At 35.1% G+C, this 60948-nt stretch overlaps 1 long non-coding RNA gene and 1 pseudogene across 3 annotated transcripts; one reads left to right on the top strand and one right to left on the bottom strand.

Annotated features, from left to right (window-relative positions):
* Positions 1-42092: 42092 nt before the first annotated feature.
* On the top strand, positions 42093-45449 carry LOC114297990 (glucan endo-1,3-beta-glucosidase 8 pseudogene; annotated as a pseudogene). Its single transcript, XR_014331187.1, has 2 exons — positions 42093-42442; positions 44197-45449. The product of XR_014331187.1 is annotated as a glucan endo-1,3-beta-glucosidase 8 pseudogene (transcript).
* A 4101-nt stretch (positions 45450-49550) lies between these two features.
* Positions 49551-52201, bottom strand: LOC145790251 (uncharacterized). Of its 2 annotated transcripts, none has more exons than XR_014328932.1 (5): positions 51558-52201; positions 51033-51078; positions 50609-50718; positions 50457-50518; positions 49551-50334 (listed from the first exon to the last, which is right to left on the bottom strand). It is a non-coding gene; the product is annotated as an uncharacterized LOC145790251 (long non-coding RNA). The 2 variants fall into 2 exon arrangements; XR_014328933.1 differs by having other exon boundaries at positions 50411-50518.
* Positions 52202-60948: the final 8747 nt, after the last annotated feature.

Genomic DNA, 60948 nt, shown 5'->3' on the forward strand with positions numbered 1-60948 from the left:
CACATATGATTCTGTCGTTGTGGTCTCATTTTATTTCTATTTATTTATCGTAAACAATACGAGTGAACAGTTTTAAAGTCACCAATTATTTCTCATTTTGGCCCAAACTAATTTTTGACAAGTAAACAGTGAGTGATTTTTGGTAGAATGTTTTTTGAGGTACTATTTTTTTTTATCAGATTAATCATCTAGTATATAGTTATCAGAGTGCGCAGCGGATAGCTTACATATGACAAATTTCGAGGACGAAATTTTAAAAGGAGGGAAGATTGTAACAACCCAGATTTTTAATTATTCTGTAGAATTTATACTAATATTATTTAATCTCAGTTGTGAAAATATATAATTTATTATATATTATTATGGGTAATTTTGTAAAATAATATAATTATTAAAAGTTTATGGGTCAAAATATAAATAATAATAATATAGATAATATAAATAATAATAATAATGGGTGTGGAAGTAAAATAAATAATTAATTTTATGTTGATAAATAATAAAGTGTAATTTAATTAAATATTAAAATATTTATATAATTATATTAAGATATTGGGTCAAAGAGTAATTATCTTAAATATCTATTTAGGATAAGAACGAATCTATATAATTAATTATCGAATCTGAGATGAGGGACACGCGTTGGCCGAATAACGCGTTCACCTCTCTATAAAGAGAGAGAGGTGATCTGCAGTAACGAAAGAAGAAAGGAAAGAAAGAAAGAAAGAGAGAAAGAAAAGAAGGAAAGAAAAGAGAGTAAGGAAGGAAAAAATAGTGGAAGTTAAAATGGTCTTTGATGGTGAAAAGAAAGAGTAAGGTATTAAAGTTAAGGTGAGTTATATTATACCTTGAGTTTCCAAAATGTATTTTACTTATATTTTGACTTACCAAAATCTATTTTATAAAAGTTATGTTTTATTAATATATTTATAAAAATTATGTTTTATAAAGGTTTTAGTTACGTGGTTTTATTTCTGAACCCTATTCGCTTAAAAGGAAACCCATGGATGTGTGTGTTTTGCTTTTAAAGAATATCTGGCTATGACCTTATATGAAAATATGTTTTGTAAGTACCACCACGGGAGTCCCATGCCTTGGGGGACTTAAATGACCATTGGCTTAGTGAGTCCCATGCCTTGGGGGACTGAAATAACCATTGGCTTAGTGAGTCCTATGCCTTGGGGGACTGAAATAACCATTGGCTTAGTGAGTCCTATGCCTTGGGGGACTGAAATAACCATGGGCTTAATGATTGACCACTTTGTGGTCCAGTGTTTGTCGTGGATCCATTGACCAGTGTAGTGCTTGGCACTTAGTGATGTACCGTAGTTATGGTTGTATAGTGATTTCCGTATTACATGTTAAATGATCTGAAGTATATATCAAATGATTTTCGTATTATATGTATCAAGTTCTCTTTGGCCTAACTAATTATCCATGGTGAATTTTATGCCTTATACTCTTAGTATAATATTTCTCACTCTGCCATGAGCTTATAATTTTTTTACCACTTTCAGGTGACATGTCGAGACCAGCGCGTGGGGTAGGCACAAAACACTTTTATTGATGTATTTTTTATGTAAATATTGGCCTTTTTGGTCAATTCATTTTGTAATAAAAATAGAAACTCCAATGATTATTTTAGTACCCTTATTTAAATATTTCTTCCGCTTGCGTTTATTAAATTGTTTAAAGATTTGGCCGGAGGTAACCTCGGTTACTGGCCATCACGATGCCTAACCCTTGGGTACGGGGAGCGGGTCGTGACACGTGGATTTGCCACCCTCGGGTGGGCTTAGAAAAACATGATTTTGCCACTATCTAGTGGGCTTAAAACTCACAATTTATGAATTGTTCTAATTCAAATAACCCAACCTTCACCCACAGGCATTCAGGCAGTTTATATCACATAAGCACATAGACTCATGGTAAGCATGCTATCATGGCATTCACTCACATGCATGTAAGGATGCTAAAGCGTAAAACTTACCGAGTACTCTAAGCCAAAACAGAAACTAATTAGAAATCCATGCATGATCCTAATTATATGGAAATGCCTAATGCAACACATGCAAAAATGCAACTATAGCAGGCTCGGCTATTCTAAACATGGCATATGAAATGCTACAGCTAACATGTATTCAACTTGGAATTGAAAATATAATGCAGTGAGTATGATGCGCCGAGCCCGGTGTATGCAAAACAGATGAATGAATGCAAACATGCTATCATACTGTATGCTAATTAAAACATGCCCTAATCTAACCATCATAAGCGGGTAAATAAAAGGAAGAAAGACGTGGGGTTGGAAGACATACATCACACACACGCACACTTATTACAACATTGCCCTCGCACAGAGGGTCTGAATAAATAATATACAGTCCCAAATGAATAATTACAGCCCAAATAAGTACAAAATCCTAATTAATTAACAAATTAAATTAGGAAAATAATAAATTGGCATGCAAGCCAGGGACTGCCTCAAATCTGCTCCGGATGATGAATGATGCATGCTCGGGTTGCCTTGTGCGAAGAATCCCTCGCGATGCCCCGGTTTGCCTCTGTTTGCAATTGTTCTTAGAATGCGTGCCAAGCTCCGGAAGGCTGCTGATTCTTGATTTGCTGTGACAGAGAGCAACAAAGGGGCATGGCAAAGTATTTTCACATATGTATGCATGACTACTCTTCGGGAAGTGTAGTCCTCGATCCTCGTGCCACCAATCACGCATGTCGATGCATAATGGCCGAGGAGTCGAATTGCATGACTCAATATGAAATGAATGCACATATAAACACAACAAGACCTAAACTCCATCATGGATAATCCGGAGTGTCGGTGACCGGGAATTGAGACACGTTCCGTCACTCGGAGTACGAAACGTCCCTCGTTTCCCGTGCTCGGGCTAACTCCTATCCCAAACACAATACAATATGCATGACATGCATGAATGCAATCCTAGCATACAACCTAGCATATGCAATGCTATGAGACGGCATACACAATGCACGATGTAACAAGGCATACGCAATGCTCTAACATACAACCTAGCATACGTAATGCTATAAAATGAAATGGCATACTCAATGCACAATAGACTTACACCAAAATGAGTGGACCTCAGCCACACTCACATTAGTAACCATTGGATGAAAATGAGACACTCGAGATGCGTGCACACGTGCACGCAAACCGAGGACTGAACCTAAGGCACAAATGACACTCTAACAAAACATGGCAGGGCATGGAATATGGCATACAAGCATGCAAATTTCAGTACCGAAATATGATGCAAAACAGCCCCAAAACATGGCAATATGGTACCCGATGCATGAAATGAGACCCGAAACGCAAAACTAGGCACACGCAATGGCCTATAGCTATACAAAGCATGCATTATTTGAAAATGAAGTGTGAGGACAGAATCAAGGCAGTCCCAAAACATGCATATTTCCAGTTTTAATCAAGGCCAAAAAGTGAACACAAATAGGACTAAGTTGACATACAAAAATGGCCCCAAAAGAGAGATAATGAAGCAAGTAGCAGCTGCTGGCCCTAAATGGCTAAGATCTCTTCAACAAAGTTGAAGAGGGGCTCAAAACATGGTATTTTACAATTAGTGACCAAACCCAAAACAGTGCACATGCAAGCTTAAAATACTATGCAAAATAAGGCCTAAAGAGAGGTTTAAACACAAAGAGCAAAAAGGGAGCTTCAAACAGAAAAAGTCCCTTGATCAAACATGAATAGGGGGTCAAAATAAGGCTATTTACAATTCGGACTAGAGCCCAAAAACACAAGCACAAGGGGCTAACAAAACATGCAAAAGTAAGGCCAAAAGAGGCATGAAGAGGAAAGTGATAAAAGGAAGCCTCAAACAGTGAAGAGCCCTTCAACAATGTTGAATAAGGGCTCAAAATAAGCCACTTTACAGTTTATAACCAAGCTCAAAACAGTTTACAAATAGGCCTAAAATACTATGCAAGAAAGAGGCATACAAGAGAGGTAAAGAAGCAAGTGTAAAAAGGAAGCCTCAAACAGGGAGAGGTCCTTAAACAAATATGAAAAGGAGCTCAAAATAATTCTATTTTCAGTTAGGATCGGAGCCCAAATATGCAAGAAAGAGGAGCTAATATATTGAGCAAAAATAGGGCCAAAGAGAGGGATAGAAGACTTACCCTTGAAGACCAATGCTTCAACAACTCTTGGACCAAGTTTGGGAGCTCTTGACCTCTGGAAATGGCCTTGAAGCTTCTGGAATGGAGTTTGGATTGGTTGTCTTGGAGATGGAGTAGAATGGATGTAGGATTTGAGAGGTTTTGAGGGTTGGAGTGTAGAGAGAGAGAGATACAATGTAGGAGGCTTAAACCAAACTTTCTAACCCTTCAAATGGGAGCTGGAGGGCCTGGATATATAGGCAAAAAAGGAGGAAAAAGAGGGGGGAATGGAATTCAAGTTTCCCCCCAAAAGTTGGCCCCCCGGATACAAAATTTGGAGGGAAACAGAGGGCATTTTTGTAAAGTACCTGGAGAGAGGATCATGGCCGGCCGGTTTCCTAGGGTTTAGGTGGCCGGTCGGCCTTCCCCATGGCCGGTCGGCCAAGGGTCAAAAGGGTCAATGAAGGTTAATGGCCGGCCATGCCAAAAAGAGGGCCTCTCATCTGTGCACAACACAACCATGTGGTCAAAAACTGGAGAAAATGAACCAGGAGAGAGAAAGGGCCACTTTTAGGAGGGGTTCAAAAAGGGTCACACACAATTACTGGCCGGCCATATGATATTGGTGGCCTTCCAGGTGTGTACAACACAAATATGTGGTTTAGGGCAAGAAAAAGTGGACTTAGGGTGGTCAACATTAGCTTTCAAGTGGGAAAAACGGGCGACGGAGGGCGATTGAGGAATAAAACATGGTCGTCAGAACAATTGCTGGCCTCTCACCCTTCTACAACCTTTCTAACAATGAAACAGAGGTCCCTACCAAAAATGAACTCAAACCGATGTAAAATGGAGGTTCGGGGGCCGAAACGCACAGCCCGAGGCCCGAAAACTAACTGTTAGGCACCGGAAGTGGTGTTCGACCACGAAGTTGGTCTCTCGAGCCACAGTGTCCCTCAAAATGGAGCAAATAAGATGCATGCCAAAAACCGGAGCAAACGGAGGTGGTTAAGCGGTCCCGAACCGAGGCACACGGCCAACGGCTCCAAAAAATCGAAAACCGGACTCCAAACAGGCAAAATGGCCTACGACCATGAAACGTAGCCTACGGCCACTGAGAGATGATCTACGAGACCTCTCCCTCTTTTCGGGAAGAGAAGACAGAGCCTGGTTCGCAAACCGAGGCAAAGCATGAAAGAGTCCAGAAGTCTAGAGGCGAGGCTCGCAGCCGAGATTCTGAAACCTCTGAACGAGCACAATATGCAACATCACCAAGCGCTCAATCGGTGACATCTGAGTCTTAAGGTCGGTCAAAAATGGGGTGTCTACAGTAATGTGCTGGCTCTTAAAGCTTATGTGAACACTTGGAATATTATGTGTGTACAATAATTATTTATTTTTCTTAAGCAGTCATTGTTCAATGCAGAGCATACTATTGGCTCTGAAGTAGATATTATTATTTCACTAATGGAGGTTCAATGCAAAGCATACCTACCATGATGCATAATATCCTTCTTTGCCTAATAATCTTAGATTTTGTTACCTATAATATTAAAATAGGTAGGGGAATGTTAGAAGATGTTTTAATATTATAATGTGTGATAGGTTTGATTTTCTTTTCTTTCTCTCCAAGTGTTCTTTTTCTTCTCTCCAATTCTTTGCCTCTAGTCAAGTCTTTTTCTTTCTCACCAAGTTTCCTGACCTTCAAGGAACTTGCTTGCCAGGTTTTCTCTCCTTCAAGGAAATTGCCCACCAAGTTTCATCTCCTATACCTTTCCTCCAAGTTAACCATTTTTCTTGGTGACCAAGTTTTCCTGTCCTATAAATTGAGGCTTTCACCTCTCTTATTTGGAGCTCACCAAAAAAAAAAAAAAAAAAAAAAAAAAACTAACTCAAGGGAGAGAGAAATCTGGAGTTTTAAAAAAACAAAAAAAAAGGAAGAAGTTTTTGCTAGTTTCTTATTTGAGAGATAATCAGGCAAATAAATAAAAGGTATATGTGATGAAACTTTGGGTTCAACCAATTGTGCAGTATTGGTGAACCATACGATTTAGTCGGGCTGTTGTATCTTGGGTGGACAAGTCAAGATTTTTTTTCTGCTGCACCGGTGTAAGCCTTTCCCTAACCGCAGAGGGCTTGAATCTCCTTAAAGAGATCGAATTTCCCGCGCCTTAGCCTTTTCAATAATTATTGTAATTTTTATTATTTGTATTTTCTGGTGTTTTATTTGTAATTATCACTAACAAATTGTACCCATTTTTATTCAGATTAATAAATTTTATTATTTGTGCATTTATTTCTTGTCTTAAATGCCGGATATGAAATGTATGTTTACACCCACAACTATAATGATATACGTGATAAAAGATTACAAACTCGATCAATACAGTTGTGAATTTCCTATTCAAATTGTGAGACAAATGTTAAAAGAGCATCCATATAGAAATGTTATAGAGACTAAAAAATTGACCCAATAGTGGAGACATCCAATTTCCCAACTTTGGACCCGAGTTCAAGTCTTAGAAGGTTAATTGTCACCTTTCCCTTCTTCTTAGAACATCTCTAAAGCCAATGATCACGTGTTATTTTGGCAAATCTCAATTAACTTTCTCTCTAATTTTGTAAGTGTTGTTTGGATATAAGTTTTTTAGTGATTTTTTTATTATTTATTTTTTGTCTTTTATGATCTTTTTCAAACTCTTTTTAAAATAAATTAAATATTTACATTCTACCCGGCCAGATAAATATAAAAAAAAATTAAAAAAATAGTTTTATTTTTTTAATGACACTTGTCATTTAATGTATTTTTGTTTTAATAAAATTGGATCATTCGAGAAGAGCACCATAATCCAATGGTTCATATTCACCTTCTAGAATCTACCTTTATATTGATCTATCCCCTTTCTCTAATTCTCATCTCCTCAAGTTCTCTCTCTCTCTCTCTCTCTCACTCACTCCCTCTCTCTTCATTCTAGAACCACATACCAGACTCTTTCTCTTTTCTCCCATTGTCTCTCACCGTCTTCATTATTTTTTTTTCTCACACTATCTTCATCACTACCAACACTCATGTCTCCTCATATTTCTAGAACCACCACCACTGCCTTTGCCAATCTCCAATCCTCAAACCCCAAATTTCCTTCTTTAACCCACTGTTCTAATCCTCTTCTCCAACCGTCTGTTCTTGTTAGAACAATCTTCTGTGTAAATAAAATAAATGGAAACTAAATCAAACAAAATAAATAAATAACATACCGAATTTATTTATCGAACCGAATTAAAAATAAAAGACCAAGTCGAGTGTGTGACACTCTGTCCTTAAGACAGATTTGCCCCGCTACGATGCTTACGGTTGAGTGGTGTCTATCTCCCAAGATATAATGATCTTCACAAACTTGTAGTAGCACTCCACACAAATTTGTACGGCGAATTAGAACCTTGTGTTCTTATACTCTCTTTAATTTATTCTAAATCTAATATGAAGAATAATGCAAAAGTAGAAAATTCTGGACAGCAATGAGACAATAATTTTAGGCTATTTTCGAATGTAAAAACACTGCTGGAATGTTGGTATTTATAGGCAGCATACACAGTCCCGAACAGGTGCTGTTTTGAATCCAACAAGTGCACTTTTGAAATGAACAAGTACTGTTTTGAATTCAAACAGATATGTTGCCAGGTTTTGAATCTGTTCTAAAATAACAGATCTGTAACTGCTGGACAGTTAAAACCGAACCTGCTGGGCAGTTTTCCAGTTTGAATCTGAGAGGAATTTCAAAGACTTAAATGTTGGACAAAAACTGGAATTCAAATTTGAATTAAATTTCCGCAATATTTTTTGAAAAAAGTCAAATGAATTTTGTCCAAAAAATTAATACAAGAACCGACCCGACCCACAACCCACACCCGCGCCCAGCACGGCTTGGCTCGGCAGGACGGACGGATAGCGGCGGCGCGCGCGCGCGTGTAGTGGTTTTGGTTAAGGTTCACTTTGTCCATAACTCCTCCCTTCTACAAACTTGGGGTGCCCCTTGGGGCCCAACCCAAGTGTTGTAGGCTAGAGCTTATAAACTTAACAAAACTCTCTTAAAGTTTCAATGTGTGACAAACCTTACAAGGAAACTCACATTTAAAACTTAAATGTTCAATTCCACGAACCCGAAAACAATGTCATGTTCCCACTCATTCATAAATGGTTTTGACGAACCGTCTTCACCGTGTGACTTGCCACACGGTAAAGAACACTTCACCTTTTCGGACCCGCCCCAAAAGATGTTCGGGGCCCACTCAATTTCGGGCTCAAAGTTAGCCCAAAATATGCCTATAATAAACCATTTTTCCAACAATCCCCCACATGAACGGAATCTGACGGAGAGAAAATGCAATAACATGATCTAAATACAGAGAGTACAAAAATTGAAAATATTCTGCAAAGGATAAGTAGCTTTTGGCTTTGAACCTTCCCTTATGAGACACTATCGGATTTACTAGCTAACCAGTGAACATGATGTCTTGAACTGTTCAGCCGTTTGTGTAAACCAAGACAATAAAACTTACACAGTATATCTCCAGACACAGTTTAAGTTCTCACTATTGTGTTCATTTTGGCCCTGAACAACCTGGTCTTTCATAAGTGCTCTAGAGAATTGTAGCCCTTCACAAATCTCATAGAACTGGCCCAGTTCACACTCATATAGGTGATTCTTATGAAGAGTATCCTGTCATACTCTACTAGGTATACCTAGATATAAGAATTATTAAAAGTATTACTTAACCTAAAATGCTGCAGACATCACTATTTCATCATAGAAATGGGTAGGAGTTAGATTCCCCAGTGATCCTTCTAAGTCATATACAACTCGGTTGTCCCTTTGAACCTAGATCTTGGGATCTCCAGTCAACTAGGTTGGGTTGCTGTCGTGGTAACTCTTATTTAATAGGTTTTAGTCTCATTCCCCTCGATGAATTCTCAACTAGCTCTCTTGCTAACCCTTTGATTAGTGGATCCGCTATATTGTTTTTAGACTTTACATATTCAATGGAAATAATTCCATTAGAGAGTAGTTGTCTCACGGTGTTATGTTGACGACGAATGTGTCGTGACTTACCGTTATACATATGACTATGTGCTCTATCAAATTCTGATTGACTATCACAATGTATGCATATAGTAGGCACTGGTTTAGGCTACATTGGAATATCTTCAAGGAAGTGGCGAAGCCATTCTGCTTCTTCCCCAGCTTTGTCTAAAGCTATGAATTCTGATTCCATAGTAGACCTAGCAATATAAGTCTGTTTGGAATATTTTCAAGATATAGCCGGCCCACCAAGAGTAAAGACATACCTACTGGTGGACTTTGAGTCTCTAGTATCCGATATCCAATTTACATCACAATAATCTTCAAGTACTGCTGGATATCTAGTATAATTCAGCCCAATGTTATGAGTAAATCGAAGATATCTTAGAACCCTTATAATTGTTTTCCAGTGTTCTACTCCCGGATTACTCGTATATTTACTTAATTTACTTACTGCATAAGCTATATCTGGGCGAGTGCAGTTCATCAAGTACATTAAGCTTCCAATAATTTGGGCCTACTCTAATTGAGAAATAATTTCCTGTATATTCTTAGATAGAAACAAATTAACATCTATAGGTGTTCTAGCAAGATGATCATCATCTTTGCTGAATTTGTCAAGTATTTTCTCAAGGTAATGAGATTGTGACAAAGCATAACCTTTTGATGTTTTTAATATAAACACATTTGTCACACTCATTAATTTTAAATCCATTTGACATCATTGCTTTGTCAAATTTCTCATGACATTGCTTTGGCGCTTGTTTTAAACCATATAATGATTTAACCAATTTACACATTTTCTTTTCTTTTCCTGGAACAGAAAAACCTTCTGGTTGTTCCATCTAAATTTCTTCATTTAACTCACCATTTAAGAAAGCAATTTTCACATCCATTTGATGAATTTCTAGATTGTATAGAGATGCAATGGCAATTAGCATTTTAATGGATGTTATTCTAGTAACCGGTGAGTATGTGTCAAAGTAATCAAGACCTTCTTTTTGTCTAAAACCTTTGACCACAAGTCTTGCCTTGTATTTGTCAATTGATCCATCCGCTTTCAATTTTCTTTTGAAAATCCACTTGTACCCAAGAGGTTTACAACCTGGTGGCAAATCCACCAATTCCTAAGTGTGATTTTGCAAGATGGATTCAACTTCACTGTTGACAGCTTCTTTCCATAAAGGAGCTTCAGGACTGGACATGGCCTCTTTAAAAGTTTAAGACTCATTTTCTAACAAAAATGTTAGAAAATCTGGACCAAAAGATTTTGAGATTCTAGCACGTTTACTACGCCTATGTTCCTCTTCCTCATTTTAGTCTAACTCTTGTTCTTGATCCTGACTAGTAATAGCATCATGAGATCTTTTATTGTTACTAGTCTCTTGTCCAGTCTTATTTGGAAATACATGTTCAAAGAAAGATGCATTCTGAGATTCAATAATAGTATTTACATGCATTTCAGAATGTTTTGATTTATGAATCAAAAACCGATATGCACTACTATTCTTGGCATAACCAATGAAAATGCAATTAACGGTCTTAGGACCTATCTTAGTCTTTTTAGGACTAGGAATAGCCACTTTAGCCAAACACCCCCACACTTTTAAGTATTTGTAGGATGGTATTCTACCATGCCACATTTCATAAGGTGTTTGATTCACTTTCTTTCGGGGTACTTTATTTAAAATATAATTTACAGAAAGTATTGCTTCCCCCCACAAGTTCTGAGATAATCCAGAACTTATTAACATGGCATTCATCATTTCTTTTAAAGTCCTGTTTTTCCTTTCAGCAATTCCATTTTGCTGAGGTGAGTAAGGAGCGGCAGTTTGATGAATTATTCCATGTTCTTTACAAAACTCACCAAAAGGTGATTCATATTCACCACCTCTATCACTTCTAAGTTTCTTGATTTTCTTACCAAGTTGATTTTCAATTTCATTCTTATATTGAATGAAAGTTTTTAAAGCTTCATCTTTGGTTCGAATTAAATAAACATAACTATATCTAGTATAGTCATCTATAAAAGTGATAAAGTATTTTTTCCCACCTCTTGTTTGATTTGATTTAAAATCACAAATGTCACTATGAATTAATTCAAGTGGTTCCGTACTTCTTTCATTTGAATGAAAAGAAGTTTTAGATAATTTTGCCTCAACACAAATTTCACATTTATGATTTGAATCAATGTCAAATTTAGGTAAACATTTCATATTGATTAATCTACGCAATGATCCATAATTAACATGTCCTAGTCTACCATGCCATAAATTTGAAGACTCAAGCAAGTAAGAAGAAGATGTATTATTATTAATAACTGAGGGTACAACGGTCATTGCATTTAACTTGAAAAGGCCATCAGACATGTAACATTTTCCTACATACATCCCATTCTTAGTAAGTACAAATTTATCACTCTCAAATACTAGCCTAAACCCATTCTTACTCAACAAAGATCCGGAAACAAGATTCTTGTAAATGTCCGGTATATGCAGCACATTGTTGAGAGTGAGTTCCTTTCTAGATGTCATTTTAAGTACAATTTTTCCTTGTCCTTCAACTTTGGAAGTTGAGGAGTTGCTCATAAAGAGTTGTTCACCATTGTCCACTGTAGAATAAGATGTGAACATCTTTTTGTCGGCACAGATATGGCGAGTAGCACCAGTGTCCACCCACCATTCTTTAGGATTTCCGACAAGATTTGCCTCGGAAACAACTGCAGAAAGATTTATGACATCTACACCATTGGAAATTATATCCATTTCGGTCATTTTGGCTCTAGCAACCTTCTTACTTGATCTTCCTTTGCCTTTACATTTGTAACGGCAATCTTTGTCCCGATGTCCCTCTTTGTTACAAATGTAACAGATGCCATTAAACTTGTACTTCTTAGTTTCCCCTCCTTTAGATAGCATTTTCTTCTGCCATCTTTTAAAAACAGTTCCTAAGAACTTCTCTAGTTTTTCACCATGATTCACTGGCACAGTCCCAACATAAGGAGAGGTTGGCGTAATGGCAATCACCATACCAATACTGGTTTTAACATAAGTTGGACCAGTTTTAGTAGCCATTAATTCTAATTTATAAAACAAAATTATAATTAAAATTTATACTACACAGAAAATTAATCCAAATTCACAGAATTAAATTCTGTAAAAATAAAAGAAACAAGAAAGTAACTTTTATTTTTCAATTAATTTGGAAATAAAATAAAATTTTATTTAACCAAATTAATTCCACACAGAAAATTAAATTTCTGTAACACTTCAATAATTAAAATACTGAAACAGAATTTTAATTAATGAAAACTCAGAAAAATTATTTCTAAAACCCAAAATTAATTTCTGAACAAATTCCACAAAAATATATTCTGAATTGTTAATGACACAAGTATATTACTACTAGTTCTCAAAGAAAATAGACAGTATATTACTACTATCTGTCAAATAGCATATAATCACTATTTATTTTTCCAACCAGAATATTATTTTGTAAATCCACAGAATTTTTTTTTTTATAAACGAAGAATGAAAAAGGGGAAATAAACGAAAAATTCTATAAACAGAATAATTCGATTCTGTCTTAAGATTGTTGGAACAATCTTCTGTGTAAATAAAATAAATGGAAACTAAATCAAACAAAATAAATAAATAACGTACCGAATTTATTTATCGAACCGAATTAAAAATAAAAGACCAAGTTGAGTGTGTGACACTCTGTCCTTAAGACAGATTCGCCCCGCTACGGTGCTTACGGTTGAGTGGCGTCTATCTCCCAAGATACAATGATCTTCACAAACTTGTAGTAGCACTCCACACAAATTTGTACGGCGAACTAGAACCTTGTGTTCTTATACTCTCTTTAATTTATTCTAAATCTAATATGAAGAATAATGCAAAAGTAAAAAATTCTGGACAGCAATGAGACAATAATTTCAGACTGTTTTCGGATGTAAAAACACTGCTGGAATGTTGGTATTTATAGGCAGCATACACAGCCCCGAACAGGTGTTGTTTTGATTCCAACAGGTGCACTTTTGAAATGAACAGGTACTGTTTTGAATTCAAACAAATATGTTGCCAGGTTTTGAATCTGTTCGGAAATAACAGATCTGTAACTGTTGGGCAGTGAATTTCGGAGACTTAAATGTTGGACAAAAACTGGAATTCAAATTTGAATTAAATTCCCGCAATATTTTTTGAAAAAATTCAAATAAATTTTGTCCAAAAAATTAATACAAAAACCGACCCACAACCTACACCCGGTTCGACCGGCAGGCCGGACAGAGGCGGCGCGCACGCGTGTGGTGGTTTTGGCTAAGGCTCACTTTGTCCATAGCTCCTCCCTTCTACAAACTTGGGGTGCCCCTTGGGGCCCAACCCAAGTATTGTGGGCTAGAGCTTATAAACTTAACAAAACTCTCTTAAAGTTTCAATATGGGACAAGCCTTACAAGGAAACCCACATTTAAAACTTAAATGTTCAATTCCACGAACCCGAAAACGACGTTATGTTCCCATTCACTCATAAAATGGTTTTGATGAACCGTCTTTACTATGTGACTTGCCACGCGGCAAGGAACACTTCACCTTTTCGGACCCGCCCCAAAAGACGTTCAGGGCCCACTCAATTTTGGGCTCAAAGTTGGTCCAAAATATGCCTATAATAAACCATTTTTCCAACAGTTCTAACCTTTTTTGATCTCTCTCTCTCTCTCTCTCTCCTTCCATTCTTAACCTCTTCTCCAAAGATCGAAACCATAATGAAAATGATCCAATCTCAAAACCCTAAAGAACATGACCCAAACACGAAGACGAAGAAGATGAAGCCGAAGCCCTAACAAAGACAATCCAAACACAAAGATGAAGCCGGAGCATCTTCAAGTTTCATGTAATTCCAGTATAAATTTGCTTTATATATATATATATATATATTTTGCTTGAGATTGCTTCAAATTTGGAGATGTTAATTGTGCTTAACATATGAGATTTTTTTGATTGATATTACCGAAATTCCTAAAATTTGTTGAAATAAATATAATTTTTTTGTTGATTTTTTTTTTTTTTGGCTTGATTTTGCCTAATTCTAAAATTTGGTTCATAATTTATTAGTTTGTTGCTTTATTTTTGGTGAAATTTTGGATGCTTTTGTTGGAAAGGGAAGGAGAAAGGGAGGAACGGGTAATTTTGGTGTGTTGGCGCATTTGATAGCTGTCAAAGCTGATGCCAAATTTGGCAAAAGCTTTGACATTTGCCAAATATAGTAACTGCCAAAGCTTACCATTGGAGAACCACTTTTGCTTTACACCTGGTATAAAATGGCCTTGACAGCTCCAATGATAAACTATTGGAGATGCTCTTAGGTGGTAAATATAGAAGAGTGCTATATCACTGGGCATCTGTTTTGGGTCTTTATTATTTCTTCACTAACTACTTTCTAATAAGGAATCAATAAGTAGTACTCATGTAGGCGATGACACAAAACGATAATAAAAAATCAATAAACACAACACTTTGCTTAGATGGATAACTAGCATATCATTCAGGCTATGCACGAGATTATTGATAAATTTATTTTAAAATTAATTTAAATAAATAAATTATTTTAAATTATTTTTTTTAACAAAAAGAGTGTTTGAAATTAGTTTTTTAAAGAGATAAAAAAAAAAGTTAATGTATTTAAGAATGAGTTTTTTAATTATATAAAAAAATGTAAATATTTTTGTTTGTTACTTAAATTTTCCGTTTTACCCTTCCAAAGGTGTAAATGCTTGTGCACTCACTCACAATAATTGTTTGGTCTTTCCAAACTGATACAAAGATTTTTGGATTTTTTTTTTTTTTGGGTACATGCCAAACACATTTTAGCACTCTTCTCATTTGGCTAGGGCTTTTTTAGTTGGCTTTTTTGAGTTGGAACTTTTTTAGCTTGAGACTAAAAAGTTCTTTTGGTTGGTTTTTTTGACTTTTGTAGGGAAAAAAAAATTATTATGATTTGGATATAACAGTTTCTCTTATTGACTATTAGTCTCATTTGTCTTTTGTGAACGAAGCTAAGTTTCTTGACTTTTTAATCAAAAAGACAATATTCCAAACATGGCATGAATTACACAATTTTTATTTATTTTATTTTTTGTTGCTGTTAATATTTTGTCCTAAGTATTATATAACAAAAAATATATAATAACTCAATTGGTAAAATTAAAACAAATTAATTTTCTAAAATTACAAAAGTTATACTTTGGACCAAGTATAATTACATTATCAACGAAATTTATAATTATAATTCATCATATCACAATTTGTCAAGTGATATAACAATCTTATCTTTTTTTTTGTCTTTTTTCCTCTCTCTCACTCATCTTCCATCTCTGTTTATTTTTAAGGCGATGTGGCAAAAAAATTGAAATGAAATATTTAACTTTTTATATTTATTTCAGTAAGTACATTAAGAAAAATATTCTCGTATTAGTAAAATTTGATTTGTCAATTGATAGAGTTGATAAATTTAAGTCGATCGTAAAATGTAAAAGTATTTTTAGATTTTTTAAAATTTTATGAGACGACCAAGCTACCTAAGCCATGTTATATTTATGTCATTCAACTCAAATTGAAGAGTCACTTGACCAATTTGTTTATGTAAATATTTTTTAAATTAGTAAACATACATCATTTATAAAAAAAAAAAAATCATAATAAAATATACATATTTATGCATATTTAATAGATTTGAAAAAATAGATTATATGTAATATTTTTTTTTATAGTGTTGTAATTATAGCTATAACTTTGCTTTAATCTAGACAACTGTTGATATTTTTATAATATTTTTAAACAAAATTAAACAAAAAACAATTCAAACAAAATATCACTTCGAATCAAACAAAATTAAACGTATTTGTTATGTAAATATTTTTTGAATTGATATTTTTTTAAAAAATCAACTGCAGATAAAAATATTAAAATGAAGTTATAAAAATATTAAAGAAAAAATTATTAGGTACTTTTGAACTAATGCTCTACACCAATTGTCAATTAAGACATATCATAATGTCACAAAATATTAAAAGTAAAACAAACTAAACTAAGCATTAAGTCTCATCGAATAGGGCCGACTACAGGAATTATTCTTCTTCACTCGACTTTAATCAATGTCATTTCGTTAGTTAAATTAAAGAGGTTCATATATCTATTTACTACTCTAGCCTACATCAATTTAGGTCTACTCCTTCCCCTAACATTTCCATCTATCGTCACTGTATTGCATCTCTTCGCTACTGCTTATGTTGATCTCCGTTGTACATGACCAAACCATCTCAATCTATTCTCTCTCAACTTATTTTCTATCGGTACTACATCTACCCATTCTAGAATATACTCATTCCTAACTCTATCTTTTCTAGTCTTCCCACACATCTACCTTAGTATCCTCATCTCAGCAACACTCATCTTATCTACATATTGTTTCTTTGTTGCCCAATATTCTGCCCCATATAACATCGTTGGTCTAATAGTTGTTCTATAGAACTTCCCTTTTCTCCTTAATTTTATGGATCGCATCCGCTCAAATCTCCCCAACCATTATGATAATCGATCCTAAATAACGAAAATTTTCACTCTTAGATAGTTATTAGTTCTCAATCTTCACTTTTTATCTGCTTTTATTGTTACTGTTACTAAAATTACACTTTATGTACTCTGTCTTACTTCTACTTATCCTAAATTCTTTAGATTCAATTGTTTTTTTCCAAGTCTCCAAAAAAATTATTAATAATTATATGGTTAGATTTTGATCTGTCATTTTATAATAAAGAGTCCATTCACATATTTTTTATTATACAAATGACACTATCACATCATTTTAGGGTAAAATTTTACATAAAAATTCTAGTGAAATAATATTTTCCAATAAAAAATGGTTATAAGCAAAAAATAATAATAATGGTCAGTAGAAAGTAGTGGGACAAATGATATATAAAATATGAAATGTAAAAACAAAAAATGGTCAGAAGTAAAAATAAATAAGTAAATAAAATAAAATAAAAATGTACTTAAAGGATGAAAGAGTGTGTTTAAAAAATGTAAGAGACTAAATATTGATTAACCTCTAATTGTCTCATAAAGATAGAGAAAAATAATAAATTTAAGGGCAAATTACCAACACCTCCCTTGAGATTTGACTAAAATACAGATTCTCCTCTGATGTTTGAGAAATTGTAAATTGCCCCATAAGGGTTATATTTGCATAACAAATAAGGGGGCAATTTGTTATGCAAATATAAACCTCAAGGGACGGGATGTAATTTCTCAAATTTCAAGAGGGAATCTGTATTTTAGTCAAACCTCGAGGGAGGTGTTGGTAATTTGCCCTAAATTTAATCATTGCATGAATGTATTATTTATAGGATGGTGATATGAATGACTTGGAGAAGGTGTAATGTATGATAGTTCGGGTTTTGGGGTAGGAAAAAGAATTGGTTACAGAAATAGTGTACAAGAAGGATCTTCTTCATCTTTCCTTTTCAAAATCATAAATCATGAAAAAATTAAATTATTTTTTAAACTTAAAAATTCACAAATTTAGTATGGAAAACAGTCAAATCAGTTTATTTAATTTGTTTATAGAGAAACAACCAAATTAGTTTTCTAAATTAATTATAAGGAAATAAGATCAACCACATAAACAATTTAAACAAATTCGAATTGATTTTTGTTTAATTTATTTTAAGGAATGAAGGATTTTAGGTAGAGATTTTAGAAGATGGACAAATAAATTAAATGGTCAACAAACCATGTTTATATATTTGATTTTAGGAAATGATCATCTTTTAGGTAATGATCTTAGGAGATAAGCTTGAAGATTTTTTATTTATTTATTTTTTAATTCAAAAATTATGTGAGACATATGAATAATTTATTAAGTTTTTAAATTGAAAAAAATAAGAGGTTGAAATTGGACTTGTGAAGGCCTTAAAAGCATTTTCATTAAAAATCATTTTTACTTATATAGTGGATTTGGAAAATTGTTATTTTAGTAGGCTATATAGTTTTTGGCTATTTTGTATGTTAAAATTTTTGTATTTGGGAAGATGATTGAATTTTTTTATAGTTGGAAGTGATATTTGTGAGAGAAAAAATGAAATGATTATGAATCTGATATAATATTTTGTCTTATTAACTATTTTAGTTTTTTTTTTTTTTTTTTGTCTTTTTATAGTTTTTAACTTAAAAAGAACTAAAAACTTTCTTGTCAAATACTCCCATAATATATAGATAGATAGATAGATAGATAGATAGAAGATGTTGTTGAAAAAAAAAAACATGGGCTACGCGCCCATCTTTTTGCTTGGGTCATCCCATTATAGGAGTGTAGACCAAATTCAATTTCAATTTAGGACCAGTTTGTAAAGTTTATCGAGCAACTTATTCATGTTAAAAATTTAGCATGATATTTTTAAAATTTGGAAGAAATATATTTGCTTCTAGGAGCTTGGATTAAAATTTGAAACTTGTTATTTTCAAGTTGAACTTGATATAAGAAATGATGAGCTCATTTCTTAACTTGTTCATTTATAACTATTAAAATTTATTTTTATATCATTTAGGTACACAATAAATTAGAATATATATAGAGTTTACTCTTGAATATTTGTTAAACTGCACAAATTTATTTATATTTGAATTTTTGTCAATGACTTGAATTTAAATAATTGTTAGGAGCATTAAATTCATATTATAACTCTCTAAGATTACAACAAAAAATAATACATATATAATATTAAACGAGTGAGTTTAAAATTTAAAAATTCTTTCAAACCAAATTTGAAATAATTAAATTAAATTAGATGTCAAGCCAAATTTTTTTTCTGAGTAACATATGTTTTTACTAGGTACGACAAGATCCTTATGAATGTTGCCATCATCAATTTGTTTAAATTAATGCCAATATATTTTCTTTAATTTTGTTTTGAAAAATATTAAAAACTAATTTAGTAAAAAAAACAAAAATTTGGAAAACACTTATAATTTTCATATTGGTTTCTTTTTTTGTGTAAAAGTTTTGTTCTAAGAATATATTTTTAATGTTTTTGAATATTTGTTTAGAGCAACTCCAAGGGTAATAGGTAAAATGGTTTGCAAAAACATACAGAAAAATACTTTCTTTATTTTGTTTAACTAGTTTATCTAGTGTACACTTCAACCATGCTTTTTAATTTAATTAATCAATCAAATTACCTTAATTAATTTTAAAAAAAAATAATATTATAAACATAGATAAATGAATAGATAATATTTTTATGACATGCTGCATATGTTGACATGTTATTTGCAAATATATTTTTATAATTAAATTATTTTAAAAATATATTTTCAAATAGTAATATACAAACATAAAACCAAATCAATTGGGTGCAATATACAAACACAAAACCAATTTAAATAAAAAAGAGTACTAGGTTTCATTTGGGAACATGTTATTTTAGTAATTTCTTGATTTTTTAGCTAAAATATGAGGTAAAAAAATTAGTATGTTTGGGATAACTTCTTGGATTTTTTCGAAAAAATGTGCAAAAAGTAGAGAGAAAAGATAATCTTTGACTTTTTGATATAAGTTGTTGACTTTTTGATTTTTTTAATAATTTTTTGACTTTAAGCTAAAATAGCCACTTGCCAAACAAGACCTTAGTTAGATAGAGGGAGCAATTTTAGTGGAAAATTACTTTGCCTCTCAATGAAGGCTAGCTAGCTAGTTGTGGAGAGCCAAAATCAAAATCAATATTTTATTTTTCGGTGGTGTTACATGCACCAATTAGTGTATACACTAGTGTACCAACTAGTGTTATAATATCATTTGAGAGGGTAATTTTTGGAGAAATTGGACCGAGCTGTGAGATGGACTTTATGGCCCAAAGTGTGAAGGACTCAGTAAAAGGCCGCAATGATATTCCGGTCCAGAAGAAGCATAGTTACTCCGGCCCAGGAGAGGAATGGTTACTCCGGTTTAGGAGAGGTGTAATTGCTTCGGCCCTAGATGGTATAAAGCTACTCCGGTCTGGAGGTAACTTGATGTTAGCCCGGCCTCACGGTTAGTTCATAACTAGAGTTAGTCCGGTCTCGGAGTTAATCCGATCGCGGTGTATTGTGGTTAGATCGGCCAGAGCTTGCTACTCAGAAGCTTGGTCTAAACACATCATGGTTGAACGGGGGAAAACCGAGATAAGGAGTTGAAGGAGAGAACCGAGCTAAGGATAGTTCGGTCTTCTCTGTGGCTCAGCATAGCCAGTGTTACTTCGGTCAAATGGTAATTCGGCTATGGAGAAAACCATCCCACTTGGTTTAAGCAGTGGGGGAGGGTGTAAAAGGATAAGCATTATCCTTAGGAGTATGAATCCTAGGAGGACTCTGCATGGAGAAATACAAGTCCTACTAGGATTGTGCCACGGGAAACTTATAAAAGCTCACAATTATCACCTTGGAGGAGGTAATTGAACACAATCTTCCTGAGAACTTAGAGCTTTGTCTATTTGTCAAGTTTTCTGACTTAGGCATCGGAGAGGTTTCCGGCACACACCCGCCGGCTAGCTCACGTTTGTGTTTTCAGGTGACAAAGCGACGTCGTACGGAGGAGCGTGGACTTAGTCGACAAGATTATACGAGGAGAATTATTTCCTCCCCGTACAATTGGCGCCGTCTGTGGGAAGAACAGACAAGAACAAAAACCTCTTGACTAAGCTTCTCCTTTTCTCATTCGATGGCACACATTGAAGACTTGCCGCAGTCCGCCGTCGACGGACTAACTCCAGAAGGGGGTGCAAGGCGTGAAGGATTACCTTCTGTCCCTCCCATGGCGGACTTGGAGCCCCAAAGACATACCTCCAGGAGGGATGCTAGAGGGAGACGGACTCACAGCCCCCGTCAATCCCATTCTCAAAGTCCCGACAGACAAAGACGGAGGATTGACCCTCAAAATCTGGAAGATCGCGTGAAGGAACAAGATGAATTAATAAGAAAGATGGCGGCGGACATGGAGGCCTTGAAACGCCAGATGAAGAACAAAGAAGTGGCGACAGGAGAGGGGCTCAAACACAAGACGCCCCCTCGCCACTCAAAGAATCGTAGTAGGAATACTACACCCTCCCAAGGAGAGAGCAGAAGCCTCAGGACAGGCGACACTCATTCCTTATCTTCCAGGACTCGTCACTCCAGGTCTGAGAGGACGAGATCCGAAAGATCATACATTGAAGGAAGCACATATTGGCCCTCACATTCGCACCAAACCAGGTCTAGACAGACAGAATTACCCAGATCATCCGATTTACGAACTGTGCTCGAAGAAAAAGCACGATGCAAGGAGGATGCCAGGGCAAGGGATCCACATAGAGTTTCAGCCCTACAGCGGTTGGCTCCTCGGACGCATGGAAGCGTCGAGGTTGGAATGCCAATACCGCGACCGGCCTATGAACCAACGGACAAAGCCTTAGCAAGACTACAGACTTCGTCGTTTGTTCCAGCAATCGAAAACGCTCCCCTACCATCAGGCTTCCTTCAGCTGAAATTCACCACATATGAAGGGAAGACGGACCCGTATCACACTTGAGCCACTTTCGCCAAGTCATGGCTGTGTACAGGCAAAACGAAGCCTTAATGTGTATACTCTTCCCGTCAAGCCTTGGCGACCTAGGCTTGACCTGGTTCGAAAAGCTCCCAGAGGGCAGCATAGTCTCCTGGGCCCAATTGGCAGAAGCGTTCGTAACAAGGTTTCGAACAAACACTAAAACACCGGTGGAAATAGACCAGTTGCTCTCCATCGACATGGGTGAAAAAGAGACCCTCAGATCTTACAACAGTCGCTACTGGGAGACATTCAATCAGATTGGAGACTGCCCCACCAATCTAGCCATTGCGCAGTATAAAAGTGGCCTTCCAGTCGGAAATAGACTGAGGGACTCGATCACCATGACGCCACCCTTTACCATGGAAGCCCTGATGGAGAGAGTGCATCAGCACATCAGGGTAGAAGAGGATGGCGCACGTGCCAAAGCAAAATCTAGTGCAACCGCAGTACCAGAAAAGAAGACCTCCGCAAAGGTCAATACAGTAGATCGGCAAAATAAAAACGGGCGTGGCAGACGAGATAACGGAGAAGACCCAGACAAAAGATGGGTGAGAATCCGCACTGCCATAACAACGGTGTTCAAAAAACCAATATATCGGATTCTGAGCGAAATAAAAGATGAGCCTTTCGTCAAGTGGCCAGCCAAACTAGGGGAAGCCCAGAAAGATTACGACGACAGATCACGGTGCACCTTCCACAAAGAAAAGGGGCATCGAACTGAGAATTGCACACCGTTAAGACAACACTTGGAAGAGTTGGTGGCAGCAGGCCACTTGGACAAATATATTGAAGGAGGGACGCAACCAACCCTCCAAGATCATAATAACCATCCCAATGGGATGCCGATCGACGCCCCACCACAAGGTATCATCAATGTGATACATGGAGTCTTTGAACCTGAGCGTGTATACGAGCTCAGGGGATCAATCAAGAAGGCTGAGCACTTTAGGGAAGTATTAAGTGCCTAACCTGCCATCAAGAAGGGGAAGACAGAGGCAACAAATGTTATGTCCTTTTCGGATAAAGACTTGGATCGAATATACTGTCCTCACAATGATGCTCTGGTAGTCACTATCCGAGTCAAGGATTTTGACGTCAAGCGGATTCTGATAGACCAGGGTAGTTCATGTGAGATCATGTACTACGAAACATTCAAGCAACTGAAGCTACAAGACAAAGACTTGGCGCCTGCAGTTTCTCCCCTAATTGGATTTAACTCCATGCCAGAGTGGCCCGTCGGCAAAATAATCCTTCCAGTCAGAGCAGGAAGCGTAACAAAACAAGTGGAGTTCTGGGTATTGAAGGTCCCCTCCACTTACAACATCATCCTGGGCAGAACATGGCTGCATGCCATGCGATCGGTGGCGTCATCCTACCACCAAGTAATGCGGTTCCCCAACGACACCAGTATAATTGAAGAAGTCTATGGAGATCAGATCATGTCAAAACAATGCTTCGCCACGGTGAATGGCAGCCGCGCTGCCAAAGGATATGTTCATTCAGTAGAAGAACCAGAAAGTAATGAACTATTCGCGGACGTCGGTAAAGAGGCTGATCAAAAGGCGGTGGAGGACTTGGTGGAGGTAAAAATAGATGAGAAGAACCCGGATAAGTTCTTCTTTCTTGGCTCATCGTTGTCCAGCACTGAGAGATTAGAGGTCTTGGAATTCTTGACCTCTAACATCGAAGTGTTTGCTTGGACGCCCTACGACATGCCAGGTATTGATCCAAACTTCATCAGTCACCAACTCAATGTCCACCCATCCGCCAGACCAGTCATTCAACGCACACGCAGATCGGCACTCCACCACGCCGAAATAGTGGCAGAGGAAGTAGGCAACCTGCTGGAGGCAGGAGCAATTAGAGAAGTGCACTACCCAAGATGGATCTCCAACACAGTTGTAGTGCCAAAGAAAAATGGCAAATGGTGAGTATGCGTCGACTACAAAACAGTCAACAAGGCTTGCCCAAAAGATAGCTTTCCTCTACCAAGGATTGATCAACTGGTGGACCTGACGGCAGGGCACAACCGACTCAGCTTTCTGGATGCATACAGAGGCTACCACCAGATCGCCATGCATGAACCAGACCAGGAGGTCACATCCTTCACGACACCAAGGGGATTATATTGCTACAGGGTCATGCCCTTTGGCCTAAAGAATGCAGGGGCGACATTCCAACGGATGGTCACCAAGATGTTTAAACCATTGTTAGGCAGAACAATGGAGGCTTACATCGACGACATGGTGGTCAAAAGCAAGGATGAGAATGACCATCTTAAAGATCTAGACGAGATGTTCCAGATCCTGAAAAAACACAAGTTGCGCCTTAATGCGTCCAAATGTGCATTCGAAGTTGGATCTGGCAAATTCTTGGGCTTCCTGGTGACCAACCGAGGTATAGAAGCAGACCCATCTCAGATTAAAGCAATCCAGGAGTTGGAGAGACCAAACTCAGTCAAAGAAGTCCAGCATCTCACTGGTATGGCAGCTGCGCTCAACCGGTTCATAAGCAGGTCATCAAACAGACTACGACCATTCTTCCAAGCTTTAAAGGCCAAGTTTGAGTGGGATGAAGAATGCGACCGAGCTCTGGAAAGCTTGAAGGAGTACATGTCTTCCCCACCACTACTTGTTACTCCAGTACCTGGTGAAGAACTCTTTTTGTACCTGGCAGTCTCTCAGCACGTAGTTAGCGCAGTATTGGTTCGTGCAGAAGGAATACAGCACTTACCCATCTTTTATGTCAGCAAGACGTTGTTGGGAGCCGAAACAAGGTACTTGCCCTTAGAGAAACTAGCATTGGCATTAATGATAGCATCCAGAAAATTGGCACACTACTTTCATGCCCACACCATAGTCGTCCTCACAGCCTTTCCACTAAAAGCTCTGTTTGAAAGGGCGAACTTTAGTGGGCGAATTTTGAAGTGGGCAGTAGAGTTGGGACAATTCGACATCAAGTTCCAACCCAAGACCGCAATAAAAGCCCAATCTTTGGCAGACTTCGTCGCAGAGTTTACTCCTGAAAGTCATCATATCTGCCCAGTCGACCTAACTGACACAACCGAACTAGGGACGGAAATTGACGCCGGAATAGCGCAACCCCTAGTGGAGGGTAGTCAATCAAGCACCAAGGCAGACCATACTAAGGACAACAAGGAAGAGACAAACAAAGGCTCACCAGCAGTTCAAACAGAGGACAAAGGGCAGACAGCCAACATGGACCTTGAGGAAAACACCATTCTTGACCCCGCGACATCATCTGATCCTTCCACTTGCTGGAAATTATTCGTTGGAGAAATGTGGAAGCTCTTTGTGGATGGAGCATCCAACCTACATGGTGATGGGCTTGGCATAGTCCTCATCTCTCCAGGCGGCCTGGTTGTAGAGCAAGCAATCAACCTTGGCTTTCCAGCATCCAACAATGAAGCGGAGTATGAGGCACTACTCGCAGGACTTAAGTCAGCATACTACATGAAGGCCACCGAACTAATGGTATACAGTGACTCTCTGCTGGTGGTAAACCAAGTTTCTGGCGAATACGAGGCAAAGGACGACAGAATGGCCAAGTACCAAGAGTTAGTCAGAACAGAGATCAAGAAGTTTGATGTAGTAAGGATAGAACAAATTGGCAGGGAGGAAAACTGCCGAGCGGACGAACTAGCAGGCCTGGCCTCAATGGCAGATACATCAATCCCTCATCCATTACTCATCGACTTCTTACCAAGACCAAGCATAGAAGACCCCGAAGTAGAAGTATGTTGCGCAGAATTAGGCCCTTCTTGGATGGATCCCATCATCCTGTTCCTGAAAGACGGCATCCTACCAGAAGAGAAAAAAGAAGCCAACAGAATAAGGCCGAAATCGCAGCGATTTTGGCTATCTTCATCTATGGCATTATACAAGAAGTCATTCTCTGGGCCTTACCTCAAGTGCATTCATCCCAGCAAAATAGAAGCATTCTCGTTCGAAATACACGAAGGGGTGTGTGGAAGTCATCAAGGGGGTAGGTCGCTCGCTTACAGGGCTATTTCGCAAGGATATTGGTGGCCATATATGCAAGCAGACTCGGAGAAATATGTGAAGAAGTGTGAGAAATGCCAAAAATTCGCGCACCAAATACATCAACCAGCAAGAGAACTCCTACCATTAACTAGCCCATGGCCTTTCGCAATGTGGGGCTTGGACATAGTAGGACCACTTCCAACAGCGCCCGGGGGCAGAAAATTCTTTCTCGCAGCAACAGACTACTTCATAAAGTGGGTGGAAGCAGAAGCATTGGCGTCAATCAAAGAAAAAGACGTGAAGAAGTTTGTTTGGCAGAATATCATCACTCGATTTGGCATACCAAAGGCACTGATCTCAGACAATGGTACTCAATTCGACGGCAGAATCTTTAGAAGCTTTTGCGAAGAATACAAAATAGAGTTCTACAATTCTACACCGGCATATCCTCAAGCAAATGGGCAAGCTGAAGCATCAAATAAAGTCGTCTTGGATGGACTAAAGAAAAGGCTAGAGAAAGCAAAAGGCAAGTGGGCAGATGAACTTCCTCACGTTTTATGGGCTTACCGCACCACACCTCGACGATCGACAAGAGAAACACCATTCTCCTTAGCCTATGGAATGGAGGCAGTAATCCCACTAGAAGTTGGCCTCCCCACAATTCGAAGCGAAAATTTTGATCCAAACTTAAATGGAGAAGCCATAGCCTTAGAACTCGACCTTGCAGAAGAAAGAAGAGAAAGAGCACTAGTCCACATCGCCTCATACCAACGAGAGTTAATCAGAAAATACAGCAAAAAGGTCCATCCAAGACAATTCAAGATTGGTGATTGGGTACTACGCAAAGTAATGGGAAACACCTTGATCCCAGGAGACGGCAAGTTAAGCCCAAATTGGGAAGGTCCTTATAAGGTGGTTGGGTTAGCAGGCAAAGGGGCATACCACCTAGAAGACAAGGATGGCAAGGCAATCCCTAGGCCATGGAATACAGCCAATCTCAAGTTATTTTACTTTTAGCTTTTCTTCTTCAAGCATATGCAATTTCTTTTTCCTTCAATAAAACGAGCAATTCTTTTTCAGCACAAGTTGTTCTCTGTAAGAGTTAGCCTTAGTATAGATTAGGTTTAATGCAAGCATTTTATTCTAAGTTAGCTGGAAAAACTAACTTAGAGGTTGGCTGGAATAAACCAACACTTGTTACTCTTCAGCCGAAGTAAGGGTATGGCTGAAGAGTGGTTGGCTGGAATAAACCAACACTTGTTACTCTTCAGCCGAAGTAAGGGTATGGCTGAAGAGTGGTTGGCTGGAATAAACCAACTCTTGTTACTCTTCAGCCGAAGTAAGTGTATGGCTGAAAAGCGGTTGGCTGGAATAAACCAACACTTGTTACTCTTCAGCCGAAGTAAGGGTATGGCTGAAGAGTGGTTGGCTGGAATAAACCAACATTTGTTACTCTTCAGCCGAAGTAAGGGTATGGTTGAAGAGTGGTTGGCTGGAATAAACCAACTCTTGTTACTCTTCAGCCGAAGTAAGGGTATGGTTGAAGAGTGGTTGGTTGGAATAAACCAACTCTTGTTACTCTTCAGCCGAAGTAAGTGCATGGCTGAAGAGTGGTTGGCTGGAATAAACCAACTCTTGTTACTCTTCAGCCGAAGTAAGTGCATGGCTGAAGAGTGGTTGGCTGGAATAAACCAACACTTGTTACTCTTCAGCCGAAGTAAGGGTATGGCTGAAGAGTGGTTGGCTAGTAAGTATTGTTTAACCAGCCAAAACCGAAATAACAGTTGGAGTAATAGAAGACATTACAAAGTACAGGCATACATATCACAACCGGAATAAGAGTTGAAGCAAATTTTTCATTCATTAAAAAGTCATTACAGAAGGGCACAGCCCGGTTACAAAGACAAGGTACCAAAAAAGGAGAAAAAATCAGGAAAAAAGTTCATCAATTTCGGCGTCAAAAGCCGCATCTCCATCAACTTGAAGACCAGTCAAGAGGAAGTTCATTCTCGGTTGCCAGGATGGTTTCGGTTGGAACCACAGTTTCATTTGGCTGTTCGATAGCTAGGTCCTCTACCATGGGCTCCAACCGAAGTGATGGATCTGCACTAATAACCGGAATGTCTTCAGAAGCGGAGGAGTCATCAGAGTCTGAGTCTTCTAGAAACTCTTGTTGCAAGGCAGCCGCATACTCCGCAAGGGACTTCGGTATAAAGTAATCTGGAGGGTTGAAGACCTCGGTCTGTTGATCATGACCGAGCTTCTCCACAGCCGCCCTCCAGCCGCACTTAAAAAACAGCTCCTTGGCGGCGTCGCATTGTTTGACATAGGCGTCTTCTGCCTTCTTATAACCTTGCTTGTACCCCTCCTTTTCGGCTTTCTTCGCGCTCTTTTTGAGTAAAGTTATTTCGGTGTCTTTCCTCTTCTCAAGCTTCACCAACTCCCGCAGATACTTGTCTTTCATAGCAATGGCCGCTTTCTGCCTCTCCGCCTCAGCCGAGCTAACCAAATCGGCAAGTCGGCCGTTCTCTGCTTGTAGCTCGGTCATTTTCTTTTCGGCCTCCTCTAGTTCGGCCGCCTTTGCCTCGGCTTCCGCCATTGCTTGCCTTGTGGTTTTTCTTAGTTCTTGGACTTTCTTGTAAGTAATATTGTTCTTTTGTAAGGCCTGGCAAAACAAAAATTTCCCTTGAGCCGAAGTAAAAGTTGGAAAATTTAAGCAGAAGAAGCGGACAGAGTTACTTACCAAAATCATGGACTTGGATGTAGACCGAATTGACTTCATTTCGGTGTTCAATTGCTTTAAGTGGTGCTCCATATCTTTTGGGAGGCACACACTCTTGGCTAGGTTGAAGGCCAAGAGATGATCTTTTTCAGCGACAACCGAATCGGAATCTTTGATATCTCGGTCCTGGAAGGTGAGCTTCGGGGCCCATTTCAAAGATTCAGCTCGGTCGGTTTCTTCCGGTTGGAGGATAGGTTGAGGACTCTGGGGGATGGATTCAACCTCATCGACGAGTTGCTGTTCGGTCGATGTAGACCGGGCGCGCTTGGAAGGGCGAGATGAAAAAGGCCGTTGAGAAGGGAGGGCCACAACGGCAGGCTGCGCCTCAATGGATGGTTGTACTTCGGCTCTGGTTGTTGCAGTCAGAAGGGCCCTGACTCTGCTTTTCTTTGCCATCTCTTCTTCAACAGTTAATGGGACAAGTCGTATTTCGGGCAAGTTTGGGTCCGGTTCTGGTGCTTCGTCAAGAAGGAAGTCGGTTACTCTGGCCTTGCGACGACCGCTATATCGGTAGGTCGGTTCAAAGTTTAGAAGCTTGGCCCAACTCCTTTTTTTACACCGTAGTGCGGCTCGCAAAATCGCAAGGTTGGGATAGCTATATAGGGATCGGAGGTGGGCGAAATCTGCAAAAAGAGAAGTGTTAGTTCGGTTAATAGACTAAAAAAACCGAAATAACATACAAGGAAGAAGACCGAAGTTAAATTACCGGGCTCTCCCTTTTTCCAATTTATAGGTCGGCCAGGAATTTGGGCTTGAAAATCCTTAAAGTTCCCAGAGACCCAGAAAAAATCATCGTCGTTAAGATCTTTGTCCGGTGTGTGTTTAACTATCTTCTCTCGGCGGCGGCGAATCCTAAGGTAATAGACCCACCCAGCATCTTTTGAGCCGATGGAGTATTGATGGAAAATTTCGGCCAGGCCGAGGTTTAGTCCGGTTTGGTGGTTCAGTGCGGCTATTCCCATTATAATGCGATATGTGTTGGTGGACAGTTGAGTGGGGCATAATCTAGTCTGCCTAAGAAATTCACAGATCAATGGTTGGACAGGAAACCGTAGTCCGGTTTCTATTATGGATTGAAGGGTAAAAGGGACGTAGCCTTCTTTTTCCCAAGGAATAACATCTTTTTTGGCCAACAGCAGATGGACGTCATCAGGAATTTGGTAATCTTTCCTAAATTCGGCCATGCCACCAGGGGTCTCAACTAGATACCTATACTTACCCATTTGATGTATAATTTACTTATAATTTATATCGGTGCAAAAATCGTGCTCAGTAGCTCGGTTGAGCGTACGCAGGAGTGCCTGGGTAACCTAAGTCTGCAAAGTAAAAAACAGAGGGGGTTAAAGCACTGATCAATGGACCGTGCTACAATTTAAAAGCAAGGTATAAGAGCCCTACTTCGGCCTCAAAAAACTGGTTCTATCTCGGTTCATCAAAAGGTTTGGTAGCTCGGTTTGAGCCGGTTGCTCGTTAGACCGGTTTATCGTCTAGGGGCAGCTTTCTGAGTTCGGTCTAAAAAACTAAGAAAACTAGTTTAGCCCCAAGGCTTAAATAGGTTGTAGTATGAATAAAGTTACTTCGGATAAGCCTCTAGGGGCAGCTTTCTGAGTTCGGTTTAGAAACTAAGAAAGCTGGCTTGGCCCCAAAAGCTTAGTTTGGTTGAAAACCGAGGTTTCTAGTTTGATATGTTCAAAACTCGGTGATCTTATTTCGGCTAGAGAGAGTCAGGCGTTGGTGACTCTTTGAGACTTTCAAGTTCTAGTTCAGTTATTGATTACAGTGATCTACCTATTTGGGGCAAACAGGATCCTAGTTCGGTTGCTACCTAGTTTTGGATCTAAGGGAAGTTTTTTACAGAAGTTCATGCACGTATGAGCTCTACTGGTTTTTTTTTCATAAAAATACAGAAGCAAAAGCAACAAATGGAAGAAAGTATTTGCAAAAAGCATACAAAACAAAACTATACAAATGATGAAGCAGACAAAGAGAAAGAAGGATAGGCTTGCTTACCCGAATAAGAAGGAAGCTTGGAAATGAAGGCAGTAGCAGCGATGGAGGCACGAACACAGCAAGCTCAAAACTCAGGGGCTCAAGGAACAAGGGGGAGAAGAATGTGAATGTTCAAGAATGAGAAGAATGTTTTGTGAAATGAGAGAGAGGGAAAGGAAGAGGGAAGAAGCGGGAACTGTTCAAAAATTACGAAACACGAAGACGGCGTTGACAGCTGCCTTCTACGAATGGGAGCATGCCACGTGTATACGGAAAGGGAAGCGTTACAGTCGTGACTGAAGAGACGTTTTGACCGAACAAAGTGAAGCCCGAAGTAAAGTTAGCTCGGCTGGAGAGGCTAAAGGTTTTTTTTTTTTTTAGCTCGGTTGGGGAGGCTTGATAACTTTAGCTCGGTTGGAAAGGCTTGATAACTTCAGCTCGGTTGGACTGGTAATCCCAAATCATGCTGTGCAGATGGAATTAAGGGGCAATTGAGAGGGTAATTTTTGGAGAAATTGGACCGAGCTGTGAGATGGACTTTATGGCCCAAACTGTGAAGGACTCAGTAAAAGGCCGCAATGATATTCCGGTCCAGAAGAAGCATAGTTACTCCGGCCCAGGAGAGGAATGGTTACTCCGGTTTAGGAGAGGTGTAATTGCTTCGGCCCTAGATGGTATAAAGCTACTCCGGTCTGGAGGTAACTTGATGTTAGCCCGGCCTCACGGTTAGTTCATAACTAGAGTTAGTCCGGTCTCGGAGTTAATCCGATCGCGGTGTATTGTGGTCAGATCGGCCAGAGCTTGCTACTCAGAAGCTTGGTCTAAACACATCATGGTTGAACGGGGGAAAACCGAGATAAGGAGTTGAAGGAGAGAACCGAGCTAAGGATAGTTCGGTCTTCTCTGTGGCTCAGCATAGCCAGTGTTACTTCGGTCAAATGGTAATTCGGCCATGGAGAAAACCATCCCACTTGATTTAAGCAGTGGGGGAGGGTGTAAAAGGATAAGCATTATCCTTAGGAGTATGAATCCTAGGAGGACTCTGCATGGAGAAATACAAGTCCTACTAGGATTGTGCCACGGGAAACTTATAAAAGCTCACAAACATCACCTTGGAGGAGGTAATTGAACACAATCTTCCTGAGAACTTAGAGCTTTGTCTATTTGTCAAGTTTTCTGACTTAGGCATCGGAGAGGTTTCCGGCACACACCCGCCGGTTAGCTCACGTTTGTGTTTTCAGGTGACAAAGCGACGTCGTACGGAGGAGCGTGGACTTAGTCGACAGGATTATACGAGGAGAATTATTTCCTCCCCGTACATCATTAATGATCTTATTTATTATACATATTATAAATATTTAAAACCTTTAAAATTATGTCACATCATCTCTTAGTACATTAGTTTATACTGTAATTAGTATATAGCATTATTCTTTATCTTTTCTGATAATGAGCCCCTTAAAAGAAAAGAAAACTATTTACGCTCGCAAATTAATTATGTCTCAAGATGTTCTTTCACCTCCCCTTTTAGAAATGCTCTTACCTGTTTTTAATGTTATGTTTTTACCAAATTAATTAAAATATGTTTATTTGGACGGGCTGGATAAGAGGAGATTGTAATCCATCGGACTGTTAGTCTCGGGATACATTATTCCCAGACTATTTGGTTGGATTGGATTTGTATCCAATGTTTGTTTAGTCATGGGATTAGATGTCTGGATTGGACTATTTTTAGTGAATCCAATGTTTGGTTAGACGAACTGGATAAAGATAAATGTTCAAAAGACTATTTTACCTTTGTAATTTATAATTTTTAGTTAATATATAATTTTAAATTTGTAATCTATAATTTATAATTTAACAACACTAAAAAAATTAAATTTATAAGGCCGTAATTTTTAATTTATTATTATCAATTAAATTAAATTTATAATTTAAAATTAATATTTTTTATTTAATATATAATTTTAAATTAACGACAATAAAAAATAATTTTATTTAATATATAAATTAAATTTTCAACAACACTAAAAAAATTTAATTTATAAGGCCATAATTTATAATTTATTATTTTTAAATAAATTTAATTTATAATTTATATTTTTTATTTAATATATAATTTTAAATTAACAACACTAAAAAAATAATTTTATTTAATATGTAAATTTAATTTTTTAACAACACTAAAAAAATTTAATTTATAAGCCATAATTTATAATTTATTTTTTTAATTAAATTTAATGTATAATTTATAATTTATAATTTAAATTTTTTATTTAATATATAATTTTAAATTAACTACACTAAAAAAATAATTTATAAATGTTCAAAAGACTATTTTATCATTTTCTAATTGCTTGCTAAGTAATAACATGGGATAAAATGGACATTTCAGAGCTTAATCCCATGGGATACCAATCCCATGGAAATAATCCCAACCCCCCCCCATAGGATAAGATAGTCCCACAAATATAGGACTATTAGTCTAGGGGGACTAATAGTTCGGAGCAAAAAAATTGAAACAAACAATAGACTATTAGTCCGGTGGGACTAATAGTCCAATCCCACACCCTAATCCTTCAAAATAAACACATTTTTGAAGGATTAAGGTGTGGGATTGGACTATTGGTCCCACCAGACTAATAGTCCATTGTTTGTTTGAAAAATTTTGCTTCGGATTAATAGTACCCCGGACTATTAGTCCCACAAATATGAGACTATCCTATCTCATGGGGGGAGGTGAGATAGAAACCATGAGATTGGTATCCCATGAGATTATTTTATGAAATGTCAATTTTACCCTTCATGCTATTACTTAGTAACCAATTAGAAAAGGGTAAAATAGTCTTTTGAACATTTATAATTATTTTTTTAGTCTTGTTAATTTAAAATTATATATTAAATAAAAAAGTTAAATTATAAATTATAAATTAAATTAAATTAAAAATTATGGCCTTATAAATTAAATTTTTTTAGTGTTGCTAAAAAATTAAATTTACATATTAAATAATTTTTTTTAGTGTCATTAATTTAAAATTATATATTAAATAAAAAATGTAAATTATAAATTAAATTTATTTAAAAATAATAAATTATATATTATGGTCTTATAAATTAAAATTTTTTAGTGTTGTTGAAAATTTAATCTATATATTAAATAAAATTATTTTTTTATTGTCGTTAATTTAAAATTATATATTTAATAAAAAATATAAATTATAAATTTAATTTAATTAAAAATAATAAATTAAAAATTATGGCCTTATAAATTTAATTTTTTTAGTGCTGTTAAATTATAAATTATAGATTACAAATTTAAAATTATATATTAAATATAAATTATAAATTATAAGGGTAAAATAGTCTTTTGAACATTTATCTTTATCCAGCCTGTTTAATCAAACATAGGATTCACCAAAAATAGTCCAATCCAAATATATAATCCCGTGACTAAACAACACATAGGATACAAATCCAGTCCAACCAAATAGTCCGGAAATAATTGCTTGTTTTCATTTTTCAGAAAACACTTTTCAGAAAATTCTACTTTCTTATTTTTCGTATTTTTTTGTTTTTACTGAATTTTTTAAATATTTAAGCAATTTTTTTACTTTTTAGACACACCTAACATAAATACACCTAAAAAGTAAAAAAACTTGTAAAAAAAATCTTTTAAAAATTCACTAAATACCAAAAATATAAAAAAAAAAATACAAGAATTCAGTACATTTTTTATATTTTTATGTATTTATTAATTTTTTAAAATATTTTTTCATAATTTTTTTACTTTTTAGATACATCTAACTAAGGTGTATCTAAAAAAGTAAAAAAAATATTTAAAATTTAAAAAATATTCACTAAAAACAAAAGAATACGAAAATCAAAAAACTCAATTTTCAAAAAACTTAATTCAGAAAGCTCAAACCAAACACAGGTGTGTTTGGTAACGTTTACGTTTTCAGTTTATATTTATAAAAATTTTATAAACTGGTTTTTGTTTATTTTTAGAAAAACATAAACTACAAACGCGTTTGGTAATTGACAAAATGTTTAAAAAAATTTAAAAATATAAAAAAGAGTAAGAAATGACAAGTGGTAGCAAGTTGCGGCGAAAGACGGTGGTGGAAAGTGATGACGGTGGGTGGTGGGTAGCTGGTGGTGGTGGGCGGTGGCGGTTGGTGGTGGTGGGTGAGTGGTGGTGGTGGCAGGTGGGGGGTGGTGGTGGAGAGTGGGTGATGGGTGGTGATGGCGGGTGGGTGGGTGATGGTGGTGGGTGTGGGTGGTAGCGAGTAGGTGGGTGATGGTGGTGGGTGTGGGTGGTAGCGAGTGGGTGGTGGTGGCGGTGGATGGGTGGGTGACGGTAGCGGGTGGTGGGTGGTAGCGAGTGGATAGTGATGGTGGCGGGTGGTGGTGGCAAGTGGGTGGCGGATGGCGGGTGGCTGGTGGGTAGCAGGTGGCTGGTGGTGGTGGCTGGTGAGTGGTGGTGGCAAGTAGGTGGCGAGTGGTAGTGGCGGGCGGTGGATGGTAGTGGTGGGTGGATGGCAGGTGGGAGGTGGGTGGTGGGTGGTGGTGGTGGCGGTGGCGAGTGGGTGGTAGGCGGGTGGTAGCTGGTGGGTGGTGAGTGGTGGTGGCAGGTGGTGGTGGTGGGAGGTGGGGTGGTGGTAGCAGAAGACGGTGATGGAAAATGGTGGCAGGTGGTGGCTAGTGTTGGGTGGTAAAAAAAAAAAAACTTAAAACTCAAAACGGAAGCACATTTTTGTGTTTTCATTTTTTGGCCAAATTTATAAACTGAGACCACTAATTTATAAATCAAAAATTTTACCAAACAAATTTTTATTTGAATTTTTAAATTTTTATAAATATAAACCAAAAATTAAAAACGTAAATGTTACTAAACGATCCCAAAAAATAATTCGATGGATTACAATTCTCTTATCCAGCCGTCTAAACAATCACACCATTATTGAAAGGGAAAAAAAAAAAAAAAAAATTCAGAATTGTGTTTGTTATCCATGTTGCAACCTGGATGTTTATGTAAGGTCTGTTTGGTAACCATTCCGTTTTTAGTTTTTAGTTTATATTTACAAAAATTTTAAAAATTGTAATAAAAACTTGTTTGATAATTTTTTTAATTTATAAATGGTTGTCTCAGTTTCTAAATTTGGCGAAAAAACGTAAACTCAAAAAATGAGTTTACGTTTTTAGTTTTCAATTTTTTTTTTCAATTAATTTTTTTTCAAATAATTTTTTTTTCAATTATTTTTTTTCAATTAATTTTTTTTTCAAATATTTTTTTTTCAATTAATTATTTTTTCAAATATTTTTTTTCAAATAATATTTTTTTCAATTAATTTTTTTCCCAATTAAATTTTTTTCAATTATTTTTTTAATTAATTTTTTTCATTTTTTTCAAATATTTTTTTCAATTAATTTTTTAATTAATTTTTTTTCAATTATAATTTTTGTGATCCCATTGTCATAAATAATAAAAATAAATATAAATATTTTATACCTAAACAAACATATTCTTTAGTTTATGTTTTTAAATTTTTTTTAAACATTCTATTCAAACTAAACGCATTTGTAATTTATGTTTTTCTAAAAATAAACAAAAATCTGTTTGTAAAAACTTTGTAAACATAAATTAAAAACGTAAACGTAATCAAACACCGTAGTAATCGGAGCCTATTTGGGTCCGGTCATCGAGTTTGACATCGGGTTTGGGGAAAACCTCCAACGACCCGTTATATATTCGTGCTAGGGTTTCGGAATCTGTATCTATCACAATAAAATTTCGAACCATTGAATCTGCAATTAATTGTGTTTTTTGATTGAATGTTGTGGCTTGAAAGCTTCTGAGTTTTGAATCTATGAAGAGTGAAATTTTGGATGAAAGCAAGTTTGATGTGAATTTGAAGTTGTGAGCAATTCGAACCCCTCGTGAACTGTGCAAGGTCGCCGCTCGGATTCTAAATGGGTATGCAATGCTTTGCCATATATTCAAGTCAATGTTCAATGAAACTTGTTTGTTTGGTCAGTATAGTTTGATTATGCATTATACAATCATACAAGTTCACAACATTGCCTAATATATATATATATATGTGTGTGTGTGTGTGTGTGTGTGTGTGTGTGTGTGTGTGGAGTGAAATGCTCATAAATTCTTCGAGTTTTATACAATCAACTGTGCGCGCACTTGCTGTTGTGCAAGTTCTAATTTTGATGGACTTTCCACTTGGAATTGCATAAAAAGACTATGGGGATGTTGAGAAGAGATATGTTTTATCAAATAAATTGCCTTTGTGTGCTGTAATTATATGAACTCTCTTGCGGTAATTATTATCAAAAGTATTCGGATCTTGGAGAGAAAGAGTTTGGCAATTAGTAAATATGGGAGCATGCATTCAATCATCAAAAAAGAGGATTTGATTGAGTTTGAAATTTTTTAATTGAAGTTTTTCTTGTGATTAAATGTGAAGAAATTTCGGTCATAAATTTACGATATAGTAAACTTTTTAAATGAATTGTATTTAGGTACCAAACAAATCAATGAGTTACCTGGATTGTTTCTAATCAATTTATTTCTGGATTGACTTATGTTATGAGAGGATGTCTTTCTAATTCAAGGCCTGACTAAATGATTCAAGCTGACTGGAATGTCGTCATAGTTTTCCTCCATTAGGGGAGGGTGATTTTGAGTTGTCTTGAATTTTGCTAAATTTGCAGTCATGAGGTTGTCTAGGCTACTTCATCAGGTAGATTTCATCATTTTTTTTTGGCTTCTTATGTGTATTCACACAGTAAATACAGAGTAAATGTAATAGATAAAGTGATTAATAGTGTGATGCCTTTTCTTGTACATTCTTAATTTCATTAGGGCATTCACAGAACAAAAGGCTAGTAATAGTATATTAAGTAGGTCACTTTGTTTGGTTTTGTTTTCAAAATCTGTTTTTGTGAATTTTTTTTTTTTTTTAAAAACTAGGAACTAGTTTGGTCAAAAAAGGGGGAAAAAAAAATAGAAAAGCACTTATTATGTAGTTATATTTCACTCGTATTTTACTCACATTTTCACTTTCTCTTTTGAGATCCATACCTAAACTCATGGTTTAAATACAACCTAAATGAATTTCCTCAGCAAAAAAAAAACTTCATCAAATGCTGGATAAAAGTTTTTGGTTGTATGCAAATATGCATTTCAACATCAAGAAACCAAAGGGTGTGTAATGATGTAATCTGACTTTCACGAATCATTACGTTAACCTGAGGTTAGAGTAAAATGAGATGCTTTCACATCTCATCTTCATCTTAACACAGTAATTTAAGCAAGCCTTGCCTAACTTTTGCTAAGCAATATTATTCACATATTTGTATTTGCTGAAGTTGCATAGCGCAGCAATGAGAATCAAATTCGGAAATCACTCCGTAAGGAAGTTGCTCATTCACTAGGAAGACTTGAAATTGTAATCTTGCCCCTTGAACTTTTTTTTTGGTTGCAAAGGCGGGCAAAGCCCCAAAGAAAATTACAAAGAAACAGGGCAGTGGGATCTAAGCCCCTGCCTATCTAACTCTAACAGTGGAATAATAGAAGACGTAGGTAGTCGAAGGATTTGCCAAGAGGCTAGAAGAACTCTAGCTTCTTTAGCCAAAATATCCACATAGGTATTTGCTGAACGCCCAATGTGTTGAAGATAACATTGCCAATCCCGTGAAAGGAGGTCCTTGATTTCTTGACACAGATTGAAATAAGGAGCCACCCTTGAACTTTGCTCACATCTTCAATGTTATCAATCAGTACTTGTTTTCTTCTATCCATCTTCGTTTTTCTCATTTAAACTATCATTTTCTTAATTTAAACTCCTAAAATTAGCTCAATCAAGAAACATATGTTATGACATTGTAGTTTTTCTTACCTTCATTAATGAGTTGGATAACATTCACTTAATTACAAAAAGTGATTTTTTTTTTTTTTTTGTTTGAAGCTTAAATTTGTGAAGGAAAATATAAAGATATAAAGAGATTGAAAAGGTAAAAAAATTGTTTATTCTTCATTAACTTTTCCCTTTTTTTTTTTCCCCACAAATTCAAAATTCGAACACAATTCCGAAGTTAAAGAATGACATCAAATTAAAGCAAAGTTCAAGAGAAAGAAAATTAGAGGAATCAAATGATGGTTTACTTTCGGTAATAATAGAATATGAGAACCAAGATAAACATTAGTGAAGGCAGTACATCCTTATTTGGAATTGCATTACAGCCTTTAGACTATTCTTTTTTTCTTTTTTTTTGGCAACCCTAAGAGAGAGAAAAGGTTGACCTTTTCTTTTGACAAAAAGGAGAGGGAAAAGAAATTAAACAACGGAAGGAAAATTGCATGCATGAGAAGGAAACACGTATGTGTAGGGTGGAAGGTTATCATTTTTAAGAGGATTCTCTTCAATCCTCTTTCTAAATTTTTAAGTCAGTCTCCAACTAACCAAGTCATGATAGTCTTTCAAAATTTCTTGGGTTCCGAACAAAGTCCAGCCCTTTTCTTTGTCCTCAGTTTCCACAGGTTGACACTAATGTCATTGCCACTTTAAAGGTTTTAAAAAAAAAAAAAGAAGAAAAGAATCAGATCATGCAGTTGACAGAACTTTGAAAAAAGGTTGTAAAAAATAGTCTATAAATTTAGTGGTCATGAATCAAATGGTATCAAGGTTTTATTTTATTTTTTTAATTGTAGGTAGTGTTAAAATATCTAACTCAAAATTAAGAGATGATATGAGACAAGCCTAATACTTTCGCACATATGTATGGCAGATAGCATATGGAGGTGACATAGAGGTGAGAGATTATACATTCAGTGGAGATTTAACCTACTATAGACTTCTGAAGACCCAATTCTAATATTATATTAAAGCTTCCAAACCAAAAAATTGATTTTGAGAAGAGGAGCCTCTCAAGTATATTAACCAAGCTTGGATGGCTTAGCGAAACAATGTGATATGAGAGACAAGTCTAGGGAGGAGGTCGGTCTTATAACAAGATTTGAATTTTTGAACTTTTAGTAAAATATACGAGTTTTGACCAACCGAACTAGTCCCAACTAATTTTTTTTTTTTTTTTGTAATATTTGGATCCCAACTCTATTTCATGGTAATTAGGCAGGACTAGCGTCATATAGTGTTTGTCACTAAAAAAATTGGTGAAGAAGAACTAGGAGTTTTTCCTCATTTCTATTTTTACCTATTTGTGAGTGAAAAGACTAAAACAAATAATGCACTTAAAGATTGAGATATCATTGTAACTATGACACTTAGTTACATGAAGCGGGAGCGGGGGCGGGAACGGGAGCCGATAGAAGTTTCTTAAGTTGGGAGCGCCTCGGGGAGCAGTAATATATATATATATATATATTTTAATACACATTAGAAGTTTTTTTATAAATATTTTTATTTTAATACACATTAATTATTTTTTTATTTATTATATTTTTTAAATAATGTGTTATTGTTAATTTTTGTATTTTATTTTACATATATGTGTTAGTGTTTTTTTATTAATATGTATAATATTTACTCTATATATATATTATATTTATATGTGTTAATGTTTTTTTTATTTATATATATTATAAAGATTATATATATTAATATTTTTATTTTTTTAATTAAATGTTTTTTTATTATATATTTATATGTATATATATGATATATATTAAATAATAATGTGTTAATTTTTTTTTTTTTATGTATATATTTATATAAAGATTATATATGTTTTATCTTATATATATATATATATATTACTTATATTAGATATATATCGTGACAGAAGGCCACAGAGAGAGAGAGTGTGAGTGAGAGAAGGCAAAGACGAAGGCAGAGGAGACGATGATGATCAGTAAGAAGGAGACGATTTGCGAGAGAGAGAGAGAGAGAGAGAGAGAGAAAGACGATTTGCCAAAGAGAGAGAGAGAGAGAGACGAACTGCGATAGAGACGAAAAACACACAGAGAGAGAGAGAGAGAGACGATCTTCGAAGTAATAAAAGAAGAAGAAAAACGAAGCAAAGAAGCAGGACATATCTAGAGACGACCTTCAGGTTCTTCACCTTCTTTCTCCTCTCTCTTTGTTGACCAACAAGCTAGGATTTTTGTTCATAGCGACCAACGATCCCATATTGGACAGGATCGCGTTTCTCTCTCTACAGAAATGCGATTCTTATACGTTTCTTTTTAAGAAACACGGAATCGCGTTTCTTACGAAGATTCGTTACCTGGTTGCACGATTCCTACAACTAAGCTATGACAGTGATATTACCTAAGAACATTTTGCGCTTCTGCTCCCACTTCCACTCCTATCCTACCATTTGATTCCTTAATGTGGATATAAACTTTCATAACTCTTTAGTTCTAACCCAATCACCAGCTTCTCTCCTCCCAATAAAAAGATGGTCTTAATGTCAACATCGTGCCAGGCTGGGAAAATGGTGTCCAAGCTTGCCCTTGAACTAAACTAGCAAGATTTTTTTCTAATGGGTGGGGTTGACTAGTGGGCCAAAACTTTAGGCCCAAACCTGGCCCAATGAGCTCAAGGGTCAGGCCGACCTTCGTCACAGGTCAGCCCTCAGAATTAGCCCAACTGGTCAAGATTCAGGCTTATATTTCTAGGTACTAATTAGCAATGCATTTCATGATTGTACATTCCTTACCTACCTCACTTTACAAGAAACATACAACCATTTCTGAATGTGTTAAGTAGTTAACAATTTCCATTAAAATTCATCTGATATTCTTACACAAAATTCTATATGCCTAATCTCAAATTCTTGTATCCAATGCACTATTCTGTCTGCAATTCTCAAAATTGTATCATTGTATGCCCAAAATGTCAATTCTTCTATACCCAATGCATCCCTAATATGCCTAAAAATACATTGGATATTTTTTTGTTTTGAAATTTTAGATGCAGATAATCCTTTTCCCTGTATATACTGAAAAAGTAATTAAGGACACATGAAGGACAGTTATTCTATTATTCTCTAATTTTAACAGACTAAAAAATATGGGTAACATTTGATGAATGTACCTTCAATACTAACAGCTCTTGACTGACAATTTTTTTGGGGGCACAAAATTGCATGTGTTTTGGCACCACACATAACTGACTAACTGCATTAAGAGAGGAATCTTCCATTCTTTTTCTCTCTCATTTTCTCTCTCCACCCTCCAACCAAAATTTTCACCATACCCTTGAAGTTTCTTAGAAGATAAAACCATTAAAAATTCCAGAGAGAGAGAGAGAGCAAAAAGAGAGAAAAGCTTTCCTTCTTCTTCACCTCTATAAATCCCACTCCAAACACCAAGAAAATTCCCCTTTCTTTTCCTTTCCTTTCCTTTCCTTTCTTTCACTTTCTCTTGATTCAAGAAAGATTCATAGAGAACTCATCAAGGATTCACACACATAAAAGAGAATTAGCCAAAATGGAAGAGCCAAGACCTCATTATGATCATTTCTTGGTGGTGGTTTTGGTGTTGTTGAGCTCGGTTCCAAGTGGGTATAGTGGGGTGGGAGTGAACTGGGGAACCATGGCAACACACCAGTTGCCGCCGGAGAAAGTGGTGGAAATGCTGAAGGAGAATGGGTTTGATAAAGTGAAGTTGTTTGAGGCAGATGAGATGATTTTGGGGGCTCTGATTGGGACTGAGATTGAAGTGATGCTGGCTATACCCAATTTCATGTTGGAGCCGATGAGCCAAGACCCTGAGTTTGCTGCGTCTTGGGTTGATGCCAATGTCACTAGATATAGTTACAATGGTGGAATCAATATCAAGTTGAGTCCAAACAATCTTCATTTGTGTTTCTTGATGATTCTTGAATCCCATTCTTGATACTGTTTCTTCAATCCCCTTTCAAGTGTATAATTGATATATATATATATATATATTTATAAAGACAATCCCAATGCATGACTCTCATCACTAAATATAATATGCACATATATATCTCTATAAACATATAACTTTATCAGTACTTGGGGTTCTTTCATGCAATGCCCATCTTATTCTTTCTTTTTCACGCGCAGTTTAATCTTTGTTCTTGATTTTTAAAATCCATTCTTCACACTGTTTCTTCAATCCCATTTCAATTGTGTAATTTACATATAAACAATGGTTTTGTATGTAATGGTTTGGAGTTGGGGGTTCTTTCATGAAATGGTCTTATCTTCTTCTTCCTTCTTGCTTCTTCCTTCTTCCTTCTTTTTTTTACTTTTTCTTTTCTTTTCTTTTCTTTTTGGGTTTTTATTTGTTGAATTCAAGCTATTCTGGACTAATTTCCCACTTAGTTTAGTTTGGGACCTTAAAATATTTTGTTTTACTTTTAAATGGTTTTCTACTTCCTGCAAATCAATTTTTTTTTTTAGTTGAGTTTGCTTAGGCTTATGTGACTAGTTACAGTCACATTGGAGTCAATATCAAATTGAGTCAAACAAGTTTAATTTTTATCCCTAACCCATCTCTGTTCTTGATTCTTAAACCCAATTCTTCACACTGTTTCTTCAATCCTCTTTCAATTGTATAATTCATAATGTGTCTATCTGTGTATATATATATTTGATGACGAGAACCTTCCCAAGACAGAGTCCTTTGGACCCAAATACCTTCAGTTATCCATATATCACGAGTATCGTTTAAGTCCAGAAGATATGCATATACATATATGGCTTTATCAACACTCAGAAACCTTAAATTGGTTTTGGTTGGAGTATTCTTCCTTGAAATGGTCTTATCTTCTTCTTCCTTTTTTTCTTCTTTCTTTTACTCTTTTTTTTTTTTTTTAAATAAATATTATTATTATTATTATTGAGGTTTATAATTGTTGAATTCAAGCTGTTCATACTAATTTCCCACTTAGTTTGGGACCTCAAAATATTTTTGTTTACCTTCTCAATCTGCTTTTGAATGGTTTGCCATTTCCTGCAAATCATTTTCCATTTTTAGTTGAGTTTTACTTAGGCTTAAATGTCCATTTTATACTTAAAATATCGGCTCAGGTCTTTATTGATGGTAACATATCACCAAAGTGCAAAGAATATTACCTTCTTTTTTTTTTCCTTTTTTCTGTCTAGTGTTTGGATCATGGTATAAGCATAATCATTTTCCATTTTTAGTTGAGTTTTACTTAGGCTTAAATGTCCATTTTATAGATACTTAAAATAGCAGCTCAGGTCTTTATTGATAGTAACATATCACCAAAGTGCAAAGAATATTACCTTCTTTTTTTTTTCTTTTTTTCTTTTTCCCTTTTTTCTGTCTAGTGTTTGGATCATGGTATAAACATAATCATTTATCAATCCAGAGTTTTTTTCAAAAATTATTTCTCTAACGTAAGTTATTTTGAACTTATTTCTGAAATCCAAACTGTATTTTTTAAATCATATTTTCAAAACACGACCTCAAATAAGTTCATCTTCTTGTAATTTATACATTTTTAATATGTATATATATGTGTGTGTGTGTGTGTGTGTGTTTGTAAATTATTAATATAATGTGATTTAAATCACCTTAACAGTATCCATTTTTGCAGGTATGTTGCAGTAGGAAATGAACCTTTTCTCAAAACATAAAATGGTACCTTCCTTCCCTTCACATTACCAGCCCTCAAGAACATCCAAGAAGCCCTAAAACAAGCCGGCCTCGGATCCCAAGTCAAAGCCACAATCCCCTTCAATGCTGACGTCTACTTCTCACAGCACTTGAATCCCGTCCCGTCGACTGGTGACTTCCGGCCCGAGGTCAAGGACATCACCATCCAAGTAATCCAATATCTCAACTCCAATGATGCCCCTTTCACTGTCCACATATACCCTTTCCTTAGCCTCTATGGCAACCCTTATTTCCCCTTTGACTTTGAATTTTTCGATACCAACAACACTAATAATAAGACTGTTAGGGATGGCAATTACGAATACACCAATGTGTTTGATGCAAATTTCGACACTTTAGTATGGTCCTTAACTAAGGCAGGGTACCCCGACTTAAAGATTCTAGTAGGGGAAGTGGGGTGGCCCACTGATGGGGACACAAATGCCAACGTGAAAAATGCCAAGAGATTCAATCAAGGTCTAGTCCGACACGCCCTAAGTGGGAATGGGACCCCACTTAGAAAAGGCATTATTGAGGCTTACCTCTTTAGCCTAATCGATGAGGATGCCAAGAGCATCGCCCCATGTTGCTTTGAAAGGCATTGGGGGATTTTTCAGTTTGATGGGAAACCCAAGTACGAATTGGACCTGTTTGGTACCCGAGAAAATAAGGGACTTGCGGCGGTTACCGGAGTGGATTACATGATGAAAAGGTGGTGTGTTTTGAACCCACATGTGGATGACTTGCAAGATTTGCAAAGAAACATTGATTATGCATGTACAATGTCTGATTGCACTGCATTGGGATATGGGTCCTCATGTAATCACCTTAGTGCAAAAGGAAATGCTTCCTATGCTTTCAATATGTACTATCAGTTGAATGATCAGAACAGTTGGGACTGTGATTTCTCTGGATTGGCTATGGTGACTGATGAAGATCCATCAGATGATCAGTGTCAGTTTCCGGTGACGATTGCTTATGGGTCACCAACAATGGTGCTGCATAGGACTGTTTTTGGTATTTTTCTTGCTGTTCTTGAGGGGTGTATAGTGTTTTTGCTTCTTGTTTCTTAGTTTTGTTCATTGGCCCTGATTTTAAAGCATTTGGATTGTTTTGTGTAAGATTAACACGGTAAAAAGTAAGAAGATTGTATTATAAATTAGTCATTTTTTTTTTAAATTTAATTTTAGATTACTGCTTCTTGAGTCTTTGGTTTTGATGTCAAAAAGGTTATGCCTTTACATGAGTCTTTATGGGTTAAATTTGTGTAGCAAACAATTTCAAAAATGTTTTCAGATTCATTTTGATGAACACAGCTTTAGCATTTGTCAAAAATGAAAGGGGGTGGGTATTTTTTTAATTTTGAAAAAATAAAAAAATATTAAAAAAATACCAAGCAAGTATGGTTCCGATTGGTTTAATTTTTAAAATGAGTTTTGAGTTATAATTTGGAAGATAAGTTGTTGAAAAGAGTTTTGAAAGTTAAAAATTTGTTTGGTTATGAGTTTTGAATATAATTTTGGAATGATTTGTAGTTTTTATTTTTATTTTTTATTTTTAGTTGAATAGATGAGTGAGAAAATTTAATTGATTGATGTGCAGAATTTGAAAGGAGAGAGGAGAGAGAGAAAATAATTAATTAATTTATTAATAATAATAAAAAGAAAAAGAGACAGGAGAGAGAAAATTAAGTTTTGAATTGTATTTTAAAAATTTGTTAACCAAACAAAATTTTTTAAAAATTGAGTTTTGAATTGTATTTTAAAAGTTTATTAACCAAATAATCTTTTTTATTTCACTTCCTACTAGCGTATTATCCCAGGTATGCATGGTTAAAATAATTAATTAAAAACTATTTTGAAATTAAATAATAATAAATCTTTGTTTATAATATTAAATTAAAATAATTTAACATTAACTAATTCCCATGCAAAAATTATATTTATGATAAAATATATCTACATTTCGTCTTAATGAATTTGTAATTTTATTTTGTCAACTAACCAAGTACGTCATTATCCATTTTGTAAAATTTACTCAACATATTTGTTTTGTAAAATTCAAATCAATTAAAATTAGTTTAAATAAAAAAAATAGCTTTCATGTATTAAAAAAAAATCTAAATCGAATCGCTGAAAATTATGGGTCATATTCTGGCCTTAGCCTTACACCTCATCTAAAAATTCATTGATTCATCAGTATAAACATTTAATAATAATAAATTTAAAGTTTATGTCTAAATTACATCGTAGTTTCTCAGATTGTGATAGGAATAAGCTAGTTTGGAGGGTTACAGTATTAGGTTAAATACTAAAATTAGCCTAAAATTGAGTTTGAATAAATTTTTATACCAATAATTCTTGGCTCAAGCATAGTCTTTAGAGATATGTTTTATTTTTTGTCCAATTCATGAGTTACTTGGCCCAATTATTTATTTATTTTTGAATTAGAAAATTTATTTTTAAATATCTTTTATAATAAAGATAGAAAATATGAGCATCCACCTTGTTTGGCAATTGTTTACAACATTATCATTTTTCCTAATTTTTCTTTCCTTCAGTTAAAATAAATAAATTCATATTAATTTTTTGGGAATTTTTTTTTAAGATCCCTGATATTAAGATTTTATAGTATAAAGAACACTCAATATTTTCATAATGTCTAAGGTCCCTCAACATTGATTCAGAGAAAATTCGGTGCAGAGAATTTCTCTAGACTCCCCAACCCAGAGAAATTCCCGGACAAACATTTCCAGAGATTCTCTCACTCAAAGAATTTCTCTGGACTCCACAACCCACAGAAAATTTCCAGACAAATATTTCCAGAGAAATTCTCTCAACCCAAAGAATTTCTCTAGACTCTACAATCCAGAAAAAATCTCAGACAAACCTTTCCATATTGCCAGCACTTGTATTTGAACCCACAGATGAAAGGCCATGGGAAAAAGATCAAAATAATATTATTTTCCAATGAAATAAACATCTAAAAAGCAACACTTACAATGACTACAAGATCAAAACAAATGATCATGATTATAAACAGCTAATTTCTTCATATATACCAAAAAAACACCAAAAACTACAAAACTAAAAAGGAATAACTTACCAATAACCACTCCAAATTTCTCTTGCCCAGCAATATCCCAACAGTAAAACCTTATCTTTCCACAGTTGGTGAAGAAATCCAGTGGATGAACTTCGATGAACTTCAACACCAATCGTAGCTGCAAATCAAAAAATCTCCTCCATCCATATCTCACTACACACATATCTACACTATATATATATACACGAATATGCATCTATATATGCTTACATTCTTATTTCTTCTCAAACTCTCCCGTAAGAAGGCCTTTTGATCTGGGGGTTCCGAAAACGTCCAATCTTTGCTCCATTCGAGACCGTCACAGCGGAGACGGAATTAGCGATTGTGACCTCGCGGTTCTCGAGGACTTAGAGGGAGTCCTTGGTTTGAAAGTCGAGAGTTCTGATCTTGTTCATCAGAGCCTCGGAAGATATAGAGAGAGAGAAATGAGATTTGATATGCGAGAGTCAAATTTCTTTGTGATATATGGATGTAGGGTTGAGGGACCTTAGATATCATAAAATACTATTGTGAATATCTTTCATTATTAAAAATAGGAGAGGGACCTTAGACTAATTTTTTTTCCTATTTTTGAGGTCCTTTTATTCAAGAAGAATCTAAAAAATTGAAGGAAAAAAAAGAAAAATAAAGAAATAAACGACAAAACTAAAATAAGATTAAGCTTGCTTGAATTTTTCTCAATAACGAAAAAGTAAATTTTTAAAAATTTGTCACAAGCACCAATTTTTTTTTCCCAAAAAATTCATCATAAAAGTAAAAATAAAAAACAAAAAAAAATATTAAAACTGCATTTAACAAACCATTTATGCAATATAAGTTTGTACAAAAATAGTAATTACCGAAGTTTAAATTAAGAGTTTCTACAATGATTCTTAAAAAAAAATCAAATATGAACACCAAATTTAAAAAAAAAAAAAAAAAAAAAAAAAAAAAAAAAAAAACAAAGAGTAAAATTTAAGAAAAATTGCAAAAGAAAATATTTTTCTCGCTAAAAGTATTGGGTAACAACCTAGGAAGCCAGTTTGACCGCAAATCATAGCTTATATTACAATTCATACAATCTCTACAATAAATAAATAAAAAATCAAAACAAATAAATCAAAAGTGTTTAAAATTTAAATACTTTATTACATGCCTGCATTCACTGTTCTTATTTTGTAATTTATACAACCCTTACACCAAAATAAAAATATAAAGAAAAAAAGTCAAAACAAATAAATAAAAAGTTTAACAGAAAAACGTTTTATTATATACCTTCAGTTACTACTCACAGATTAATTTTTTAGCAATTTTATATATCATCATTGCTATAAAAAAAAAAAGTGAAACACAATTCATAATGTGGTGAGAGATTGAGTAGGTATTAAGTTACACCAAGGGAAAACCTAAAATAGAAGAAGATGATGATAATTTAAAAAATAATCACTTTTCACAGTTTTTCTTTTCATAGTTTTTTTTTTTTTCCCCCCTCTTGCCACAATTTGTTCTTACTATATGAAGTGAGTTTTGAAAGAATTGTAATAATGTTTTAGGTTTAAAATTGATGTACTGAAATTGAAATGTTGTAGAGTTTTAAACTTGAACAAAATATGCACTACAAAAAAATTATTTTTTTGCGACGGTAAAACCCCGTCGCAAATACCCCAAACGCCGTCTCAAAAGGTTTTTTTGCGACGGTAAATAGCTTTTTGCGACGGTAAGTGGGGGGTCACAACAAAGGGGGTTGCAAAAGAGTTTTAGCGACGGCATAACGCCGTCGCCTTTTTTTGCGACGGCAAAATGCCTTTTTGCGACGGGAAAATTCTGTTGCAAATAACGCGTAAAAATCTGAGTTTTTTTGAGACGGTACTGTGTTACCGTCGCTAAAAGGGTTTTTTGTGACGGCAAAAATACCGTCGCTAAAAGTTTATTTGAGACAGCACCTTATCCCGTCGCTAAAGGACTGTTAGCGACGGCAATAACACCGTCGCTAAAGGCCTTAGTAAATGTGCCGTCGCAAAAACCCTGGTTCAATTTTGTTTTTGAGACGGTGTGTGTGCTGCCGTCTCAAAAAAAAAAAAAAAAAAACTACATTAAAATTATTAAAAATATGAAAATAACCTGTATTAAATGAAAAATAAATAAAAAAAAAAACTGATAATTACATAATAATATAAATACATACATAAACAAAAGTTGACACATAATAAAAATTCATAATGTTGTTCCATTCATAACAATACATAAATAAAAATTTATAACAATAAAAATTATCCCACTACATAATGTCGCATAATACATATATAATGTTGTTCACAAATCTAAATAATGTAAATCAAAATCAAAAGTTTTCGTCATGATTCTTCCGTGGGTTACAAAAACAAAAGTTGGTCATAATCTTTACACGCCCGTATTTTACAAGAAGCAAACTGCTACTCAGAAAATATCTGAAACTAACAAAATAAAAATAATTAATGACAATATAATAGTGTTAATATTTTAATTACACAAAAACATAACAAATTAACTACTATATAACTACAAAAATAGTTTAGTAAATAATTTTGGCTAGACAGAAATCTGGCCCTAACTCCCAAACCGGAAACCCGATTAGAGTCCCGTCTTCTCCCACAAGTCTCTCGTGCCTAGGCGATCGTGTGTGCCAAGTTTCGTGCTAAACCGACGTCGTTTGGTGATTTTGGGGGGTCAACACCTCGAATTCAAGTTTCTTAAGGAACTAGTTTGCCTAGACCGAAATCCGGCTCTAACTCTCAAACCGGGAACCTGATTGAAGTCCCGTCTTCTCCCACAAGTCTCTCGTGCCTAGGCAGTCGTGTGTGCCAAGTTTCGTGCCTAACGTACAAGAAATTTTGAACAACCTAAAGTATAAATAAAATCAATACGTAATAAAAAAAAAGCTGGTAAATTAACTTACCAAAGGCATGTTAGATCTCTTGTCCCGTCTCCTAAAACCTTGTTGAACAAAATACGCTGCCTACAAGATGTTACATTAAAATTGTATTTTAGGAGACCAACCAGCAAAGCAACAAACTTAAAATCACATTCCATACTTGAATTGGTAGAAGTATCTCAAGAAGACTGAATTTCCATAATAACCTCAACGAAGCTTCTGCAGAACCATATGCTAGCATGTAATTCATTTCCATGAGAATCCTTCCCTAGAACATTCAGGGGAGGAAAAAAATCACCAGGAACATTTTCTTTTGTAAATAAAAAGTGTAAATGAGTAAGAAGAGCTTTTAATATACCTTATCAAGTCTTAGAACTGAACAGGATAAATTTTTTATACTGTAAGCTGTTTCCCTTGTAAAGCGGAATCCTAAACGGGCAGCAATTCTAATTGCACGTAGTATTCGAGCTGCAAAATAGAGTAAACCATATTCTAAAATAACAGTACAAGAAGAAGAAGATGATGAGGGTAATGAAAATGAAGACTATGAGTATATGATGACTGTGATGATGACAACTATGATGAAGGCAATAATGATACACGCATCATGCATTTGTGTGCTTGTATAATTGACAATCGATAAGTTGGAGTTGGTGCTTTAATGGGTATTTGAGGCAAACATGTTCGAGTTTTATCACATCAAAGAGAATTCTACCAGCAACAATAGAAATATGTGTTTTAGGATATTTTAGAGAGATAAAAATTTGTCAACAAGAACTCACCACAATCCTCTAGAAATGAATGACTTGCACGAATTGTAGCTCGCACCTAAGACAAAAGGAAAGGATGTGAGCACACTAGTACACACAGAAGCAAGGAAAGGCAATTTAATATCTGTTAGAGATAACATCACACTTTAGCTTTTTTAATATCTTCCAGTCCTTCCATGTAGTCATAAACTAAATTTGCATATGGATCAGGCATCAAACTGGGGGGGGGGGGAAGAGGAAATTTTTTTAATAATTAAAAAGAAAGAAATAAATCCCAAATATTTTTAAAACAGGGATATCATTTTTTTGTTATAAAAAAAAAAAAGGTGAAAACAAACACAGTGAGAAAATTCTCAAAATAATAGCCTAAATTTTGTAGTTGAAAGGGTAAAATTTTCACAACCCGTTTATTGTGAATTCTCGCTGCAAGCAATTCCTCCAGCGGATATAATCCTTCTCATCACAGCCAATAGGACTTTCAAAATCAGAACTCTGCTCCCTACCAAACTTTGGGGCAGAGGTGCTAAAACTTGATACCTGGATACAATCGTCACTCGCATACAGTCGTCACTCACTGCTGCTCGTCGTCGTCGTTGATGACCGTCGTCACCCGCTGCTCCCTCGTTGCTAGCGTCGTCGATCACCGTCGTCATCCGTCACCGTCGTTGAATTTTGGCTCAAGGGCTTTGGGGATTTTGCTTCAAAATGGTTTTGGGGATTTTGGTTTTTAAGATTTTAGGGATTTTGGGTTGGTTCAGAAAGGTTTGGGGATTTTGGGAAAACACATGACCGCGAATAGGCTAAAATGAGTGGGATAGGAAAATTTTCATTACTTTTTGCGACGGCGTACTTAAACTGTCGCAAATGATGAATCCTAACAGTTAAAACGACGTCGTTTTAACAAGACTTTTGCGATAGTAAATTTTCCGGTCTCAAAAAAAAAAAAAAATTTGCGACGGTACGTCAGGCGTCGCAGATGTTTTATGTTTTTTTGTGATATATCATTAGCGACGGGGTCACCACCGTCGCAAAAGACTATTTTTTGAGACGGTTTGAAAATGCCGTCGCAAAAGACCATTTTTGAGACGGCTTGAAAATACCGTCGCAAAAGACCATTTTTTGCGACGGTACCTATACCGTCGCAAAAAGTTCCGTGTTATTTGGGCTCTTTTCTTGTAATGTGAAATGGAAGAAAGTTAGGTAACAAAGGGCATAAAATAGAAAGTTTATATTTCCTTTTCAAATTTTACAAATTGTGGTATAATAATTAATTTTAAGTAAGTAATAGCCAATAGTGTTTTCTTAAAAATAATTTTAAAATAAAAAATATTAACAATTTTAGATAAAAGCTTCGAGGTTTTAGAGACTTTCTCATTAAAACTTCATATATAGTATAGATGTGTATTCGTGCAATATAAGTGATATATGTGTTTGATCTACTATATTTTAAAACCAAAGTGAGACTTATAATCCCACACAACAGGTGAGTAATTTGGTAAATAATTGAGTGATATAAAATTGAGTAAACTCTTGGTGGTGCAATAGAAGTTCATAGTCTCCGTTTGTTTATTTTTTATTTACATTTTTATTTTTAAGAAAGAGAGAGAAAGAAAAACAAATATTTTTCTAATTTTGAAAAAAGTTACAAAAACAATTTCTCGAGTTTGACCTTTTAAAAAAAAGTCATGTGTTTTTAATTTCTTAATTTATTTTTAATTTGAAAAATGTCTAATATATATATATATATATATATATTGTTAGTTTTACTTAATAAAAAATATACAAATAGTTTAAATTAAAACAAATCAAAATATTAAAGTTTAAGTTAACAAAATTAAAATTTTAAGATTTATTTTATTATAAAGGTCATTCTGAAACAGTTTTTAATGTAGGTAGACGAGTGTTGAGTGATTATCACAGCAGACTTTCATCCCAAATGATTGTGGCACTGATGATATTGAGAGAGATCTTATGCATGCGCTTACAATAAAACAAAATTATAGTGAAAATGAGATATGCAAAACAATTTAGATGGTATATCCTTTGACAACACAAATGAATTGTCTGCCTGCTTCGATAATTGATTAACAATTTTTTTTTTACTATTTCATTTCATAATGTATCTATTAGATTATTGGGGTAGAGTATAATGCAAATGATTGGTAGACTAGCAAGGTGCCAACCTAATTGGAATATACTTGACCTATAGTGATGCAATTTCTCTACCATCATCAATAATTTATATCTATTTAATTTAATGATATAAATTTTTGTAATATTTTATTTTATTTTGAAATAAAAATTATTCATTAAATAAATATTATCTATTTAATTTAGGAAAAATTAGTGAAATATCCCTCTCCAATTTTGTGTAGTAGGAGAGGTCCAAGATGTTTTTTTTATTAGCTAAGATCTCTCAACATTTTCACAGAGAAAACTCAACCCATAAAAATGTTGCCTGACTCAAAGAAATTTGGCTTCGACTTAGAGAAATTTCTCTGTGAAAATTGATAATTTTCTGAGTCGGAGCCAAATTTGTCTGAGTCGGGCAAAATTTTTTTGAGTTGAATTTTCTTTGTTAAAATATTGAGAGATCTTAATTACTATAAAAATATTGTGTATCCTTTATCTTATAAAATCTTAATATCAAGGACCTTAAAAAAATTCCCCTTTAATTTAATGACAGCAATATTTCGTTTCATTTTGATATATATAAAGTTATTCATTTTAAAATAAGAATATTACATAATTTCATGCTTTTTTTAGTCACAATCAAAAAAATATAGTCATACATAATTAAATACCACCCCATGAAATATAACCAAACATCTCATTCATCTTAATTAAAATACTTTAGTATAATTTTTCTTTTATTTTGTATCGCTCATAAATAATTTGTACATATAATATATCTATCGTTTATTTTTCTGCAAAAAAAAAAAAAAAAAAAAAAAAAAAAGAAGGAAAAATTACTATGTAGTCTTATGTAGGGGATCTATTTCCCTTCTAATCCCGATATATTTTTAATAGACTAATAGGTCTACAGTTTTTTAAGTTTTGTACCCAGAGGTCCCATTTTTTATTTTCTTAGTTTTTAAATGACTGTATTACCCTTTGTTTTGAGATCTATATATACGTGAAAAATCAAATATTTGCCTCTGCGATCTCGATTTCTCTTCGTTATGGCAATCTCTTTGTGCTGTGTGGTCAATCTCATTGTGTTGTGAGGTGGATCTGGTTATGCGATCTAAATCTTTGTGTATAGACGATTTCTGCGTACGTTCTCTCTCTCTCTCTCTCTCTTTGTGTGTGTGTAGGGGTGGGCAACGGTTTATCCGAACCGCTCAAACCGCTCAATCCGCCCAACCCGCATATAAATGGGCGGTTTCGCAAACATAATGCGGGCGGATGCGGTTTGAAATATGACAAATTTGCGGGTTGCGGGTGGGTCGCGGTTTAAACCCGCAACCCGCAAAAACCGCCCGCACTTTAATTATTATTATTATTATTTTTTTTTTTTATATACCAACTTTGTGACTTTTACAGGAGCATCATTATATTATCTATGACACTAGGATCCTTATTTTTAAGTATTTCTCAACTTTCTTAATGCCGTAGAATTATCAAGTCCTAAACTTAGTTTCTTATATGATTTTCATTAGTGATTCATCCACTTTTTCCTAATAAAATTTTCCTTCTAATGGTCGATGGAACTTATAGTTTGATTATTGATTACTGAACTGGCAATTCTAATTGAGTACAACCTTTAATGCATTGATATACATTTTTTTCATGGCAAAAATGCTAGTGTAGAGTCTCTTTGTTTTGGGTACTTTCATTTAATGCATTGATATTCAATTTTTATTTGTAAACTCATCAAAAAATTGTTATCACAAATATATAAAATGAATTTGATGCCTAAATTTGCTGGGAAAAAAAACTCGAAAATTAATTTTTAAAGAAAAAAAGTGTAAACCGCAAACCGTCCGCACATTTGCAAACCCTATCCGCACAAACCGCAAACCGCACTGCGGGCAGTTGCGGGTTGACTTTTTCCCAAACCGCATAGATGCGGGCGGGTCAAAACCGAACCGCAAACCGCACAAAACCGATCCGCGAACACCCCTATGTGTGTGTGTGTCTGTGTCTGTGTCTCACTCTGTCTGTATCTGTCAATACATATATGTATGCATATATAAATAAGCAAATTTGCGTGATATCTGGTTTGCGTTTAGCAATGTTGTTATAGTTCTTTGTTCTATGATAAATTTTGTTTGTTTGATACTTATTTTGTGATTTTTGTATGTGATATAGTGTAATGATTTTGATTTTGTTGATTTTGTTTGTTATGTAGTGTAATGTGTTTTGAAGTTGTAGTTTGGAATTATGAATTCTGATGTTTTGATACTGATATGTTGTAACTGTATAATTTTACAGTTTGGAATTGTGAATTGTGCAGTGTTGGTACTGATATGTTGTAACTGCATAATTTTGTAATTTGGAATCTGTGAACAATTATTTGCTGGTTTGTGATTTTGTAGTATGGAGGGGTGTTTCATGTTAATGTGCAAATACTGTAATTCTTGTGCTGCTATTAAGATTAGTGAGGGATATAGTTATCATGAAGTTGTTGAAAAATATCTGTGAAGTTCAAGGAGTTGAGTGTTGATAACTTTTGTTTATTTTTCTCTATTCTTGGATATTCTAAATGTATTGTTGAATGCGATGATGATTTGGGGAATATACTGTCAATGGTAGATTGTAATGGTTCTCATGCTGTTGATGTTGTTGTGGGTGATAAGAGAATTGTGGAGGTTGATAATAATTCTTCTAGGATTGATTCTGTAATTTGCGAGAGTTCTTTGGTTAACGATTGTGATGATTTTGGTAGTTTGTTGCCTAGTTTTTATCTAGAACCAGAGAGAATTTTGTTGTCTGCTAGTTGGAAGGGGATTATACATAGTGTTGGTCAAGAATTTGAAGGTGGAGTGCCGGGGTTCCGCATTGCATTGGCTAAGTATGCAGTTGAGTGTGATTTTGCAGTGAATTATTTAAAGAACAATGCAACAAGAGTAACTGTTGAATGTATGATGAAGTCGTCTACGGGTTGTAAATGGTTTGTGCATGGAAGGGTGTTGATGAATTCTGGTATTTTTTTTATTATGAAGTTGGATAATGTGCATAATTGTGGGATTGTTGCTCGTAGATATTGTAGCAAAATGGTTGGTTCTAGACTTGTGTTTGATATTGTGCAAATTATATTAGTGATAATCCATGACTAGTTCTATTGAAGTTAAAAAAAAGTTGAAGAAATAATATGGTATAGATGTTTCTTATCAGGTTGCATAGTTAGGAGTTGATAAGGCAAGAGGTGGGTTGTTTGGTGATTTTGCAACTTCTTTTGACCAACTTCAATGGTACCTTGAGACGGGTATGAGAACGAATCCGAGAAGTGTATTTGAATTAGATGTGGATGAAAGTAGTAGGTGTTTTCGAAGGTTGTTTGTGGAATTTCATGAATGTTTGTATGACTTTCAATTTTGTCGTCCGTTGTTGTTTGTTGATGGTACATTCTTGAAGGAGCGTTACAAGGGACATTTGCTTGCAGCAATATCAAAGGATGGTAATCAAGGTATGTATTTATTTGTAGTTAGTATAGTTTTGGTTTGTCAGTGTGTTATTGTATTGTGAGTCTGCTAATTTTTGCAGTTTCATGTTATTTTGTTTGCAGGCCTGTTTCCTTTGGCTTTTGCAATTGTTGACGCTGAAAATCAAGATAATTGGATGTGGTTCTTAAGTCAGTTGTTAAAGGCTGTTAGTTTAGGCCAGAGATTGACCTTTGTGTCTGACCGTCAACATGGATTGCTAGACGCTCTTTCAGTGATTTTTTCCAATGCACATCATGCATATTGCTTGAATCATTTGAAGAGAAATTTGATTGACAAATTGGTGAGACTTAGTACTAACTATAAGCTGACTTTGATGAAAATATTAGTTAAATGTACTTATGCGCCAAATGTTGCTTCTTTCTAACATTATATGGAGAAATTGAGGCGTATTGCTAGGAATGGTAGAGTTGATAGTATGTTGGATGGTTTGCAAAATGATAAGTGGGCCAATGCATTTTTTAGAGGGAAACGATATGGTGAGATGTCATCTAATGCTGCTGAGTCTTACAATAATTGAATTGGTAGGGCCCGTGAGTTGCTTATTACTTGTATAGTTGATATGATTAGGGTTCAAATCATGACTCAACTGTCTAATAGAAGAGTTGAATCTAAAAGATGGACAACGAAATTGTGTCCAGTTATGAAAAAGAAGTTGGTGGACTCTTTAAAGCTAGCTAAGCCTTGGGATGTGATTGTTGCTAGTGATACTGTGCTTGAGATTCATTCTTCTATTTCTTTTTATGTCGATATTGGTAGACAGATTTGTTCTTGTCATGAATGGCAATTGAATGGTTTTTATTGTTGTCATGCCGTGCATGCTTTGCGTAGTAATGGTAGAGATGTGTATGATTTCATTGATCCTTCTTTCATGTAGATTGTTTTAGAGAGTCATACAAGGAATCTGTTTATCCAGTGCCTTCAAGTGAGAGATTTGACTTTGATGGTGCCGGTAGTTTGATTATCAAACCTCCTATAACGAAAAAGTAGCCCGAGCGAAACAATAAGAAGATGATACCTTCTAGGGATGAGAATGTGAAGCAAATCAAGTGTGGGAGGTGCTTGAAATATGGGAATCACAATAACAAGACGTGCAAGGTTGCTATTTGAGGCTATAGTCTATTCTTTTGGATTTGTATTTGAATTTGAGGAATTATGATAATAAAAAATGTGATACTTGGTATTATGAAAGTAATGAATAAAGTTGGTTGCATTGTTTTTTCTTTTTTGATGTGTTCTTTAGTTATTAAAGTTGTTTTGTAATAGTTTTGTTTTATTTTGTTTTTTTGTTTTTTTTGTTGATGTTTTTTTTTTTTTTTGTGGATTTGGTTGGTTTTATTTTTATGGAATGCAGAGAAGGTTGTTGAATTTCTTATTGAAACTGTATAATATTAAAATGTAGTTTTACTACATGATATATTTATTTCATATTTCGTAGTGACAAAACTGTAAAATTTTACAGTTTTATTTTCAATTTTGAAATGCAGTTCATCTATTTTTTGAGTCATGAAATTGGATGCATAATTGTGTAGCATAATTTTTTGTTTGAGTAATGAAACTGCATTATTTTACAGTTTTAATAATTATGAAAAACAACCTGATAAAACTGCATAATTTTGCAATTTTAAGAATTATTAAAAACAACCTGATGAAACTGCATATTTTTGCAGTTTAAAAAATTATTAGAAACAACCTTTATTGTATGAAAATATATGCAACCACAAATGTGACGACAATAATAAGCAGAAGAACACAAACAAGTATAATAAGTACAAGAAGAAGAACAACAATAATAATAACAAGAAGAAGAGCAACAACAACATCAATGACAACAATCATTTTCACCATAATAACCACAAAAAGATCAATTCCCAAAAGCATATAAAGTACTTGTCACATGTCACATGTTAAAAAAAAAAAAGTACAAAAATATGTTCACTTGAATATTTGTATTGTCAAGAAGTTTGTTCATTGTTTCTATGGTTTGATATGTTTTGTCAACATTTGGTAGTACTCGAGTTTCCAAGATCAGTTCTTATCATTAAGGAATTGACTGATGATTTATGCTCGAAATTTGACCCACTCAGTTGGTCGAAGTGATTTCTGCACAGGTTGCCAGTTGATATATTGGTTGATAACATTGCAGACGGCAATTGCACAATCATTCCTGCAAAGTTTTAAATGAAATTAATTAGTTAGGTAAAAATGTAAAATTTAGCATATTGGAACATTAGTTTATTGATTTTGTATCTTACGAGTGTGGGGTTTGTTGTGGACATTCCTCAATTGATGCAATTACTATCTCGCACTCTTGAGATGATAACATGTTTTCTTGATTGCTGAATAATGCTTTATTTCATCTCAGTTGATGTTGTTGCTACAAAATAGTTAGTAGGTGTTTTTGTTAGTTATAGTGATGTGCTGAGATGTTTTGAAAGGTATGGAACTAAGTAGGAAATTTTATTTAACTTACAATTTCCTTTGTAATTTCAAAGTGTTTGTTGTGGCAATCTTTTGTTGGCCTCAAAGAGTCATAGTGCCTCTATATCGCACCAGCATTGTCAAAGACCACAATTGTCCAATAGTTGTCGTGGTTGATTGGGAAATGGATATATCTGTTTTTCATTGCTTGTGAAAAATGACTATCCATCATTTTTTCTCTCAGTGCTTGATCTTGGTTTTGTAGTGGAGTCTGTAATTTATATATATGTTTGAAATATGTTATAAAACTACGTAGTAAGACATGTTAAGAAAGTAGAAAATTTTGCAGTTTGAATAATATTGAAAGATATGTTAAGTTTTGCTTACATTGATGAGTGTTGAGAAAACGTAAGATTTTCCTGCGTATGGATTTCTTGCAAAGGCTATATCATGTTTCTCAAATTCTTCAATTGATGGTTGGAGTGCCAATTTTATTTCTGAGAAGGGATCAATGACTTGAAACATGTTATATATGAGAATGTGTTAGGTTTATGGAATAGGTTATTGAATATGAACAGAAACTGTAAAATTATGCAGTTGGAGACCTACATTCCCATATAAGACTTCCCTGCTGGGCAATCTACATATATCTGAAAAGTATATGCAATTTTCATCTCCTCTGCCAGACCAAACACAAACACTTGATTGTGTGTTGTTGATGAATTGAATTTGGTCTTGGTCTTTTTTGGATAGGCTATGCCAAACCTTGTTTGTTTTGTGGCATGAAATGGCGAGTGGCTGGTTGTGGCTTGTTGTTTTGTCCTTTGTTCTTCTTGTTGTTTTGCTTGTTCTTTTTTTTCATGTTGTTGTTGTTGTTAGTCTGTCAGTTCTTGTTCATTGACTTCTTGTTGTTGGTTTGTTTGTTGTTCTTATTGTTCTTGTTGTTAGCCTTTTTCTTCATCAGTGTCTTTTTGTTGATCACCTTCTTCTTCATCATCATCATTGTCTTGTTGTTCATCAGCTTCTTCTTATTCTTCTTCAGTCACTTGTTTTTTTTCATCATCACTCTCTTCTTCTTGTTCATCACTTTTTGGTTCTTCTTGTGGTTCTTGTTTTCTTTTCTCTTTTTTTTTTTTTTTTTTTTTTTTTTTTTTTTTTTTCTGATTCTGATTCTGATTGGTGTTCTTTTTCGAGAAAGTCATCCTCATCACTATCTATAAGTCTTTTTTTTTTTTTTTTTTTGCTTTTGTTTATTTTTTTCCGCTTATTGTCCTTTTTGTGGTCTTGTTTCTTTATTGAAGAGTCTGTTGATGTGTGCTTTGATTGATATGTAATAACTGTATTTCTTGTTCAGTTAGGGTTAAAGCACTTTGGTCAACCTGCATTGGAACAATGTGGCATATATCATTAATACTGTAAAATTGGTTAGTTTCAAAACATGAGTTGTACTGTGAGTAATGTGAGTTACGTGTTGAAAATATGTTGTTTGAAACTGAAAATTTTTACAGTTTCATAACATCAGTGATGTTAAATAGATTTGTGCGTTTAAACTATAAACTTTTACAGTTTCGTAACATGAGTAATGTTAAATAGGTGTGTGCTTTGAAATTGTAAACTTTTACAATTTCATAATATGATTTGTGCTATGAGTAATGTGAGTTAAGTGTTGAATATATGTTGTTTGAAACTGAATAATTTTACAGTTTCATAACATGATTTTTACTATAAAGACTATGAAAGGAGTGTTGAATAGATATGTGCTATGAGAGTATAGAAGAGTTTGAATACCTTTTCAAAGTTAGCAAGGCTGATGCGCTTCCACTTGGAGTACATTTTGCCAA

The sequence above is a fragment of the Camellia sinensis genome, chromosome 5, assembly GCF_055761805.1.
Source record: "Camellia sinensis isolate YWXY chromosome 5, ASM5576180v1, whole genome shotgun sequence".
NCBI lineage: Eukaryota > Viridiplantae > Streptophyta > Magnoliopsida > Ericales > Theaceae > Camellia > Camellia sinensis.